The 57,966-nt window shown below is 57.9% G+C and overlaps 4 protein-coding genes across 7 annotated transcripts; 3 read left to right on the forward strand and 1 right to left on the reverse strand.

Moving 5' to 3' along the window:
- The first annotated feature begins 232 nt into the window (after nucleotides 1-232).
- GAA (alpha glucosidase) lies at nucleotides 233-20,706 on the forward strand. The gene is made up of 20 exons (XM_084646514.1): nucleotides 233-371; nucleotides 2,600-3,244; nucleotides 3,515-3,660; nucleotides 4,459-4,624; nucleotides 5,492-5,588; nucleotides 6,025-6,144; nucleotides 6,618-6,736; nucleotides 6,971-7,102; nucleotides 7,939-8,049; nucleotides 8,524-8,637; nucleotides 8,815-8,899; nucleotides 9,536-9,653; nucleotides 10,779-10,912; nucleotides 12,589-12,740; nucleotides 14,454-14,602; nucleotides 14,847-14,988; nucleotides 15,380-15,478; nucleotides 17,165-17,329; nucleotides 18,601-18,753; nucleotides 19,571-20,706. Exons 2-20 carry the CDS (start codon nucleotides 2,657-2,659, stop codon nucleotides 19,628-19,630), a joined length of 2,850 nt encoding a protein of 949 aa, XP_084502640.1. The 5' UTR covers nucleotides 233-371; nucleotides 2,600-2,656; the 3' UTR covers nucleotides 19,631-20,706.
- Nucleotides 20,707-22,904: 2,198 nt separating this feature from the next.
- Nucleotides 22,905-30,822, forward strand: CARD14 (caspase recruitment domain family member 14). The gene is given in 10 exon segments (XM_084646697.1): nucleotides 22,905-24,493; nucleotides 24,497-24,637; nucleotides 24,753-24,872; nucleotides 25,299-25,424; nucleotides 26,060-26,265; nucleotides 26,559-26,698; nucleotides 27,011-27,240; nucleotides 27,506-27,642; nucleotides 29,020-29,133; nucleotides 29,796-30,822. Coding segments are annotated over 10 exon segments (1,623 nt in total). The 5' UTR covers nucleotides 22,905-24,412; the 3' UTR covers nucleotides 30,124-30,822.
- Nucleotides 30,823-30,967: 145 nt separating this feature from the next.
- On the reverse strand, nucleotides 30,968-36,854 carry SGSH (N-sulfoglucosamine sulfohydrolase). Its single transcript, XM_084646524.1, has 8 exons — nucleotides 36,717-36,854; nucleotides 35,701-35,861; nucleotides 35,222-35,327; nucleotides 34,209-34,359; nucleotides 33,600-33,756; nucleotides 33,213-33,294; nucleotides 32,819-33,022; nucleotides 30,968-31,991 (listed from the first exon to the last, which is right to left on the reverse strand). The coding sequence occupies exons 1-8, from the start codon at nucleotides 36,793-36,795 to the stop codon at nucleotides 31,432-31,434; spliced, it is 1,500 nt and encodes a 499-aa protein (XP_084502650.1). The 5' UTR covers nucleotides 36,796-36,854; the 3' UTR covers nucleotides 30,968-31,431.
- Nucleotides 36,263-53,156, forward strand: SLC26A11 (solute carrier family 26 member 11). Of its 4 annotated transcripts, XM_084646521.1 has the most exons (18): nucleotides 36,892-36,930; nucleotides 38,277-38,557; nucleotides 38,640-39,006; nucleotides 39,899-40,091; nucleotides 40,280-40,365; nucleotides 41,590-41,669; nucleotides 43,155-43,297; nucleotides 43,899-44,074; nucleotides 44,472-44,544; nucleotides 45,133-45,183; nucleotides 45,469-45,529; nucleotides 45,989-46,044; nucleotides 46,268-46,408; nucleotides 47,369-47,496; nucleotides 48,030-48,129; nucleotides 48,729-48,862; nucleotides 49,466-49,538; nucleotides 50,203-53,156. In XM_084646521.1, the coding sequence occupies exons 3-18, from the start codon at nucleotides 38,809-38,811 to the stop codon at nucleotides 50,295-50,297; spliced, it is 1,788 nt and encodes a 595-aa protein (XP_084502647.1). In that variant the 5' UTR covers nucleotides 36,892-36,930; nucleotides 38,277-38,557; nucleotides 38,640-38,808; the 3' UTR covers nucleotides 50,298-53,156. The 4 variants fall into 4 exon arrangements, with proteins under 4 accessions (XP_084502648.1, XP_084502646.1, XP_084502647.1 ...); XM_084646522.1 differs by lacking the exons at nucleotides 36,892-36,930; nucleotides 38,277-38,557 and adding an exon at nucleotides 36,263-36,277; XM_084646520.1 differs by lacking the exon at nucleotides 38,277-38,557 and having other exon boundaries at nucleotides 36,801-36,930.
- Nucleotides 53,157-57,966: the final 4,810 nt, after the last annotated feature.

Consider the following 57,966-nt stretch of genomic DNA (forward strand, 5'->3'; position numbering starts at 1 on the left):
TTTACTGACTGGCTGCATGGCTGGGAAGAAACCACTACCGCTCTGGGCCCGGTCCCCGCTTGTACCCGCGGATCGCGCCCCCCACCTTCGATAACGCGCTTTTGAGCTGCGCGCGTGGGAGCGGCGACCCGGGGCAGGGAGGTCACGGGGGGTGAACCGCGTGCGAGCCGGCGGGGGCGCAGAGGGCGGCAGGAGCCAGCTGGTCTGGTCCCCATTGGAGCGCCGGGCTGCCACGTGTTTCGCTGGGCGCCAGCCCCTCACGTGACTCCTGGCCGGGGATCAGCTGACTGGCTGCTCACGTGATCGCAGAGGGCGCGCCGGCCCGGAGCCCCTCGTGCCGCTGCCGCTGGGAGCGGTGGGGGCGGAGCTAGGTACGGGGCTGTGAGGGGCGGGGTCTCGGGGGCATCTTCTCCCCCCCCCAGCAGAGTGTGGGGCTCGGGGCAGGGTCTCGGGGGCATCTTCTCCCCCCCCCAGCAGAGTGTGGGGCTCGGGGCAGGGGCTCGGGGGCATCTTCTCTCCCCCCCCCCAGCAGAGTGTGGGGCTCGGGGCAGGGGCTCGGGGGCATCTTCTCTCCCCCCCCCCAAGCAGAGTGTGGGGCTCGGGGGCATCTTCTCTCCCCCCCCCCCAGCAGAGTGTGGGGCTCGGGGCAGGGGCTCGGGGGCATCTTCTCCCCCCCCCCCCAGCAGAGTGTGGGGCTCGGGGCAGGGGCTCGGGGGCATCTTCTCCCCCCCCCAGCAGAGTGTGGGGCTCGGGGCAGGGGATCGGGGGTATCTTCTCCCCCCCCCAGCAGAGTGTGGGGCTCGGGGCAGGGGATCGGGGGCATCTTCTCTCCCCCCCCCCCCCAGCAGAGTGTGGGGCTCGGGGCAGGGGCTCGGGGGTATCTTCTCTCCCCCCCCCCCCCAGCAGAGTGTGGGGCTCGGGGCAGGGGCTCGGGGGTATCTTCTCTCCCCCCCAGCAGAGTGTGGGGCTCGGGGCAGGGGATCGGGGGCATCTTCTCCCCCCCCCCAGCAGAGTGTGGGGCTCGGGGCAGGGTCTCGGGGGCATCTTCTCCCCCCCCCCAGCAGAGTGTGGGGCTCGGGGCAGGGGCTCGGGGGCATCTTCTCTCCCCCCCCCCCAGCAGAGTGTGGGGCTCGGGGCAGGGGCTCGGGGGCATCTTCTCTCCCCCCCCCCCAGCAGAGTGTGGGGCTCGGGGCAGGGGCTCGGGGGCATCTTCTCCCCCCCCCCCAGCAGAGTGTGGGGCTCGGGGCAGGGGATCGGGGGCATCTTCTCTCCCCCCCCCAGCAGAGTGTGGGGCTCGGGGCAGGGGCTCGGGGGCATCTTCTCTCCCCCCCCCCAGCAGAGTGTGGGGCTCGGGGCAGGGGATCGGGGGCATCTTCTCTCCCCCCCCCCAGCAGAGTGTGGGGCTCGGGGCAGGGGATCGGGGGTATCTTCTCTCCCCCCCCCCAGCAGAGTGTGGGGCTCGGGGCAGGGGCTCGGGGGCATCTCCCCCCCCCCAGCAGAGTGTGGGGCTCGGGGCAGGGGCTCGGGGGCATCTTCTCCCCCCCCCCAGCAGAGTGTGGGGATCGGGGGCAGGGGATCGGGGGCATCTTCTCCCCCCCCCCAGCAGAGTGTGGGGATCGGGGGCAGGGGATCGGGGGCATCTTCTCCCCCCCCCCAGCAGAGTGTGGGGCTCGGGGCAGGGGCTCGGGGGCATCTTCTCTCCCCCCCCAGCAGAGTGTGGGGCTCGGGGCAGGGGATTGGGGGTATCTTCTCTCCCCCCCCCCCCCAGCAGAGTGTGGGGCTCGGGGCAGGGTCTCGGGGGCATCTTCTCCCCCCCCCCAGCAGAGTGTGGGGCTCGGGGCAGGGGCTCGGGGGCATCTTCTCTCCCCCCCCCAGCAGAGTGTGGGGCTCAGGGCAGGGGATCGGGGGCATCTTCTCTCCCCCCCCCCAGCAGAGTGTGGGGCTCGGGGCAGGGGATCGGGGGTATCTTCTCTCCCCCCCCCCAGCAGAGTGTGGGGCTCAGGGCAGGGGCTCGGGGGCATCTCCCCCCCCCCAGCAGAGTGTGGGGCTCGGGGCAGGGGCTCGGGGGCATCTTCTCCCCCCCCCCAGCAGAGTGTGGGGATCGGGGGCAGGGGATCGGGGGCATCTTCTCCCCCCCCCCAGCAGAGTGTGGGGCTCGGGGCAGGGGCTCGGGGGCATCTTCTCTCCCCCCCCAGCAGAGTGTGGGGCTCAGGGCAGGGGATCGGGGGTATCTTCTCTCCCCCCCCCCCAGCAGAGTGTGGGGCTCGGGGCAGGGGCTCGGGGGCATCTTCTCCCCCCCCCAGCAGAGTGTGGGGCTCGGGGGCATCTTCTCCCCCCCCCCAGCAGAGTGTGGGGATCGGGGGCAGGGGATCGGGGGCATCTTCTCCCCCCCCCCCGTGCCGGTTGTGAGGTTCAGGGATGGGGAGGGGAGCGCCTCCACTGATCTTCCCTATCCTGCCGGGCATGGGGTGCACCTGATCCGGGGTCCCTTGGCATCCCTCACAATGTGGTGGGTCTTGATTGTTCTGTTCACTTGGAGGCTCCCACTCGACCTTCATGTGTAAAAACTGACCACGGGCTTCTCCCTGTCCCCATCCAGCTGGCTGCCTGGGCAGGCTCTCTGGTGCTGGAGGGGCACTTGCTCATCAGTCCCGCAATGCCCCCAGTGAGACTGAAGGAGGCTGAGAATTTTCCCACCTGCAAGAAGGCTTCCTGCACCATGCTGCAGATGTCTGTCATCAGCATTGCTGCTCTGCTCACAACAGTTGCCCTACACGTCATATTCAGTGTCCATGAAGTCACTGTGGCTGCTGTGAGCCTCAGAGACCCCCCAGGGCCAGAGACTACCTACAGATCCAGTAGTGCTAATGGAGAAGGGCGGACATGGTATCAGAGGTGGGCAGGGCAACTGGAGACCCCAGGCGCTGCTGCATCAGGGCCCTTGCACTGTGACATCTCTCCAGATAGCCGGTTTGACTGTGCACCTGAGAAGCTTCTCTCCAGAGCAGAGTGTGAGGCTCGTGGCTGCTGCTACGTTCCGGTTTCCATTAAGGGCTCTGCGATTTGGCAGCCCTGGTGTTTCTTCCCGCCCAGCTACCCCAGTTACAAGATGGAGAACCTGAGTGCCACAGAGACAGGCTACACTGCCAGCCTGACCCGTACCATTCCCTCATTCTTCCCAGAAGACCTAATGGTTCTGCGGCTGGATGTGGTGTTTGAGACAGAGGGCAGGCTCCACTTCACGGTCAGTAGGTGCATTAGCCAGCCATAACGGGGCTCGGGCTGCAGGAGTCACTAGCCGTGGTGCTGGGTGAGGGGTGCGTGCAGAACAATGAGTTTCTGCCTAGAGCCCATATGCATTACTTCCCTTGCTGAGCAGTTCTCGGAGCTGGGTTTTCTGCCCTTCAGGGTGACTGGTGACCTACAAGCCGTTGTGTCAATCCCAGAGTTTACTATAATGAAAAGTCACTTGCTCCAGCCTGTACAGCTGTCTCAGTCTCTCCCTTTCTTACAGCTCAGGGATCCGGCAAACAAACGCTATGAAGTGCCACTTGAAACCCCCAAAGCAAGAGGCCAGATCGCCTCCAAACTGTACAGTGTGCAGTTCTCAGCTGATCCCTTTGGCCTGATGGTCTTCAGGGAATCCAGCGGGCAGGTTCTGTAAGTGCTTCCTCGTCCTGTAACCAAATATTCCCCTCTGACTCACCCCCTTCCAGAGCCTGGGCCCAGCCACTGCCAAAGGTGGGGATGGAGCTAAAAGTGGGAAGTGTCATTACTACCCAGCTATAATCAAAGTAACCTTCTCTTCCCACCCCCTCAGGTCCTTGGCTTTGTGTTGTCACTACCTCACTTGACTTACTCTCCCTCAAGAGACAGACAGGCAGCTGCAGCCGTACCTGCCTCTTATGCCACAGCTGCCCTGGGAAGAAGCGGCTCCACTGGAATCAGGAGCTGGCCAAGCCCACAGGGCAGTTATCTGGGTTTTGTGGATCAGGTGCCAGTATAAAGTGATGGAAGCAGAGGCAGCATCTTGCTGTCAGTGAGTTTCCTGTTTTCATGGTGCCTAAATCCATAGCTCGTGTTGACCAAGGCACCAGGTGACTCAATGTCTTGCCCAGGGTGAAGCAGTCATGGTGAATGGTGAAGCAGTTAGCTGGAGTTTGGGGCCCTGGGTTCCCACTCCCTTGCTGCTCTCCCGCCCCCTGTTAGTTCACAGCTGGGGAGAAGGCTGCACTTTCTGTGGTAACTAAAGCTTCCGGCTGGAATCATGTGTGTTCTCCTTTCCCAAGAAGCTGCCATTTCTCTGGCTGAGAGGCTCCTTCCTCTGTCTGGTATCTAGTACGTGATGGCTTGAAGGTCTGTCTGGGTGGAAGAGCTGCTTCTAAGCAAGCTTTCTGAGCTCAGCTCCCCATGGCATTTGCTGTCTGCCTTCTGGGAGTCTCCATTTCTCTTTGGCAGGTTGAACACCACCGTTGCTCCCCTCTTCTTTGCTGACCAGTTCCTCCAGATCTCCACCTCCCTGCCATCCCGTTTCATCTCTGGCTTGGGGGAGCACCTGACCTCACTCGCCCTCAACATCAATTGGACCAAAGTCACCCTTTGGAATCGGGACATGGCGCCCACGGTAAGGGATAAGAGTGAAGTCCTGCTTAGTAATTACTCCGCTTCGCATGCAGGGCCTGTCAGGAAGGACGGAGGCCCATCGTGAGTGTCCCTGCGGTGTTAATATGGGCAGTTCCAGGTCTCTTGCTCTCAAATGAACGTTAAATTTTTGAGGTTTCTCTCAAGCCTGAGCTCTCACGAGCTCTCTGGGGGAGGGCTTGGTGCCCCACCTGGCAGTGGGATGCTGGTGCTCTTGTTCCCACAGTTAGGGTTTAGGGTCCCTGGATTCAGCTCTTGGACACTCAGGAGTCTCTTTTCTCCTGCAAATGCAGGTGTGCTTGGCCCCATCAGCCTAATGCTTCTCACAGCCGGTTGGGGGCCCCGGTTCCAGTCCCTTGGGAGATCTCTCCCTGGGCAAGCTCATTTCTCTGCGCCACCTACCAGCAACCCAGGTGTGTACAATAGGGATCCAGGGGACTGTGCTGCGTGTCACAAGCTCCCTGATCCCCACCCTGATGCCAGGGCTAAGAGCATGTTTTATAGCCAGCAGGGAGAGTTCGGGGCTGTAGGAGAACGAGCCGCGTCACCGCAGGGCGCTTGCTTGTGTTTCTATAAATCCCCATTGCTGCCTGCTATTAAAGAGCAGCAAGAATCCAAGGCAGGATGATGTGGCTGGCGCCATGGGAGTGCCCAGACTTTGTCACCACTATGTGAATGCCCAGCATGGCTGTCAAAGCAGAGGTGAGCCCCGAAAATTGGGTGTGTGAAGCTACCCAGCTGTGTACCCAGCCCTGCGCCGGCCGGGAGGATGGGCTGGCTGCTGCATTGCTTCCTGTGGACTGTGCCTTGCCCGAGTATCATTGACATGATACGCTCTACTGTACTTTAGCCGTACGTCAATCTCTATGGCTCTCACCCGTTCTACCTGGTGATGGAGGATGTCGGCTTGGCCCATGGAGTCTTCCTGCTGAACAGCAACGCGATGGGTACGTGCCTTGCTACCAGTCACTCCTGCCTTTATTGTGAACGTCTCTGGGGAAGCCGGCCGGTTAACAAGCCTTCAGAGGGGTTTGAGGTCAGCAGCTTGGATTCAGGGATGCACTTCCTCCTGTGTCGGGGGTGGTATCACCACACCTGCCCGCGGCTAGTGCGGGTGAGCAGAGACGTCCAGCAGAGGCTTGTGGAACTTGCTCCACGTGTGGTTGGCTGCTGGTCTCAGCAGCCTGTGTGGGTGTAGGGGGAAGGCCCCTGTTGCTGGACGTGGCTGGGCCGAGGCTCCGGGGCTGTGTTCTCAGCCGGCTTGCTTTGCCCTCGCTCCTGTTTGTAGGGGGAAGGCCCCTGTTGCTGGACGTGGCTGGGCCGAGGCTCCGGGGCTGTGTTCTCAGCCAGCTTGCTTTACCCTCGCTCCTGTTTGCCTTGCAGACGTGGTGCTGCAGCCAAGCCCAGCCCTGACTTGGAGAACAATAGGTGGCATTCTGGATTTCTACGTCTTCCTGGGCCCTGACCCCAAGAGTGTGGTCCGGCAGTACCTGGATGTCATCGGTAGGGTGTTCGGAGGAGCCGCCTTCCTGCTCCTCTAGCCTCTGGGAGAAGAACTGGGCCTTGCCCGGATGCCGCTTGTGTTGGGAGCGAACAGTAGAGCTGGCTGGGCTGGGCAGCCTTTACAGGGCACGGGCGGTTTCACAGCTGGCAAACAGTTTGTTTCCTCCTTTGCCCAGTGCATCGGGACTGTCCGTGCTGGGGCCTCGGTTTCTAAAGTAAAGTCAGGCTCCACCCCGACGGCTGTTCTCCCGAGCACGCCGGGGAGGGCAAGGGGCCACATCATTGGCTCTGAAGGCCACTGTGTCCCTTCTGCTGCCTGCTGATTGCTGTGTGTGGAAGCAGGTGCCAGTGAGTGGCCTTCAGTCAGGACCCTGCTCTCAGGGTAGCAGGCGAGGAGGCTGCTGAGTGAATTGGGTTTAATCAGTTTCCACATCTCTGGGCTACTGTCTAATCTGCTTCCTCCTAACTTCCAGGGTACCCGTTCATGCCCCCCTACTGGGGCCTGGGATTCCACTTGTGCCGCTGGGGCTACTCCTCCACCGCTGCAACCCGGCAGGCTGTGAAGAACATGACAGCAGCCCGGTTCCCCTTGGTAGGTCTGGTTCTCTCCTGCGACCCCCCAGAAGCAGCACCTCTTGCTATGGAGCCTTGAAATGAGCCAACCCTGAGCCAGCTCAAGGCAACCAACACAGGTGCTGAGCCAGACAGCCAGGGGGAGGGGAGTAGGGAAACTACGCAGAGTGGCCACAGTGGGTGGGTCACCTGCCTGTGTGTGGCTGGGCGTTGTCCCAGTCCCTCTCTGACACTGGGGTCTCGGCCCTTCCAGGATGTGCAATGGAACGACCTAGATTATACAGATGCCAAGAGAGACTTCACCTTCAACAAGAACAACTTTAAGGACTATCCAGACATGGTGCGGGATTTCCACCAAAGCGGCCGGAGATACGTCATGATCGTGGTAAGTGAAGCCCTGAACGCCAGCCCCCTGTTCTCTTACCTCTGGATGGTTGGTCGCAGGACTCTGCTCTTTGCCCCTCCATGCCGTGTCCTCCATATTCCACCTTCCCCTTCAGTTGTGGGGATTTGAGAATCAAACATGCCGCAGCCCGAGTGGTGACTTGGGTTTGGTTGCCAGGGCTCAGTCTGGTGCATCACCAACCCTAACGATTTGATGGTTGAATGCCCCTGGAGAAGGGAGCAGTGGAACCTCAGAACATGGAGTAAACTAGCTCTGAAGTACCCCTTCTTCTCCCCATGTCTTGTTGAGAGTCAGTTTCCCTTGCTGCTTGTTCTCGTCCATGGCACTGAGTGCCCTGCGGGGGGGTGGTTTTAGCTGGCAGGAGTTCGCTTTCGTTGTTGGTCTGGTCCTGTTTCTGAAGACCAGGCCCAAAGTGGCCAAGGCAAGGAAAGCAGACAATGGGACTGTGGTGGTGCTTTGCTTGCAGAGAAGTTGCTGATTCGGCACGTGAGTCACTCAGCGACCCTGGCAACGCAAAGAACTTGGTAACCTCCCTGAAACCTGCTGCTCAGCAGTTCCTTGCATTCACTTTGCACCACGTCCTCAGGCTCCACCCTGGCCTTCTGGTGCCCAGCGCCTCTCGCCCTTCTCACTGCCTTTCCCGCCCTTCGGCGCCATGCAGTAACCAAGGGTTGGGTTCAGCCCGGGGACTTACGCACAGGCTCTGGGGAATCGTCTCTCTCCGATAACGTGATGATCGTCTCTCTCCGATAACGTGATGTTTCTCTCATTCCCCTTCTCACTGATCAGTTCGCTGCTCACTTTTCTTCTATCAGGATCCAGCAATCAGCAGCTCTGGGCCCCCCGGCAGCTACAAACCCTACGATGACGGGCTGAAGCGAGGGGTGTTCATCCGAAATGCAACGGGGCAGCCTCTGGTTGGGAAAGTGAGTCCTAGGCCTGGAGCGGGAGATGAGTCAGTATCGGAGCTGAAACCAGGGGGTCTCCAGGGGTGGGTGAAGATGTTAAAGCCCAGAGCCTACATCCCACTGGTGTCAAACCTCCCAGTCTGTGTTCTGGGCTGAGTGGAGCCCTGGCTACCTCCCAGTGTTCCTAGCCAAAGCAGAGACCTTCTCCCCAGGGAGGAGGAGTCTCTCTCTCACAGACCTCATGGGAAATGTCCCCTGCCATCACTGGAGGCCCTTGACCCTGCCCCACAGTCTGTTCTGCTGTCCTTAGCATGTGCATGTGTCGCTGAGGGCAGCAGCCGGCGAGTGGAGAGGGAGAGGACTGGAGGCTATCTAGATGACCAGAGTCATGCTGGCAAGTGTGGCTCCAATGACGTCCAAGTCCAGGAACATGGTGTGAGGAGGGGGTGAGTAACTGGAGCCCCCTTGGTTGCTTCTTCCTTTGTCTCCCAGGTATGGCCTGGCCCGACCGTCTTCCCAGACTTCACTAACCCAGAGACTCATGAGTGGTGGCATGACATGGTGAGGGAGTTCCATGACCAGGTGCCCTTCGACGGCATGTGGATTGTGAGTGGCTTCCCTCTCTCTGCCCTGCTGGGACCCAGGGCACCTGGAACAGGCTGGGGATTTGGAGCTGGAGCCCTGGGGGGGTGTGGGGGGGTGGTGCTGTATCCGCAATACTTCTGATTCCCTGCACATCTGCCAGCATCCTGGTCCAGAGACGAGAGTCCCTTCTCTTGCTAGGACATGAACGAGCCATCCAACTTTGTGGCGGGCTCCTTGGACGGCTGCCCAAACAACAAACTGGAAAACCCACCCTATGTGCCAGGTAAGGAACTGCAGGCAAAGAGCCTTCTGCTGGCAAATGCGGGGGCAGGAGAACCAGTGGGGCAAGAGAGCTTTGAGTCCCTGCACCCCAGGAGCAGCTGGCCTTGCTATTGAACTAATGTCCTGGAGGAGTCCAAGCATGCGGCCCGCCGCTCTCCGGCGCTGCACGAAGCCTGTGTGTGAACGAGACGCAGGTGTCCATTGCAGAAGAGCGGGGAAGGAGCCGGAGGCTGCACAATGAAGCAAACCTGATTTCGGTCTTGGGGAGGCTGAGCTGGGAGACTCACAGAGTCCGGGCTGGTTCCTGTTCTCTCTCCTCAGGCAGCTGGAGGCTGAGTCCAGAGACCTGGGGCAGTAATTGGAAAGGCGCCGCTGTAGCCCTAGGAGTGCTGATGTCAATTCCCCTTTCCCTGGGTGACGTGCCCATCTGCAGGAGAACGGGACACCAGAGACGCCTTCAGCTGCACTCAGGAGTTGCCGGGAGCCCCTGAGGCCCCACGGCGCTGGAACCCCTGAAGCAGCATGGGGGCTGAGGACTCATGCTCAGCCCGCCAGGGTGTGTTCCCTGCAGGCCCAGCACTGCTCTCGCCATGCTGCATGGCGCCCTATGACTCACCCATTCCCTCTCTCCTTGCAGGTGTCTTGGGGGGCACCCTGCAGGCAGGGACCATCTGTGCCTCCAGCCAGCAGTACCTGTCCTCACACTACAACCTCCATAGTCTGTACGGGCTGACCGAGGCCATAGCTTCCCACCGGTACGCCTGGCCTGGACTGCAGGCTCCTGAAGAGGGGACAACACGGTGGGCGGGCGGCTGGCTCCTAGGAATCTGCTTAGTGCTGGGGGCCAGCCCTTGGGAAACCTCAGGGAGCGGGGCTCCCGGGGCTGCTGCTGCAGGGCTGACTGCAGGGGTGAGCTGACTACGGAGGCTGTGGCAGCCCGCCGTACCTCAGCGTGTGATATGCCCCCAGCTGGCCCAGGAGAGACGCTTCACCGCAGCCTTGCGTGAGTGGCCAGATGCATTATGGGTGCTTCCCCATCCCATGGCAGTGTCCGCTGCTAGCCACTCCTGGACGCGGAAGTAGACTGTGGCCCGTTGTTCTGGCCTTGTGTGGCAGGAGGCTGGATGGGTGGAGGTATGGCAGGTCCGCAGGCCTCTGGCATCCTGGTCCGTTTACTGGGAGAGTTTCCCCCAGTGTCTGAAGGCCTCGTTTTAACTGTGCAGGTTTTCTGCTGATCTGCTTCCCCCAAGATATGCCCAAGCCCCTGTGCCGCTCCTGGCATGACAGCAGGCCCCGAAATGCCCTGTGCAGTCTGAGTCGCCAACACTGGGGGGGCACGTTAACTGCTTCAAGCCTCTCAGGTTCTGTGGAACTCGATCTCCTGAGTCCTGAACTGTCTCTGAGCTGACATGCGTCCGCAGGAACCAGCAGGCTCAGGCTGCACCCCCTACAGGGCTCTGATCCTGCGCGCAGGGCTGGGGAGCTGTGCTCTTAAAGGCGCCTTCAGCTGAATTCCTGAGATAGGCACAAGGGAGCATGAAGGGCCCAGCTTGCGAAGGGCCCCCCTGGCCAGCATCCCCTGCCCCTAGTAAGGCTCCAGTGTCTTAGGCTGAGAGCTGCTAGCAAGCAGCTGCCCCGTTTGCTGGGTTCCACGTTGCTTGGGCAGGTTTATAAGAGATGATTCCCTTGCAAGCCCTACGCAGGGCGTCTGCCTGGGGGTGTCTCGAGTTTGCTGCATTGGCAGAGGCTTGTGCTGTAGGTGGCTGAATCCCTGTTCCCCTCTGGCTGAGCAGCGCTGGGTGCTGGGTGGGGACGGATGCTTGCACTGAGCTGGGCAGACTCCTGCTACTGGCCTGACTCATCTGTTTCTTTTCCCCAAGTGCGCTGGTGAGGGTGCGAGGGAAGCGCCCTTTCGTGATCTCGCGTTCAACCTTTGCGGGTCACGGACGCTTCGCTGGCCACTGGACTGGGGATGTCCTGAGCAGCTGGGAGCAGCTGTATTACTCTGTCCCAGGTACCCCCATCACTGCTGCGTTCAGACGTCCTGTGCCATAGCCCTGTCCTCATCCCCCTAGGACCTTTCCTTTCCCCACAATGTCAGCTAACCCCCGCTGGAAGTGTCTGGGAGCCCTTGCCCCTTCTGTCCTGTGCAGTGAGCTCTGCAGTCATTTAATTGTCTTGGTGCTAGGCGACACCAATCTCTAGGTGCCTTCCTGCTGCATTTCAGGGGCAGTCATCCATGCCCAGTACACCTCCACAGGGCACCCCACCGCAAAGCATAGCCCCCCCCCCGCCCCGTGCTGCCTCCTACAATCAGCTGCCTGCCCCAGAAAGGCTGGGGGAAATGGAGGATACTTGTGGCATGCCCTGGGGCTCGGCGGATGGGGCTGTGTCAGGCCAAGAGAATAAGTGAGGCCAAGCCAAGGCCTCTTGCCGAGAGCACCCTTCGAGCAGCTCCCTCCGTTTAAACAGGGACGGGAGTGTGGTGAAAACACATGCCACAGCAGAGCTAAATGGCAGAGGTAAGTCCCAGGGGAAGCCTGTTTCCTAGAATACAGGGTGCAGACTGCACTGGGTTCATAAATCTGCACTGGTCACTGGGATTTCCTAGCACTGATCTGACCCTGATGTGGTCCCGAGAACCTCCCCTCTCTGCTGCACTGGATCATGTGCTGTCTTTACTCCTTTCCCTCCCACCCCTCGGTCAGGGTTGTCCCTGGTCCATTCACTCTGCTCCCATTGAACTGGGCAGCCTGCCCCAGAGACGCGTGGCAGTGGCATGCCCTGTGGATTTGGCACTAACGTAGCAATGGCAGAGCCCACAGAGGACTCTCACAAGGCAGGATGTGTTCCCAGAGCCAAGGAGGAGATGCAGGTAAGGGGCCCTGCCATCCCAGCTCCTCCCAGGCTGTGATGTGATGTGTCCTCTTGGAGAGTCACCGCAGCATGGTGGATCCCCTCTATCTTGTTCAGGGAAGGAGGATGTGGAAGGAGCTGTGTATCCCAGAGCTGGGTCAGAGAGAGGATGTGTATAACGGATACCATCTGGGCCTGATGTTTGCCCTGGGCATGGTGACCTGGGGCTGTATGCAGTGAACCCAGCTGCAGGGGAATTTGCCTGATGAAAGGTTTTTCCTCTGAGGCTGCAGGGGGGAGAGGAACTACTTGGTATTGCCAGTTTCTCTCCTTACTCTGGACCCTCCGAAAATCCTCATCTCTCCCTCTGCCCCATGATGTGTCTCATGCCAGAGACAGCCAGCCCAGAGACCCAGCATGTTGTCTCCCGCGGCACAGCCTTCTGCTAGAGCAGTGAGCTTGGGGCTCTGTCTGCAGCTTCTCCATCTCCTTCTCTGTCTTCTCACCCCTTCCTGGGACTGCGGGTCTCTCCTCAGCAGCCCCACCATCAGACCAGCGAGACAGGCAGTTCCCACTGATGATCTTCCCTGGGTTAATAGACTGGCAGCTGGGAGAGCTGCATGGTGGCTGAGAGCAGCCACTTCCCACAGCTGATGTGCCACGACCACAGGTGTCATCTCTGGTTCTGTCCCAGGGGCACGAGTCAGCTCCAGTCCCCCTGTGGGAAGTGGGAGAGAGGGCATTCGCACCAGTCCCCTCCAGCCTGCCCAGGATCACGGTGTTGTTCTCCGTGCTTCAGAGGCTTTGTGTCCCTCCCCTGCCCCCCTTTTCCAGAGGTGCTGCTCTTCAACCTGTATGGGGTGCCGCTGGTCGGGGCGGACATCTGCGGCTTTCTGGGTGACACTTCTGAGGAGCTGTGCGTACGCTGGACCCAGCTGGGTGCCTTCTATCCCTTCATGCGGAACCACAACGACCGCGGCAACAAGGTGAGGGCAAGCAGCAGCCCAGTGCCTGTGCAGGGAGCACCGGAGGGAATCTTACGGCCAAGCTGCACTCGTCTGGCAAAGCCCTGTTCTTCCTTCTCAGCCAGTGGTGATTCCAGAGAGCTGGAGGGATGTGACCGGGGAGGGGGACAGAACAGAGCCCTGGCAAGGTGTGTGGTGTGGGTAACTGGCTGGCTGATTAGGCTGTGTGGCCTAAAGGAGACCTGGAGGGATGGGATACAGGTCCGTGCCCTGTGTGGCTCCTCTGCTGGATAAAGGTGCCCAGAAGGGCTCCTCCACAGAGCGTGTCCATGCTAGTTTTACAGTAAACCCCGGGAAGCCGATGGGGACGGATGTTGATCTCAGGAGATCTGGGTCCTGCTGCTGACCTGATCACTGACGTGCTGTGACTTTTGAGGCTCTGCCCCTTGTTACCTGCGCAAAATTCTTTGTTACTCGCGCTCTCTAGGGCACCCCCCCTTACCCTTCTGTGGGCTCGGGGTGTAACCTTACACTCCAGGGCACCCCCCCTTACCCTTCTGTGGGCTCGGGGTGTAACCTTACACTCCAGGGCATCCCCCTTACCCTTCTGTGGGCTCGGGGTGTAACCTTACACTCCAGGGCATCCCCCTTACACTTCTGTGGGCTCGGGGTGAAACCTTACACTCTAGGGCACCCCCCCTTACCCTTCTGTGGGCTCGGGGTGTAACCTTACACTCTAGGGCACCCCCCTTTACCCTGTTTCTAGGGCTCAGGGCGTAACCTTATACTCTAGGGCACCCCCCCCTTACCCTTCTGTAGGCTCGGGGTGTAACCTTACACTCTAGGGCACCCCCCTTTACCCTGTTTCTAGGGCTCAGGGCGTAACCTTACACACTGCAGGTTTGCAGGGTCTTTTACCAGTGACAGAGCCTTACACAATATTATTGTACCTAACCTCTCTTTATTAACAATCTCCAAAACAGACTGCACCCGCTACACATACAATGCTCACCCCTCCCAATAAGGCAGATGAACTTTGCCCTGCTGGCCAGTCAGGATCAGGTCATCCGGGGACTCCAGCATCGCATGATGTGGCTAGCAGGGTGCTGAGGTCTGGCAGCTCTGATCTTTGGGGCTGTGTCCTGGAGTTGGTTCCCAAAGAACTTCCTTTTGGACCCCAGTTTATATAGTGAAACTTGAGTCCTGCTTAGCTCTACCGTAACCAATCATTTTACTACAATTCTACTAACCAGTCCTACCCCACCACCTTAATTAATTTACACCTAGTAAAATTAATTATGTAACGGACAGAAACAATCAAAGAAGCGGACAGAGACCATACAGAAAAACCATAGATAGTGGGAACAAAACAATAAAGAAATGAGAATTTTACAACCACAGCTATTGATAAGAGCATTCTGTCTGGCAAGAAATCAATCAAACTAAGTTTTCTTTAACCACTGTAAGATCTGCTTCTCTATTTGGTGATGGTGGGTGCCATTAGGATGGGGTCTCCTTCTTAACAGCCCGATATTATGTTGTTTTAATGTAATTTAGATGGAATGTGAGGATATGACCCCCTGCTTCTCAGCTAATGGCTGCTGCTCTCCTAACATGGCTGCAGACAAAGGCCTTAGGCCTCACAATATGGCTACAGGAAAAGGCCTGATCCTTACAGTGGGATCTGCCTGCACCCTCCTGGTTTCTCAGTTGGACTCCTCCTCTCTTTCGTAGCCCCAGGAGCCGTACGCCTTCAGCCCTGCGGCCCAGGAGGCCATGAGGAAGGCCGTCTTCCTGCGATACTCGCTGCTGCCGTATCTCTACACCCTCTTCCACAAGGCCCACTCTGCAGGGGAGACAGTCGCACGACCCCTCTTCCTGGAGTGAGCATCCTCCCGGGCCCACAGCAGGGAGGATGGGTTTGTCAGGTGTCTGATCTGGGGCTGGGAGCATGGCACGGGGATTGGCCATGCCAGTATTCAGTCCAGTGCATGGGTTGGCTTAGCACGGTTGCCACTGTTCCAGTCCTCCCCCTGCCGCAGCAGGAGGTGCATGGGCAGTGGGGGGCTCTGAAGGGGCAGTGTACTCGGTGTTAGAACATATGCTTCACCCAGATCCATTCTGCAGGTTTCCCACAGACCCGAACACCCTGAGTGTTGACCACCAGTTCATGTGGGGAGCGGGGCTCCTCATCACGCCAGTGCTAGAGGCAGGGAAGACCAAAGTCAGCGGCTACTTCCCCGTAGAGACTTGGTATAACCTGATGGCAGTAAGTACACGGTACAGCCGATGCTCTTTGGAATAACGTGGGTTCTTGGCCTTACCCCAGCAAACAGCTGGGAGTGTAGTCTGCTCCGTGAGCAGACAGCGAAGCACAAGTGGTGACTAACTCTGGTCTGGTCTCGTCTCCCTTCCACTCTTAAATGCACAGCTCCCCCATCACATCCCAGCAGGTGTCTGTTAGTGCGGGTCCTGGTTGGCCTGGCTTGCTGCTGGCTTCCCAGAACCTCCGTCCCCACGCGAATGCTGGGAGTCTGGTACCGCACTGTTCAGGGCCAGGTCTCTTCATAGTGTTTGCAAGGCCTCTGATGTTTGGCTTGATTGGGCTTAGCTGGTGGGCTGTGCATGGGGTGTAATGACTTCCTCTCTCTTATCTTCAGGGCTCCGTCATCCACAGCAAGGGCCAGTGGGTCCTCTTACCAGCTCCACTGGACACCATTAATGTCCATGTGCGGGCAGGACACATCCTACCTCTGCAAGTGAGTCTCTTCTGAACCATTGCCGTGGGGCACAAGTAACCATTTCCCCCTCCAGCGTAATCCCAGTTCCCCCAATCCCTTCACTGAGGCACCAGCCACAGGTGGTGTGACTTCCATCACATGTTTGCACCTCGTGTCAGGTTTTCTGGCGAAGGAGCGTGCAGTTTGGAGCGTCAATCAGCCTATGAACTGCAGGGCTGGGGATGTTTGCAGAAGATGAGGGAGCTGAATAGTGTCAGAGAAAGGGCCTTACTGCTGGAGGGATTCTTATGAGAAGATTAAGAATTAAATCTGAGGAGTCCTGCTATAATGTGAACATCCCAGCATGCAAGAAATGGAGAAAAGGGAGGAATTATTTAGTATCGTAAAGGGCAGTGTGGCGAAATTAGCCAAGGCTTCCTTGCTAAAATGAACCTTAATGAAATAGTTAAGCTTTTGCATGGCAGTCATCCTTAGGTTTCAGAGTCAACACCCTGTTGAGATGAATGGGGCAGCTAACAACTCTCAGCTGTTGTTTCAATTTGTCTTCACTCAGGCTTTCTGTTTCACATTTTCAAAACTCTTTACAACCATGAAGGCTAGAAACATCTAACTTTGAACTGAAAGCTTTGGTTCTGGTGCTGGTTCCATGATGGCAGAATGCATGAGGCCTGAGCGTGACTGGGGCTAAGAGAGAAGGGATGGAGGACGAAAGACTGGGCATCTGCAAGAGGTTCCAGACTGGGGACAGAGTGTCCCCAGGGCTTTTCTTTGAATTGAAGGGACAGTGGGCTCTTGCCTGGGAATGCTCTTTAGCTCCATGTCACGCTGCTTGTTGGTACCCGAGTGGGGGAAATCACAGTTATTCAGGGAACCTCACACACTTGGCAATATGACATGACTACCCAGTGCCAGCTTCTAAAATGTACCCCAATGAAAGGGCCTGTTAGCTGTTTAGCCTGTTGCCAGCTCAGGGCAGAGATGCTGCTTCGTGTCAGCCATGTGACAAGCTGAAGGTTGCAGAATAAGCTGCACAAACACAGATCTTTAGTTCCCTGCACAAGCTAAGTTGCTAAATTGGCCGGGAATGTGATTCGATAGGTTCTTGCCGCGTGGGCTGTGCCTGCTGCCCTGGGCAGGGTGTGTCTGCCTGAGGGTGAACCTGCGGGCTATCCGGGCTATCAGCCTAGCTGCGGGATTCAGCTTCTTAGCGACACCCATCCGCCAGTGTGTCATGGTTTCAGTACTGGGTGCCCATCGGCTGGTGAGCAGCACCCCCCTTATTGGCCGTTCCCTCCATGGCGTTTCTGCCTTTGTGAGGTTGAAGCTCTGAACTCCTCCAGAGGGACAATGCCGTGGGTTCTGTAGGAGGGGATGCAGTCTGGGTGATGCCCCAAGGACCTCCTGCCTACCAAATTGCTAAGTACGTTGGCCCTGATCTTCAGGACCTGCCCTGCTTGCTTAGGCTGGGAGTCCCGATGTGGCTGTTACATACAGGGGAAAGAGGGTTAGACGTTATAAACTGGGGCGGTTGCTACACTGGCCCTGTCTGGTGCATTGGAGTCCGGCAGTGAGGGACCTCACACCTAGCAGGTGACTGGCAGGAGATGTACCATTTATATCAGGGACCCCACCAGCAGCTGCTTGAGGCCATCCCTGGGAAGTACTTTGTATAAACCTCTCTGCCTGCTGGCTGCATCTCCCCAGGAGCCTGGCTTCACGACCACAGAGAGCCGAAAGAAGGGCATGACCCTGGTAGTGGCGCTGACAGTGGCTGGGGTTGCCAGAGGCGACCTGTTCTGGGATGATGGTGAGAGCCTGCTGACATTTGAGAAGGGCGACTACACTCAAATCCTCTTCCTGGCCATGAACGTGAGTCTGGTGGGGGAGGGATGCTAAGAGTGACATCTGCCTGTGCTGGGGGATGCGGATGGTGCCCTACCGCAAGCGAGAACCAGGGAGTTTTCTGGGGCCTCCTGGGGTGTACGGCAGAGGTGCAGCCTGGTGAGACTGAAGCCCCACCAGGAAGCGCTGAATCCTGAGCCTTGGCTTGCCTGCTGGGAGCTGGGCTTTCTGCACGAGTTGCTGCAGTCTAGTCTCTTGGGCAAGCGAGATACAGCTTTTGTTGCGGACAGTGGGAGCCTCCCAGCTGTACCTGGGAAGAGTGGGGGGGCCGGTTCCCGGCAGGGGCTGTCCCTCCCGAAGCACTCAGCGCAGCCAAGCAGAAGGTGGTTTCTCTCGAGTTTTCCCGGAGAGCGAGTGCCCTCGCTGGTCCCCTCTCCTCGACCCAGGTGCTGAGCCTCACTGGCTGTCCCGGCAACGCGGCTGTTGAATGGCACTGCAGGGGCGCGGGCGCTGCCTGTCTCCTCACTCTGATGAAGGACTCTGCCACTCCCTAATGGCTGCAGAGCCCAGAACATTCTGTGCCCGGTGGTGCTGTCTGTGCCCTGCAGACTAGAAAAACCAAAGGAAGCAGCTGAGGCTGGACTCAGGTCTGGGATTTTCCCGCAGCCGGGGGCAGGCTCTGTGGATGTGGCTACTTTAGACCTTGGCTTCCATTTCTGGCCAGCACCGTAGGTTAGTGAGACGCTTGGAAAGTACCTGGTGACAGAGCTTCCTTCTGCTTGGCTTGTCCCTGTGACCTGGGACGTCCCTGTCTTGGAGAACGTGGCCCCCTTCAGCAAGCCATATAAATAGGGTAGCTTGTGTACCAGGTGTCTGGCTCTGGGGCAGGGCCGCAAACAGTGTGACAGGGGTTGGGGAACAGAGCAAGGTTACCCCAGTGGGAGACATCCTATGGCGTAGCTGCTGAGACTGTCCCTCCCTCTCAGGCTGGGTATGGGCCTGCCTCCCTCCCCCAGGAGGGTCTGTGCCCAGGAGAAGGTGGACCCTGCTGAGTGACATAGCACAGATCCGGGCATGATCATTACGGTGCAGCTCCTCCTGCCTGACTCTCCAGGGAAATTGGCCTGGGTTTGATGTCGCACTGTCACCTGGGCAGGAGTCCCACCAGCTGTAGCGTCAGAGGGGAGGAGCAGGTGGGCTGAGGCGGGAGTCCCGGTACAAGCCAGCCTGGCTGGAGGGGGAACGTCAACTGGCTTGGAGACCTTACCTGGGGGAACAAACTCTCCCTTGGATTGCAGGGTGTGCTGCTGAGTGAGCTGGTGCAGGTGAACAGCCAGGTGGACGGGCTCTTGCTGCAGGAGGTGACAGTGCTGGGTGTCCCCAGCCCGCCCCAGAGGGTTCTAGCTAACGGCGTCCCTGTCTCCAATTTCTCCTACCACGCGGACACCAAGGTAAAGACGCCTGCGCTTCCTGCCTCATTGCTCTCGTGCTTATTCTGAGGGCTGCAAAATAGGCGTCTCGCTCCTGTCCTTGGAAAGGGGAGGCTGCCTGCTCTGGCAGGGGGACCCCAGGGATCACTGCCGCCAGGGAGAACAGTCACAGAGGAGCATCCTGCCCTGGCAGCTGGCGCTGCTGCTGTGGGGAGAGGAACAAGGAGAGAGGTCAGCCTGGATTCTGAGGGTGTAGTGGGGGAAAGTTATTTAAAAGTGGCCTGAACAGAGCTCAGGAGGATAGAACAATCCAGGGCCTCATCAGCTCTGAGTTCCTGGATTCTCCGTGGAGGGGAGGGGCATGGAAAGGGTTGGAGGAGATGTGGAGACCCCAGGGAGTGTGTAGCGGAGTCGGTCTTGGTGCTGTGTCGTTATTGGGGGGTCAAACTTGCTGCTGCTGTTTGTGGTGGGCTGTGGGGATCCTTGTGGGGGGCCTCGAGAGCTGAGTGGGGATGAGATCAAGGGTTCTCTGGGAATCGCTCTGAAGATCTCGGCAGTGAATGAGATGCCGTCTCTAGGGCGTCTGTGTTTAACGGGGCTGGAAGTGTGCCGCAGGGAGAGTTCGGTAGAACTCTATAGGAAGATTACATCCCCTGCACCCCATAGATAGAGCATCTCCAGGCAGTGTTCGGGGTGTGCCCACCTGTGGGGCAGAGGGTATTCACATTGCCCTGATGCAGTTGGCGCTGATGGAGAGCAGGTCCCCAGACAATCTGTTGTCACCCACCCTGCCCCCGGAGGCTGTCACTGACATGGAGCTCCCCTCTTGTCTCCTCAGATCCTGAGTATCCCGCTCTCTCTCCCACTAGGGGAGCAGTTCATGGTCATCTGGTCCTGAGGCATGATGGGACGCCTGCCTAGTTCTGCTCCTCTGCACTCTGGTGAAAGAAAGAAGTTGTCAGTCAATGCAATGCAATTGCTCCATGCTGCCTTCCCTGCAGGAGCAGATTGTGTCCTGTGACCTCCAGGGGTGGAGGGGTCTGGGGAAGCTGTGCTTTAGGAACCGAGTTGCATTTCTCGCTCAACTCCGGGGTTCTGGGGTTGAAAGTTCTTGGCTCTTGGGTGCTTAGGGGCAGGCTGTGGATCTGCAGAACCAGCCAAGAGCTCCTTGCCATAGCTGTCCCCAGTAGTGCTGCACAGGTGTATTGGCTGCTTCTGCACTGGGGATCTGATTGAGCTGCTGATTAAGGCAATGGCCGAACTCCCATTCACTTCACTGGAGCAGGGCTGGGTCCTAGGGGTGGGGGGGGAACCAAACTTTTTAAATCACTTCACAAGGGGGCGGCACAGTCACTAGGGAAAGGAATCGGAGCGCTCAGAGTCTGCAAAGACAATCAGCTGCAGTTTCTAAAGCCATGAACCTTCCCAAGGCTCAGACACACTGGCCGAGGCTCCAGCTGCATTTGGCAGCGACCGTGCGTCCTGTGATGGTAGCAGAACTGGGACCCTGGTTACTATGGGACTTGCACTTTTATTTCCTGTGCCAAATGGGTGCACAGCTTGGGGCTTGCTGGGGGCAGGTGGAGGGTCTGTCTCCTGCTCTGAAAGCAAAGGAGACATCTTGGTTTAAGGCTTGAGAGTGGCAGGCCTGCCCCAGAATGCGCTTGTGAGGATGCGTGCTGGGGTGCAGTAGTTCTCAACCTATTCACCATTGTGGGCTGCATCCAGTACTACCTGTATGGCCCTGAGGATGTCCCGTGGGCCGCAGGCTGAGAACCACTGCTGGGGTGAAGGGGTGGGGGGACCTGCCTTCCCCTGCTGTGTCTGTGCGTTGGGCGTGCCCTGGATGTGAGCAGTCGCTAGCCTGGCCTAGAGAAGCGCCGAGGGACGGGCTGGGGGTGGCCTCGTCACTGCAGTGGAGCTTCCCGCTCTTCTTGGGGGATTTATTGCTAATAAAGGGCCACTGTGAATGTTCTTTTGACCTTGGCTTGTGCGGACTTTGTGTGCAGAGTAAGATGGTTCATTGGTGCCAGGAGGTGACTTGGTCCCCAGGCTCCCTGGTGGCAGATGCTTGGCTTCTCCCCAGGACTGCCCTCTCCTAGCTGGCCCCACGTATGACACTTTTTTCAACTTACCCGAGGTGCCTATTGTGAATCACTGTCCCGCGCTCACAGCGGGAGGGAGCCCTGTCTGTGCCCATCAGGGGACGCTCTCCCCAGCCTCCGGCTGCTGGCAGCACGGGTGCTCCACTCCGGGCTCCGCGAGCTCGCTCTTTCCCTCTGCAGGCTACCCAGTGACACCCCCCACGTTGTTACACGCGCGGGCCCCGTCCGCTGTCTTGTGGGACACCCGCAGTGTGCACTGGTCTGCTGCCTCCATGGAACAGTGCAGCTCAGCTTTCTGGTTTCAGCTCAGTTCAGCACCCTACTTAGCACGAGGCACTTAGATGGGGTTATGGTAAAAGCCAAACAGAAGTGCATTTCACGAAGCTTGGGATAAAGATTTAAAAGCAAGCATCAGGGTTTGGCAACAGAAGGTTACAGATAAAAGGTAAACGTAAATGCTGTCTGTAGCCCGTGCTTGTTAACACAAGCCTGGTAAGGTGCTTTCCTTTCCTACCTGGTAAGGTGCTTCTCAACGAATGGTCCGTTCCTGCAGCGCTTGTCCAGGCCAGAGAGCTGACACACATCGGGACGTTAGGATCAAAAGCCCCGAGGATGCTTCGCTCTGACTGGGAAGAACTGGAATTCATCACTTATGTAAATCCCCCCAGCTCGCTGCATTCCTGACCCACATCCACCCAGAGTCTGTGCTGAACCTCGTGTGGCAGCTGGCAGCACCGTGCATCTGAGATTTCAAAGCCAAATGTGGATCAGGCTGTAAGCTCCTAATGTTTGGTTAAATATTCCCTTAAGCTCTCCCCTGTGCCGTCGGAGCCTTACGTGGTTCCTGTTCGTTTGTCAGAGCAGACGGGCACAGCACGGTGCAGACGGAGGGAAAAACCAGCCCCAACCCTAAGGGCCTTATCGTCTACAAGACAAACACCCTGGGGCGCAGAGGATGGAAGTTGCCGGGACGTGGGGTTCTTCGCGGGGAGGGTGACGGCATGGTGCTGGGGGTGCGTGCGTAATAACGGAGTCGAATTTGTGTCATGATTCATAGCTCGGTAATACGCAGGAGGTCACTGAACTCACAACAGCCACCTGTGCCTATGGTGCAGAGGAGCATGTGCCCTCTGATCCCAAAATCCTTCAGGCGCAGCCAGTCCTCTTCCTGCAGTTGCCCTTGTGCGGAAGCACTAAAGAACGTAAAAGAAACTGACCACCTTTCTCTGGGGCTGCTTGGCTCCCTGCCCTAGCTTTTCAGAGATTATATCCCTGCTCTAGTGTTCTATTGTTTCACTCAAAACCCCTGGAGACAGGATCGTCTCCTCTCTCCGGCAGGTTAGGAGAGTAATAAAGCCCCTCATGCCTTCATCCCTCCTAGAGGGAGAGGGCAAAGATGGCTCCAGCCGAGCTGTCGGAAATCCTGTACTGAGCTGGAGAAGGCGGGGGAGGGAGGCTGGAGTGAAGCCCAGTGAACTTTTTATTGGCCCAGAGTAAAATCTGCAGCAAACAGACCTTGTTCCCCAAAAGCAATTCCACTTGACCCTGCCTGGGAGCCCATGCTCACCAGGTAACAGCCTAAATGACTCTGCCAAGGCGCCAGGACAGGCAAGACTATTCTGGTCTGCTTTGATGGGAAGATACCTCTAAGAAACCAATTGCTCTGGATCCCTTCTGGCAGGTTTCAATGAGCAACTCTAGGTGCCTGTGTTATTCTTGGGTCGCTGGCATGGATTCCACCCTGGCACGGTGCCATCTCTTTTATTTTGTCTGTTGCAACCCTGGATTTCCAGTAAGTAACTTGACCTGCCCTTCTACGCACAGGGGAGGAGCAACTGGGATTTCCCCACCTGCCCGGCATTCCTAGTGTCAGGGCAAGTCTGGTTGGAATGGGCTGTTCTCACCCCCTCTTCTTGTTCTTCGCAGTGGGCTGCTTTGGTTAAACCTATTCTCTCTGGCACGGGAGTGAGGGAAATGATTATTCCAGAGGGGAGTCAGCGACTTGAAGATCAAGTTTCTGTCTACAAATTCTCTGCCGAGAGCGAGGAGGGGTGAGCTGCCAGTGCCAGGCTGGTGCCCATTGAGCAATGCAGCAAGCGGCAGCCCTTGTTCTCACTGTGATTCCTCTCTGAGGCAGAGCAGAGACGCCTCTCTCACGCACTCGCTTCCTGTGCGTTGGGCAGGGCTTTGTGCAGAGTCAGTTTTGCTGTGGTGGCGATGGTCGGATGCGCTTCCCGTCTCATGCCATGGCAGTGTGACGCCATGGGAGCTCACGGGCAGGCTCTTACTCGGGCCGTTTACCTCCAGCACCAGCAGAGCTGAGCTGTGTGTGCGAGAGGAGGTGAGCACAGCCCCAGGCCGCTCGGAGGAGGCCTCGGGGACCTCGTCACAGCAGCCGTGCCCAAGGCAGCACATGCCTGCCATTGTCATCCCACCGGGGACGCCAGGCCCTGCTGGTATCCGGCCCTCAATGCCCCTCCTCCCCCTGGACTGGCAAGTCGACTGCTCCCCACAGTCCTGCAGCTCAATAGCTGGCTTCCCCGAAGGGGGTGGGACCGGCAGGCCGGGGAGCTGGGGTAGGGAACCCCCTGGGGCCCATAGGGCTCTTCCTCATTAACTCCAGGTTGTGAGTTTCTGTCGGTCTCAGTATCCAGACCCACTCGTCCGCATCGTACCAGAGCCCCTGCCAAGCCAGATGGCACAGAGTATGCTTCCTCGTCCCCCAGGGACCCTAGCAGGCAGGGCTGGAGGGATCCTAGATCTCCACCCCACCGTCCCCTTCCCTAAGCCTTGGGAAATTAATACAAAATTAAACGAAGCAAAAAAAGCAGGTGGGCGTGGGCTTTCACTCCCCCACTAGGGTTGCCAACCCTCCAGGATTGTCCTAGAGCCTCCAGGAATGAAAGAACAACCTTTAATTAAAGATTATGTCATGTGATGAAACCTCCAGCAATACATCCAACCAAAACTGGCAAACCTCCCCCAGACCAGTGCCAAGGGCCCTTCAAACAGTCGGGAGAGGTGGGATCCCTCCGCTATGTTTTGCTCATTTAATCTGAAGTCACCTAGTAACAGAAGTGCTGACAAACCGCAAGGAGTCTTGTTGAAATTTCTGGCGCAGAGTTGAGCGTTGCTTTTCCTCCCCGCATCAGCACGTTATAAACCCGTCCCATATCCAAGAGAGAAGACAGCAGTCGAGAACAAAGGGTGGGGCATGCTCTCTAAAGTGAAGGCGGGTAGGGCTGCGGTCCAGAGTGAATGATCTCGTCTCTGTTACAGAGCTACGGTAGAATCCTGGGTTCTAAAGCAAGCGATGTGCCACATTCTAGCACACGGTCCCACGTTCCAAAGTCATGGTCGGGGGAGGGCTCTGTTCTAGAGCAAAAGAGACCCATCTCGTCCTTTCAGCGGTTAACGTGGTCTTCTCAGCTCGGTGTAAACACTGAAGTCGGGGTTCTAGAACTTGGCCAACAGTTGTGTTCCCCACAATGCAACATTCTGGGCACAAAAAAAGGCAGCCTTTCCCACTCTAGAAGCTGGGTTCTAGAGTAAACGCCGGGCGTAGTGTAACGGGCATGATGCAGCTGAGTGTAACGCTAGGGACCTGTGCTCTCTTTGTCCTCCAGCAGCTGTATCTGATGAAGCAGGAGCTGCAGTGAGCCAGGGTGGAGTCCTACTGTGAGAGGGAGAGAGCCCTGCGCATGCCCGGCGACCTGCAGCCACAGGCGGATGAGCTGCTGCAGCTGAGGGAGGAAAACGAGAAACTCCGGTCACTGGTGGAGCTGGAGACTTTCAGCCTGGTAGAGTCGCCCCCTTCCCAGCTCCCTCCTGTGGGCAGTCCGGGAGCCACGGGGTGCATGGTGGGAACAGGGTTCCTGACCCTGGGGGAGCCCTGCTAACCAGTTGCTTGGCCAGGTGCAGAAGGATATCCTGGAGCAGAACCTGGATGAGGCTCTGAAGGGCAAACAGGAGCTCCTCAATCGTATCCACTCGCTGAGGGAGCGGGCAGTGATCGCTGAGAATCAGCACAAGCAGGTCAGAGCTGCCAGGCCAGAGGGACTGAGTTACTTATTGGTAACAGGTGCTGGGGGGGGGGGGGGGAAATCATCCCTAAAAAGGGGAGTGGATCAAAGACAAACCCGAGGTTTATGGAGCAAGGCATGTTCTCACAACCTCCTTCCCCACACCATGGGGTATCGTCTTCTGGCTGGCCTTCCTAGTCTAATGCCTGGCCCCACTAAGCACATGGGTGAAAGCCCTGCCTCGCCACACAACATGGAAATCTGGCCAAGGGGGCCAACAAGCTGGCCTATGCAGGAGGAATTCTTTGGGGACTGCAAGTAACCTTGGGAGACCAGATCCAGATCCGTCTCCTTGAGTGTGGGACAACTGTTCTTGGGGGCTTTCACCTGGCTCCCTCCTGATCCTGCTGCCCGCCTGCCTCTCTGTGTGTCCCTTCAGTACTGGGAGGAGAAGGAGCACATCCTGATTGAGTGCCACAAGATGAAGGTGGATTGTGAGATCTACAAGGAGAAAATGAGTGCCTTGCAGGTGCAAGTGGCCGAGCTGCAGAAGGAGCGAGATCAGGTATCCGGGGTCCGCACTCGCCTGACTGGTAGGTGTGTGGAGGCCTTTCTCTGTATGGGAGTGGCAGATTGCATGTATATCCCCTGCTCAGGGGGTGTCTCCCGCTGGGCCTGCTCCACAAAGGATGCAGTTCTGTTACAGCCCCCAGTACAGAACTGGGCTCTTTAGCTCAAGCTGTAGCGGCTAGTGCTGTCAGCTCTGCAGGTCCCTGGTTCAGACCCTGGTGCTGAACAAGCTACCCACACGTGCACAGACTGATTTTGGGGGCGTTCTTTGGCCGGTGTCATGTAGGGGATCAGACCACACGGTCCCAGTGGTCTCTGCTGACCTTGGGATGGATCAATCTACAGTGAATGGAGATTCTTCAGCTCGCTCGGCTGGTGGCTGTTTGGAGCCCAGTGGCCATGAGGCCCTTCCCTCGTGCTGGCTAGCCCGGGTGCCCGTTGTTTGTAGTCAGGGCCTCCTTACGCTTCCCCCATTTCTCCGTGAGGCCGTGCAGCCCTGAACCAGTCTCTCGCGCTCTCTGCCCCGACTACACTGTCAGTGTCTGCCCCTCCACACCCGGCTGTGCCTCGCCCAGGGATCGCCAGCACTCTGCTCCAAACCTGCCGTCTCTGACGTGTTTGTCCCCCCAGGCTTACGGCGCGAGGCACACGGCCCAGCTGGAGATCTCCCAGAGCCTGCTGGAGAAGGATTCCCTCCGCAGGAAACTCTTTGAGCTGATGGACCAGATCTGTGAGCTGAGGAAGCAGGCCAGCCAGCAGCAGGCGGAGCTGGCCAGCAGGGTGCACGGGGTGAGAGACTGGGGCCCTGGCACAGCTCCTGGGGAGCTCTTTGTGCTGTGAAATCCACCTGGTGCCAGTTGGTCCTGTGCCCAGCCCAGAGGCCAAATTAAGGCTTTTTGGCCACCAGCCAAGACCCCCCCAAGAGACATGAATCTGACAGCAAAGGGCACAAACTGGGATCCCCGTGTCAGCCTGTCTGGTAACACCTGTCCCACACCCTCTTCCCATGTGGGAGTGCAGCCCTCATGGGCGGTGGGTAAAAACCACGGGCTTGGGGAGGCTAGCTCCTGGCCTGGCCCACCCCTTTCACCTGAGGCCCCACCCCCTCCCACCCCACTTCCGCCCCAAGCCCAGAGCGCCCCCCAGCCGCCAGTCTCCCCAGCCATGGGTTGCCCAAGTGCCCCCAGCCCCCGAGCACCTGCCAGGCGGCGCGAAGCCCCCCCCAGGCGGCGCGAAGCCCCCCCCAGCCCCGGAGCACTGGGCCGGCGGGTAGGCAGTGTGTGGCCCTCACCCACCCAGCCCCAGAGCAACGGCGGGATAGGTGGGCGTCTTGCAGTCCCCTCCAACCCCAGAGCACCGAGCAGGCGGGTGGTACATGGCCTCCCAGCCCCAGAGCACCCGGTGGCAGCCTCCCCCTCAGCCCGGGAGCACTCGGTGGCGTGGCCCCAGCACAGGGGCCCCCCGCAGCGCTAGGCAGCCCCGTCCCAGATGCCCTATCCCCAGCCGGCTTCCCTTCCCAAAAGAGGAGCAGCCTGCCTGGGCCAGGGCCCGCTAGTAGCAGGAGGGGGCCTTGGGGCTGAGCATGGGCAGGGCCACATGGGGCTGTTTGGGGAGGCACAGCCTTCCCTAGCCTGTTATACCCACTGCCCGTGGCCGCCCTATCTGACACCATTCTCTGTGCTGTTTGCTTGCTCAGCAGATGGAGGGGGAAGGTCTCGCTAGCCTGCAGCCAGGGGAGGAGACAGCGGCTGGTGTGCATGCATGCCATCTGCCCCAGGGACGACAGCCAGTGCAGCCTCAGTGTGTCCAAGGTGCGAGACCCTTCTTGCCTCCCCCAGCCCCTTGTCTTCCCGTGCAGCCCTGAGGAGGCTCCTTCGCCCCTGGCAGTTCCCCTCATGGCATGATGACAGCCAGAGGGCAGGGCCCACAAAGCCCTACTGCTGAGGGGAGGGCAGGACCTGCCTTGTTCTGGCCACAGCTCCGTGGGCATGAGCCTGGCACGTGGGGGCACAGGCGTAGGAATGAGCAGAGAGGTTAGCAATGGCCATTCACGCTGCCTGGCTCCTTCCCTTGCAGCTGTGCTCAGATTTCGGCTTGAGGACGAGCCACGAGCTGCCAGAGAGCTTCTGGTCGTGCAGCCCTCTCCCACCCTGTAAGCTCTCCCTGCAAAAGAGAGCCACGCAGGAGTGCCTAGAGAGCTCCCTCTCCAGGAGGTACGGACACAGTGGGGCTTCCCCATCTCTTCCAGCCTCTGCAGCATGGCACCATTGTATGGTACATGCTGCAGCCCTGGTTTGCATTGTTCCTAGCAGCACATAGCTTGCTGGGTGGGGCGTGGGGCAGAGGGTTGCTCATGCTGCAGGGCCTTCTGCTTTGCATTGCTCCCATGTGCCAGGCTGGATGTTCCTTTAACCACTAGCCAGGGCTGTTTGAAACCCATCCTGCTTTGGCTGCATGGCTCCCCCATCTCTCCAGCTGTGCACCTGGCAGCAGGATGCTGTGGGAGGGACACGTTCTTCTCTTCTGTACAAGCTGAGCTGCCTCGTCCCCTCTCTCCTGTCCCCTGCAGCAGCTCCCAGGAGTTCCTGGAGGTGGATTTCAGTCTCATTGCAGGGGAGAAGGCAGAGTCGTACGACTTGGAGTATGAGATGGTGGAGAAGGACAGTGGGTGTTTCCTTTCCCTACTGGCAACAAGCAGCTCAGAGCAGACTCTGTTGTCTGCTTGCACGACCCAAGGGCGTGACCCAAGCATCTTGTTTCCATGGGGAGCTGAGGGTCTCGTGACTTCGCCCTGTCTGTCAGCTCTATCCCTTCCCCCAGCTGATGCGCTAATTGGCCCACCATGACCCAAAGTCTGGGAACCTCTGCTGCAGAGCAGGCCCTCCCCGCCAGGTGCCATCACCACAAGGGTCCAGCAGCTGGAGGCAGGTGGTTCCAGGGGCTGTAGCTGTGCCCGGTGCAGCAGCTTGGGCGAGAGCTGATCTCTGGGCTCACCAGCCAAATGTGTGTGGTGCAGCAATGGACCCTGCCTCCTGCCCAGGCTGCCAGCCGCAGAGGGGTCTACGGAGGGAAGGGGCCTGTTTCAGGGTTTTCTTCATCCTCCTTTGCTTGTCCCTTTGCCTCCACTGGTTCAAACTGTCCTTCATTTCAGAGGGCAAAGCCTGGCTGCTTGACTTTGACCAATCTGCCTCTGAGAGGTACGTCACACGGCCCACGGGTTTCTGTTCCCCATTAGGGAGAGCACTCTGCCCTGTGAGAGCCTGGAATAAAGTAGAGTGAGGGCCTTATCCCTGGGATCTTGGTGAGAACTCCTAAGCGTCCAGCTCCGAAGACGCAGCTGTCCCTGGGCAGAGCTCCTGTTTGTTTTCTCCCATTCACTCGCTACGTGCTGCGCTCCCATCCACCAGCTCTGGCGTAGAGATCCAGGAGTGCTGCTCTCCCTCTGTTCAGCAGAGGGTCTGCAGCTGCCTTTGATCTAGTTCAAAGAGGACTGGATCCAGGGCTCCGACAAACTGGCCAGTGCCTGTCCCCACTACATGGTGAGCCCGCCTGGTGTCAGCCCCTCTTGTTCTCGCCCTGGTTCCCTCTAGGGCACGCAAAGCCTGCTGGACGTGGGGTTGGAGGCGTGAAAGCCCTGCACGCTGCGGGGATGAATCCCATCCTCCTCCTCGTCGCCATCAGCGAGAAGAACGCCAAGAAGCTAAGTATGTACCAGCACTCTGGGCGGAGATGGGTCCCCGGGGCCCCCAAGGGCAAACGGCTCCTGCTTCCTGGAGGCTGCTGGAGCTCTGGGGAACGAGGACCTGGGCCTACTCTCCCCTGGGTGCCTTGTGCGACTGCTGCAGCAGTTGAATCTCTGCGTGTACCCAGTGGAGGGGATGTGAATGAGTCACAGGGTCGCCCCCCCCCCGGGGTTGGCTGCACTAGTGATTTATGTAAAGGCATTCTAATAGCACCCAGCAGCCTGGCAGGGGTGAGCCCTTCCCCATTGCATTGCTGAGGGTATGTCTGTGCCCACCCCGGGGCCTAGAATCAACCCTGTGACCCCTACAGCCCCATTTCTCGGGGGGACCCCAGGCACTTCCCCAGGTCAGGCATCATCCAAGCTGGGCGCGGGAGGTAAAATGCTCAAGCTCAGGTGGTTCGTCAGTGCCCGAGCTGGGACTAGAACCCAGGAGTCCGGGCTCCCAGCTGCCCACTCCTGTCAAGGGTATTGTGCAGTCACTAAGCCATGCTTCCCAGCAGGAGGCAGGCCTTGACCCCAGGAGTCCTGACTCCAGCCCCTGCTCTAGCCGCTGGACAAACCACAAAATCCTGGCTCTAAAGTCACTGAGCGTTTTTCAAACACTGCCTCTTCGCTCGCTAGCCAGCTTTCTGCTGGTCGCAGGGCTCGGGGCGTCTCCCGCCAGCCCCGTGTCAGGAAGGCACTTTGCCTCGGAGCGACAGAGGAGCAGCTTCTGGACGGCGTGCGGAGGGAGGAGGCCCCGCTGGAGGAAGTGCCCTGCCTGTACGGCACCATCGCCTCCGCCACCAGGCGTGACCTGCATGCGCTGGTCAGCGCCGTGCGAGCAGCCGTCGCCGACGAGCAGAAGAAGATTGTGTGGATAGAACAAATCTTCACGGATCTCCCTGGACACAGGGTGGGGCGGAGGGGAACAGTCACCCTGGCAATTCTGCAAATGTCACCTATTTAAACCAAGAGTTTTTGCTTTGGGGAGGGGGAGGTTTGAAAGACCCTCTTACCTAAAGGGCTAATAGACTTTGCAGCGCTGGGTGAGCCTCCTGCCTGCCCAGCTGGCCTCTGCCCCGTTGGCAGAGAAACACAGTAACTCTAGTTAGAGAGAGAGAGAGGGGCTGGTTTTAATGCCACCCCTCTGTCATCGTGTGAAAGGGCAGCTAGGGGTGAGCCGGGGCTGCCTTTGAACAGTGTCTCTGGTGCCAGGGCGGGTCCCCGGGGTGGGCAGGGCACCTCTGCCTGGGCCACCTCCACCTGTTCTCCTAGCCTGGCACTAGCTGCTCAGAAGTGCAGTCGCCAGCCTGCCTGCGCAGGGAGGGAGCAGCAACTCTTGTAGGCCTTGCCATGTGCCCTGCCACGCAGGCTCCTCCCTGCCCGGAGCTGCCCCCACTGGTCTGCCCTGCTGTACTGGGTACCCCAGCTCCCTCTGGATCTCTCCGAGCCCTGTGGATAGCCGGTATCCAGGCCTGAACAGGGTGTGCTTGTTCCAGGGACTGTAAATTCTGTACATTTTGCTAAATTAAATCTTCTTGTTACTGACAGTCAGTGTGTGTTCAGACCCCTCCTGGCCCTCCCTGATGTGGTGACACCAAATCCCATGTACCGGCCCTATGGAGAGTGGGCTCTCTCAGCTCCTCCCCGGCTAGTTGGAGACTGCCTGGCAAGTGGGACAAAAGCCCCAATGTGGGGAGCTCCCAACAGCACGAGTCCCCACCTCTGGCTGCAGGAGGTGCTGTTGGAGCCACCGCAGGAAGAGCTGCAGCGAGAAGTGCCTTCAGCAGGAGATCGGCACAGAGCTTAGCTTGTGCGTAAGCCGAGGGCGTTCTCCCGGCGACTTTATTGAGACCATGTATTTGACAGCTTTCTGGTTGGCTGCAGTCCAGCGCTGCCTGTTGCCGGGTGCAAAGACTCCGCACTGGAGGAGGAAAATGTCCGTTTGAGCTTCAGGGGCAGATGCTGTTTTGACACACACAGCACACGCCAGTTCTGTGAATGGGGGGTGGGACCAGCCCATCTCTGGTTGCTGCCCCGCCCCGTGCTAGATGGAGGGCGAAGGGAGCTCTGGAGTGGCTGTGGGGTCGCGCTGCGGACCCTGGAGCCGGGGGGCTGCATGTTTAGGCACTTGATGTCTCATCTGGCAGACGAGCTAGCTGTTCCCTGGGGGTTCTGGGGCTGCATCAGGCTCTGGGGAGGAGCCGAGGGCCAAGCAGGACCTGGGGCTGGGCTGGCGTAAGGAATGCAGACTCCAGCAAGGTGAGGTGGTGACTCACAGTTCATTGTAAAGTGGCTGGCACTGGGGGCTCAGTTTTTCTTCTAAGACGCCATCTGGGGCACACACCCAAGGGTCGTTAGTGTCCCACTGCCACTTCAACAGATCGGCTTTGAGCAGCTCCAAGACCCCGGCGTACCGGGAGTCGGAGGCCAGATTCCGGCTCTCGGTGGGATCGCTGCTCCGGTCAAACAGCTCCCAGCGCTCCCTGTAATAGTACCGGTGTAGGGTCTTGGTCCAGTGGGTCGGCTGCCTGGCTCTGGTCCGGTTGAGCAGATCCTGGAAGGTTGCCGAGAGATAGAAGTCCTGGTCGATAGGGAAAGGCATCCGGAAGTTGAGGTTATGGATCAGGCGGAACTGCTGGTGCTGGATAGCCCGCATGGGGTAGTACATGGTGACCTCGTGGTGGCTCTGGCTGCTGAAGGCCGTGACCCAGGGCGGCTCTGACAGCAGGGCTGGCAGGAGCGATTTCCCGGTGAGCTGGACTGTCTTGGTGCCAAAGATGCTGTAGCTGGGATAGGGGATGGCGAACCAGTCCAAGATGGTGGGCGTGAGATCTGGAGAGGGGAAAAGTGGGCAACGTCCACAACTGGCAAGTGGAGTGGGGCAGAACAACCACTGAAAGGAGACTCAGTCCCCGAGACCAGAGGGGGCAGAACCCAGTGGGAGGATGGAGGCCGAGGATGGAAGGAATTGCAGCTGGGGCCTGCGGGAGTAAGGGGGGCTCCCTGCCATTCTGGTGGAGCCACCAGGGAGAGTCAGTCACCGGCATGAGCCGCTGGAGGACAGGGCTCCTGGGCCTCTCTCACTGCCCCTTTCGTCTCTTTCCACTCCCACCCTCACTCTTTTGCTCGGCTCCTCTTGTGGGGGAACAGCCTCCTGCTTCCTGCCCCAACGCCCTTTTCTCCTTCACACCCACTTCCTCCAGGCATCCCTCCTGCACTGATCCGCCCACCTTGCTGCAGCCCTGAGCCGTTGTCCCCTGTTGGCTTGTGAGCCCTCTGGAGCTGGGGCCGGCCCTGTACATCCATGGGGTCACCCACCTATCCCACAGTCCCCTCTCCCTGGGGGCGGGGCACCTTCATGCTCTCAAACTCCGCCCTCCTCTTTCCGGCACCAGACTCGTTCCTGTGGACTGGGGATTACACGGCTCTCTCTCTTTGGGAAAGACAAGCAAATCCATCCAGCGGGGAGAGAGTCGTCTTTTGGGCTGAGGAGCCAGGGCTTCACCCCCAGCCATGCCCGTGGTGTGAGCATAGGCGGGGGGATGACAACCCATGATTTGGCATCGCTCTACTCAGCACTTTATGGGGGGGCCCCAACCCAACTCCCCTAATGACCCCTGCCTCGGCCTAAGCCCCAGAGGGAAAGTGACCGCTCTTACCCAACAGGCTGGCATAAGCCTGGCTGACCTGCCCCCAGCGCTCAGTGTGTTCGGGGGAGGAGACCAGCATGGGCTCCGCAGTGCCTGACCAATACAGGTTGGTCCTGCCGCTGGGGAAGGGGATGCCGTTGTCGGAGGTGTAAATCACCAGCGTGGAGTTGTGCAAGCCGGTGCTGCGCAGCTCCTCCAGGACCAGCCCGATCCCTGCGTGCAGAGAGAAGAGCAGAGCTGTGCGGCTGCTGGGGGGCACCTGAACGTTCACCCAGCAGGAGGGCTGCCTCCATCCCAGCCCCCCACCCCAGCTGAGGATGGATTTTCTCCCCGCACCCAGCAAGACCCTGCGCTGGGGGCTCAGGCCCCCACGTCCTGCTGCCTGACCCCAGCTGGTACTTGCCTTGGTCCATGCGCCCGATTGTTGTGTACTGGGCGGCCAGGTCAGCGCGAGCGGCTGGAGTGTCTGGAACGAAGTACGGGAGCTGCGGGGGGAGGAAAAGCAGCAACTGCTCAGCGCTGGAGGCTCCAAGAGCCGTGGGGGTGGGAGACAGGAGGCGTCAGAGCTGAACTGAGGACAGAGCCCCTGCCAGTGACTGTGGCTCCATCTCTGTGCTCAGGGCTGCTCCCCTCCTAACCCCACTCACCCCCCGGAACTCCTTGCAGGGTGGAAGGGCCAGGGTCACCCCGAGACACCCCACAGCTTTGCTTGCAGGAGCCTTCTTCCCCGCTCTGCTGCCCAGCTCTGGCCTGGAGCGTGGGGAACTGGTTCCCAACAGACCTGTCCTACCTGCACGTGCTCTGGGCTGTACGACTGGGGCTTCCAGTCGGGGATCCAGCCCATGCCGCTCTCGCCATTGCCAAACTTCTCACAGAAGGCCCCGTACTGGGGCTGGGAGTGGCCGCAGCGATGGGGATCATGGAAGGCGATGTACAGGAAGAACGGCCTGGAAATCCCGAGAGAAGAGCTTGTGACTGCAGCGCTCGGGAGAGGCTGACAGCCCGGGCTGAGCAGGAAAGGGTTGCTCAAGCATGGCCTGATGCCTCCCACAGACCCCAATCCTAACCCTAGCCCTGGCCCACCATCCTGACCTGCCACTAGCTCACGGCAAACAATGGGCTCCAACCAAAGCCTGGGGCTACCTGCACAGAGAAACGTCAGCTCATTTCACTTGAGATGAATTGGGACTTGAAGACAAGCCTTCAGAGCTGCAAAGCTGGTTCCCATAGAGCCTCTGAGGGTCCCCCAGGTGAGCTGGTAACCCGATGGAAGGTGCTGACGGCTACATCTCCCTGTAACTCAGGCACGGGGATACTCTGTGCATCAGGATGAGGGTGCTAGGAGGCAAGGTTGCTCAGTCCCAGAGAGAATCCTGCGGCGGGGTGTGCAGGGCCTCACCTCTTATCCTGGCTCTGCAGGAATTTCCGGACAAGCAGTTTGATCCGGGTGATGTTTCTGCCCACCTGCAGCACAGAGCCGTTCTCCTCAGTGTATGCGAAATCAAAGGGATACACCGTCTCTGGCCCAACATGCTTCTTCCCAATTATCCCTGCAGAAGAAAGAGCCCCAGCAGGTCAGGAGCAAGCATGTGAGCAGGCAGTTAGAACAGAGGATGCTGCTTCGGTCTTTCAATGCTCCCCCGGGGCATGGTTAGGAACTGCCCTGCTCTGATGCTTGGGGCAGCAGGGAAACACTGGCTTGCACAACCAAACCTGGCCTATAGATGCCTGATACAGAAGTGAAAGTGACTAGTCTGGGCAGAAATGCAGAGTCAGTGCCCCAACTGGGGGGTGGGAGCAGGGTCCTTAAAAATTGACGAATAAAAAAAAAGAGAAATTTTTAAATTAAAATTGGATTTTTAAAATTTAAATTAAATCCAGGTTTGATTTAAAAAACAGACCTATTTAAAATTAAATTGATATTGACAATCTATGTTAAGGCCTAAACTTATTGTCTATTAAAATAATGTAAATTAAATTTAAAAAGTAATATTTAGCAATTCATGTTTGCATCCTTCTGGTTAGCAAAACGAAGCACCAAACGTAGCACAAAGGCTGCACAGTTAGCTGCAAATTGACGTTTGAATGGTTACCAACCAATGAAAATCAACCTTTCTTTAGGAAAATGAGAGGAGGACAAAGGCAAAGCAAGGTTAAAATTGTGATTTAAATCGAGGTTTCCTGCTTGCTGATTTAAATCATGACTAAATCAGTGATGTCAATCCCTTTGATTTAAATAGCGTGTGTGCGTGTCTCTTAACGAAACCTGTGTCGTGGGGCAGTATCTTGGCACACGGTTAACTGCCCAGCTCTCACAAGAGAGGGGTTCAGTGAGATCAGTGTGGGAAGGGAAGGGGAATGGCTTTACACACGCTTCCCCTCCCCTCTCTTCCCAGCACCCTGGCTGTTTACCTGTCCGGATATGTGCCTGGCTGAGCAGCAGGGGAAGACTCTGCACCTTGTCAAAAGAGTTGAAATGGTGCACGTCCTGGTGCAGCCCATACATCCCATTTTGGTGCTGCAAAACAGAGACCAACAATGAGACAAATTGGCCAGAAACGCACGTCCCTGCACCGGCCGCCCTGCAGAGCCAGACCACGTCCGTCTTCAGGTGCCACGGGCAGAGCGCATGCTACCATGGAGGCACCAGACATGGGGACTGGGCAATAGGCCATCAAGGGAAAGTGGGGGAAGACCCATCGCTTAAGCCATGGACAAAGCCCCAGAGCAGGGAGTATAGGGAACGATCCTTGATGGGCCTAGGGACGGACCAGCTGAGCTAAGCTGCTGGACGCCTTACAAATGCGGATGGCCAGTGGCCTCTCCTGAGCGCTAGGAGGGGCCCAGCAAGTGCCTGAGGCAGCAGAGCCAGCGGCTCGGGAAGGCCCTACCTGGGGTAAGCCGGTCAGGATGCTGGCCCTGCTGGGGGAGCAGCTGCTGACGGAGGTGAAGGCGTTCCGGAAGATGAGGCTGCGCCTGGCCAAGGCGTCCAGGTTGGGGGTGTTGATGGCGGAGTTATTGTACACGCCGCTCTCAAAGCCGCCATCGTCCGCTGTGGCCCAGGGAGAAGCAGGACAGGCTGTGAGCTCAGGGACCATGTGGGGAGGCCCAACTGTAGGGGCTCTGATGCCCCAGGGGCTCTGTAACAGGCACTAGAAGGGGGGGGTATTTGTCCCCGCGGCTGGTCCACAGGAGAGGTTAATGAGTCTGCTACAGGTGCCAGCGGGGAGACTGTCCTCTAGCTCACGGGGCTGATGCTCATGCGTCTGTTCTGCGAGCCTGAGTTCAAATCCTGCCATGGGCCCTGCAGCGTCCAGTTGTAGGGAACCAGGCGCAGAGCCCCTCACTGCACTCCGCTCCCGCTGCTCAGGCAGTTCCTGTCTGCAGCCAGGGGCTGCAGCCAGCGGGGACCCTGCAGTTAGTCAGAGCAGTGACTCCGGAATCCCCTCCTTGCAGCTGCTCCCATGGGTGAGAGTCACCGCTAATGATTTCATGGCCACTAGGAGCTTCTCTAGGGGGCTCCCCATGGTCTGGCTGCCTGTGTCCAGGTGCCAGGGGAGTCTGGTTTAGGGGCTGGTTGCTGTTCTCAGGGTCTGGGTGCCAGGTGCCCGTGCCCAGTCCAGGAGCCATCCCTAGGGCCTGGACGCCAGTGGGCCCGGCCTGGTGGTGGCCCTGCTCCCAAAGGGGCCAGGGTGTCCGGTCTGGGGGCTGACCCGTTCCCCAGGGGCCAGGGGGTCCGGTCCGGGGGCTGACCCGTTCCCCAGGGGCCAGGGGGTCCGGTCCGGGGGCTGGCCCCGCTCCCCAGGGGCCAGGGGGTCCGGTCATGGGGCTGACCCCGCTCCCCAGGGGCCAGGGTGCCCGGTCCGGGGGCTGGCCCCGCTCCCCGCGCCCCCCGGGCCGCACTCACCCACGATGAGCAGCACGTGGCGGCCCCGGCCCCGGCCCAGCGCCAGGGCGAGCAGCAGCAGCGCCCAGCGCAGGCCCATGGCGACCTGCAGCCCGGGCCCCTCCCGCCGGCCCGGCCGCTAGCCGGGGAGACCGCCCCACGCCGGCTCCGCCCCGGCGCGTCACAGGAGCCGGGCCGGGGTCCGGGCGCCCGGCGGCGGCGGCGGCTGGGGCGGGTGAGTGCGGGGCCGGGGCCGGGGCCGGGGCGGGACGTGCGGGGCGACCCTCGGGGGCCGGGGCAGCCAGAGCTCTCCAGGCCCCCCGGGCGCCTCCTCTCCTGCCCTCCGACCCCGCGGGGTGCCCCCCACCCCGGGCGTTGCGTACCGCAGAGCAGCCCCTGTCCAGCAGCTCCGGCCGGGAGCCCAGAGACCTTGGGGTGCTGCCGCCGCACCCCCTGGCTCGACGTGGTTCCATGAGAGCCAGGGTTTGACCGTGCGGATCAATGGCTCTTAGCCTCCCCTCGCGGTACACATTGTTCCGGTGCTGCGGGCAGGCGCCTCGCCCTGCTCGGGCTCTCAGAAGGACACGGGGTTGGACCCATGGTCCGTCTAGCCCAGGGTCCTGTCTCCCACACTGGCCCCTGCCCCGTGCTTCAGGGGGAGCGAACAGAACAATCATCCAGGGATCCCTCAGTCCCCTGGGGTCCAGTCCCAGCCTCTGGCAGTCAGAGGCTGAGGGACACCCAGAGAATGGGGTTGCGTCCCTGACTGTCTTGGCTCATAGCTATTGATGGACCTGTCCTCCGGGAACTTACCTCATTTTTTTAACCCAGTTGTACTTTTGGCCTTCATCACATCCCCTGGCAAAAGTCCCACTGGGTGACGGTGTGTGGTGTGAAGCAGTGCTTCCTTTTGTTTTAAACCTGCTGCCTATGTATTTCATCAGGTGACCCCTGGTTCTTGTGTTATGTGAAGGAGTAAATAACACTTCCCTATTCGCTTTCTACATCATAATGTACATGATTTTATAGACCTCTATCATATCCCCCCTGAGTCACCTCTTTTCTCAGCTGTACACTTCCAGTCTTTTTGATCGCTCCTCCTATGGAAGCTGTTCCAGACCCCCGATCATTTTTAAAAAAAGAAAAGGAGGACTTATGGCACCTTAGAGACTAACCAATTTATTTGACCATAAGCTTTCGTGAGCTACAACTCACTTCATCGGATGCATGAAATCGGATTCATTTTTGTTGCCCTTCTCTGTACCTTTTCCAATTCTAATGTATCTTTGTTGATATTCCTGTGTGAAATGAGGTTTGTTGTGTCCCTCAGCGTGGGTCTTTGTCACCTTGCGCAGGTGGAGAGGTGTATGCAGCCTGTCCCTGCCGCGGATCCAGCTAGCACTGACTGTTCTTCCTCTGTTCTCGGCCCTTGGCTTTCTAAAATAATCAGAGCAAACTAGGCCCTGCTGGGCGACTTACTGCCCAGACCCATGTGCTGGGCATTTCTGGGAACGGGGCGGAGGCTCCTTCTTTCTTTGCAGCCTCATGTAAAAACTCTCTATTTCCTTCTCTTTGCCAAAGAGAGAGAGAGAGAAACCCGTTGAGCAGCACTCTGCCCAGGCCGGCTCCTTGGGACCCACTCCCTGCCCTGGAGTGCAGCTCGCCAGTGTCCCTCTGGGAAAATGTTCCAGGAGAGGGAGCTAGAGTCCATGGGGGGCAGAAAAACTCCACCCAGCAAGTTCTCTGCACTTGCCCCCAGGGCCAAGGCTCTGCCTTAGGAGACCTCAGCAGCTGAATGGAGGAGGTGGAGGCGTCCCTCAGTCTGGGCCTTAATAGGAGCCTGGAAGGAGAGGAGTCCATCGGTGGGTGCTATAAATGGACAGACAGTGCCCCGTGCATCCCTGCCCGGCCTAGGCCGAGTCTCTGACCCTCCTTCCCATGCAGGTATGTTGGCGAACCAGAGAACTCCACTGAACAGTGCTGCTGAGGAGACTGTCTTCTCCCGGTCACCATGTCCCCTGAGATCGTTGCAGGGGATTCTAGTGGCGCCCTGACAGACCCAGCTGAGCCTGGAGCGTGGTACACACTGGTCTGAATTCCCAAGAAAGCTGCTATGGCAGAGCGGGACCGAGAGGCCCCCGAGCGATGCTGCTCCTACTGCACAGTGCAGAGGAGGCTCCCTGTCCTCAGGTGGCTGCCCCAGTATTCTCTGCAGTGGCTGCAGCTCGATCTCATCGCTGGCGTGACCGTGGGCCTGACTGTCGTGCCGCAAGCACTGGCCTATGCCGAGGTGGCCGGCCTGCCAGTTCAGGTGGGTTGATTGATTCTAGAGCTGGAGGGTTGTGCCGGGGGGGGGGGGGGTGGAAGCAGCTGTTGCAAGTTCCTTTGCAGAGTCATCTCGAGGCAACCAACACGTATTGTTTCCCCTCCTCTTTTCACAAAGGGACCCCAATGCCTCAGTGCTGCGGACACTGAGAAGTACATCCCTTGGGCTGTCCCTGGCATAGGCGTGTGCTGATCTGATCAATGCAGGCTCCTCACCTGGCCATACATACAGCCAAGCTTAGAACTCACTCATTCCATGTGCGAGTAAGTCTACAGTGTCCTCTTTATAGCACCTGCCCCCAACGCCACTACAGGCTGGATGTTCCCCAGCTGCAGTAGCTAAATGTCCTGTGGTACTGGAGGAGTCTCCCCGTCACAGCACAGAGGATATTGTAAATACTGCCACACAGTAAACCTCAATGTTTTAATGGTAGCCACTGCAAAAATGCAGAGTTTTGAGCATTATAAAGGGGGCACTGTTCACAGTGAGGGCGATTACAGTGGAGGGAGGTGCTTACATATCCTGGCAGAATGCTGAAGATTGTAACAGCAGGGGGGCTGGGTGGGTGTTAGCGAGGCAGTAACACGTGGCAAGGTGAGTGGCAGGGCACACTGGGGGGCTGAAGGCAGGCAGCCTCCTGGGACTGGCCACGTTCCTCTTTCAGAAAGTGTGTGGTACAGATATCGGGGTGACGAACACGTGACAGACATTTCTTCCAAAGATTGCCCAATACATTCCCCTGGGATACTTCCCTGGCCAGACCCTTTGCTAACCAATCACAGCCATCCTTTCAGAATGCCCCGGTCCTGGCATGGTCAGAGCAGGTTCCCAGGTCACTGTGATTCTGGCGCTGAAGGCTCTGTTTGTTCCTGTGCAGTACGGTCTCTATTCCTCCTTCATGGGCTGCTTTGTCTACTGCCTTCTGGGGACCTCAAAAGATGTGACGCTGGGTCCAACGGCCATTATGTCGCTGCTGGTCTCTTCCTATGCGTTCCATGACCCTGCCTATGCCATCCTGCTGACCTTCCTGTCAGGCTGTATCCAGCTAGCCATGGGTCTCCTGCACCTTGGTGAGATGCTGCGGCCATGTTAGGCCTTGTTTTTGTATGACGCTTCTCATTCTAGCCACTTGTCCCCACAAGAAATGTCTGCTGTTGTCCAGCTCTGATTTGTAAAGCCTTGCACTCTGCATGTGTGTGCATGCTGCAGTCTGTACCTAGGAGAGCAGCTTCCTTATAGCAATTTCCATCCTTTGCAGGTTTCCTACTGGACTTCGTTTCCTGCCCCGTCATTAAAGGGTTTACCTCGGCCGCTTCGGTCACCATTAGCTTCAACCAGGTCAAGGTAGGACCTTCTCCTCCCTGTGGCTTCTCTATTTCTTTAGTTTAACTTGCCCAGTGGCCTAATGCAGCCTTGCAAAATTGTCATAAAAATTCACTGGCCCAGCTGCACATTCTGTTTAGCTTGGCGCCGTGATATCAGTGGAAACATGAAGGATACTTCACTGGCCCCTCAAACAAACAAGCAAACAGGGTTGCGCCAGATAAGCGCACTAGAAGGATTTTGCAAGGTTGGTGTGATGGGGTGAGTGCCCTGCACTGCCATGCTAGTGACCCATAGTGGGTTCCTCGTTCCCTCCCTCCCTCCCTCCCGGAGCTGAGATTGTGCTCAGTGCTAGGGCAAGTGGAGGTGATGTTCTGCCCATTGGCTGGGGGACCTGGTCATTACGCTGTGTGGACTAAGCTTTGTTTGCTTCCTTTGTCAATACACTGTCCTCCTCTCGGGTGATGCGGGGGTTATGGGGGTGCTGCGGAGACAATCAGTATCCTCTGACCGCTGTGGTGGGTGATTTTTCTCTACGGGGAGGGATGTGGGGGGCTGGGATTGGCTGTGAGGTTTGACTGGTCCACGGCTTGGCCAATCCTCTTCATTCCTTGTGGTGATTTTAGGTATTGCCACATTTCCTTTGTGGTTGACTGTAATCAGAATGGGATGTGGGTCAGCATATGCTTTGCAAGGCGCCAAACAACAGAAATCATCAGCTAATCTCTTATGGTTTTATCAAGTGCTCTTTCTGGGAGGAACCTCTGAGTTCTTTTAGCCACATTCACTGTCAGCCTCTGGTGACATGTGAGAACTCGAGAGGAGGCAGCTGGACAGTCGTGGGTCAAGGAAAGCATCCCAGTTTGAATACCACGTTTGGGAGAGCCTGTCTGCTTGCATGGGAAGCAGGACTCTGTCTCCATGGGGCAGGGGCTGCCTCAGCACCAGACATCTGGGAGAATGGGACCTGTCTCCCCACTGAGCCGCCAAAGTTTCCTAGGGGTGGAGGAAGGATCTGGAGAAAATTCCTTGGCCAGAGGTTTGCACACAGCTACGTGGTCTGGTCCCTGATGAAAGCTTCCAGGTAGCAGACACAAAAGACACTGCATGGGCCAGCGCCATGGGGAGGGGAAGGGAGGGGTCCAATCCCATGCGGCTTTGGTCTGTCATTGGGGATACCTGTCAGGTGCATTTGGGAGCTGGGGCTATGCTGGTCTTTCATGGGGCCTTTGTTTGTTTGCACAGAACATCCTGGGGCTGCACAACATTCCACGACAGTTCTTCCTGCAGGTGTATCACACCTTCCAAAGAATCGGGGAGACCAGGTCAGCAGACATCTCTGTGCTCTTCCTTGATCGTTCCTTCCACCAGCATCCTGGCGTGGCTGGTGTGGAGGTGGGGGGAACGCAGGGCTGGGAAAGGCACCGTGAGTATAAGGTGCAGCTGCCTGCTGCGTCCTCTGTCAGGTCACACTGGGCACAAGCAGACTCTGCCCAGTGCCCTGTGCCAGCATGAAGCTACACTCCATGCCCTCCATCATGTTGGATTGGTTTGGAGCGTGAGGATGCATGGGGTCAGCCTGACAGTTCATGGCCTCTCCCGTTGCCGGGGTGGGGGAGGATGGAGCGGAAAATGGAGCTATGAATTGTCTCCCCGCCCAGTCCCATCGGTAGAGCAGGGCACTGAGCCCGTCAGCGAGTTGCCAGCACCAAGCAGGTACTTGCATGGCTCCCAGTTCAAGCCAGCCCTGGGACGGTCTGTGCCTCACATTGCCCAGGCAGCCCAAGCTTGCGAGCTCAGTTGTCTCTGTGCCCCACCTTGCCCTGCCTCTGTTGGCTGCCCCTGGGGGGAGGAAATTACTGGGTGTAAGGGGCAGATGCTACTCGCTGCTCAGCAGCGCCCCCTCATGGCTCATCTGGGGAATTAGCTCACCACTGTCTGCGCCCCATCCTGCAGTCGGCCAGCACCTTGACCCATTCACTCGGTCTGCAGTCCCCACCTTGCTAGTCAGGAGCCACAGTGCCTCTCCTTTGTTGGTTAGCTCACCAGCCAGACCACCAGCCAGGGTCTCACCAGGGTCTCTCACTATCCTCTGTGCTGACTGCATCACTCCCACAGTGCTTTGTACAGGAACCCAGGCCTCCCCTCTGCACCGGGTTCCAATCTGGGGACCCTTGACCCAGCAGCTCAGGTCTGTTCTCTCAGCCCTCACTGCCCCTTCCCTGGGCTGCTTCCTTCCCCTAGGATCAGGGAGCAGGGCTGCAGGCTTCCTCACTGCAGCCCCCCTCCCTGGCTGTAGAGCAGCCCCATTTGTTTCTGCCCATGTGAGCTTCATCCCCGATTAAGCCTCCTTGGGGCCTAGCTCCCCTCCAGGTGCAGCCGATGGCTAACTGGCCTCTCTTGCTTCCGTTAACCTTCCAGGGCTCATGTGGGGTGAATGCCCCATCACACAAGGTTTGCCCTGTGACTCCACACCCCGGCACAGCCCTGTCTATCCTTGATCCATTTTGGGCAGTGAGGGCAGAGTACATGCCCTTTGCAGCAGTGGCGGTGAGGGGCTGAAATGGGGAATGGTTGTCCCTGGCCAGTTCCGGTTGGAAGTGGATCCTGCTCCACTGATTCCTGTCCGGTTTCTGACCTGGGTCCTTCTCCCTGTTCCCTGAGAACTGATCTGATTGTGGCAGAGACGAGTCTCCTCACTCAGAACTGGAGCCTGGCCTGGCCTGGGCTGGGCCCTTCCCACGAGAGAAAACCTTTTCAGTAGTGATTGCAGTATGTTGCAACATGTCCCGGATTTGGTCTGTTTGCAGGGTTGGGGATGCTCTCTTGGGGCTGGTCTGCCTGGCAGTGCTTGTGGGGCTCAGGGCGATGAAAGGCCACATCCCCAGGGTCCATCGGGTGGAGCTGTTGTCCGTCAGGATCAGTCGTCTTATCATCTGGGCCACAGCAACAGGTTAGTTGACTGCCCTGCCCAGCTCTGACTTGCTCTTCCCCATGGCAGCACCGTAAGGTCCCGGACTTGTGCCAGGGTCACAGGGTGATGAGGAGAAACGAGGAAGAGGAAGAAACAGCACGTTGTGTACCTGCAGCAAATGCCTGCTGGGAGAGTGCTCTGGCCCAGGCTGGCTGTGGGGGGATGTGATGGGCAGGGGGGCCGTTCCCCACTAGGCCCAAATCTGGCCCATGCTGGCAGGGCCCACAAGTTGTTCCAGTAGGACGGCTGCTCAGGGGCCCTTGTGTGAGATGGGTCTGTCCCCCGGAGAGGCAGCGGTCCAAACCACTGTCCTGACCGGCAGCGCCTGGCCCCTTGTGGGCAGCCCCCACAGAAAGGGCCAGGACTGAGTGGAGACTGAACGCCCCTTGCACAGTGGGTCTCTCCAGGGCAGGGCTGAGGCCTGCTGGTGGGAGGTTCGTTCTGCTGCTGCCCCTGCTCTTATGGACAGCAGGCGTCCGCCTGGGCTGGAAAGAGTCCCCAGTCCATGTCCCTCCACTATGCCCATCCCCACTGGGCTTGGAGCGATGCTTTCACCTGGGTAATTTCCTCTCTGATGTAGCTCGCAATGCACTTGTGGTCCTGTTTGCTGGCCTGGTCGCCTACTCCTTCCAGGGGATGGGCTCCCAGCCATTCACCCTCACTGGGGCGACGCCCCAGGGGCTCCCTCCCTTCCAGCTGCCGCCTTTCTCCAAGGCCGAAGCCAACAGCACTGTGTCCTTCAGCGAGATGGTGCAGGTGAGTGGTGGTGGGAGCGGATGGGATCATGCCAGGTTGGTGCTCTAATTCTGTACCGTACCTTTAAATGGCTGAGCAAGCTCGAGAGAGGTGGGATTCCAATGGGAATTGGGGGTTCTCCCCTTTGCCCCTTTCCCTCCAGTTGGGGAGCAGACAGGGCTGGATGCATGGAGCCTTGGGGTGACCTGCCCTCCAGCACGTATGTGCACAGGGCTAGTGGAGCGAGGGGTCCTGTCTACCCTCGCTCGGCTGAGCTGCATCATGGGAGATTTCCTCTTGAGACTCGCACTTCCTGCTGCCCTCAGAGATGGGGGGACAGTGCAGAGGGCACCATCTCCTGCGTCTGCAGCGCTCTCTGCCATGATATTCATGCTGGCCTCTTCCATCCCCTCCCCAGGACCTGGGAGCTGGACTGGCTGTGGTGCCTCTCATGGGCCTGATGGAGACTGTCGCTATTGCCAAGGCCTTTGGTATGGTGTCGGGTCTGCCGTGCTGTGTTTCGGGCTCCCACAGCCTTCGGCCCTCACATGGGGAAGGGTCTGGAGTCAGCTGCCACCGGGCAGCAGTGGGGAAGGCCCCTGGGGTGGGACCTTCCACATGTCAAAGAAAAGCGCTGGGGGTGCAGGAAGGAGGTGCTTGGGGGCTGTCCCTTGGAGTGTAGGGTCAGTGGATGGGGAGGGGGGATCACATGGAACATTCCCCCACAGCTGGGCATTTCCCCCTGTAGTTTATTGCCCTGGTGAGGCAGCTCCTAGGTACCAGAATGCGGTAGGGAGGTTCCCCATGCCCCAAGGCAAGAGCTCAGTGTTGGTAAGGCCTGTTACTGCCCTCCAGGTGAGGGGAATGTGACCTGCAGGGTGAAGGTGGTGAAATGAGCCACTTCTCAGGGGTCCCGTGGAGCCTGTGACAGACGTCATTCCCCCGCAAAGGCTGACTCGCCCCTCCATGCACCCTGCTGTCCCCGCCCCCCCCCCCCCCGGGTGCTGGCACCAGGTTCGCAGGAAGCTCTGGGATAAAGGGGTAGGGAGTTCTGCCTAGTCACCACCTCCTTCTTTCAGCCTCGCAGAACAATTACAGAATCGACCCCAATCAGGAGCTGTTGGCGATGGGTAAGAGCTCAGCCAGGGGGGCGGGGGATTGCCAGGACATGGTGTAAGGGGTTGGGGGGGGACCCTCTCTCCAGCCTGGCTGGGGCAGGGTTGGGAGTCCAGTCTCAGGACTGAACCTGCTGTGGACCCTTGTCTGCTAATTGGAAGGGGCCTTGGTGGTGGCTGCCCCTCACTGAGCTGGAACTGATGGGATGGAGGGCCCACTCTGCCCCCCAACCCAGGCAGCATCTGGACTCCCCTCCTGACTGCACAGTTCACAACATCCCGTCTCTCCCCCCACAACAGGCCTCACCAACCTCCTGGGCTCCTTCGTCTCCTCCTACCCCGTCACCGGCAGCTTTGGGCGGTGAGTAGCACCACTGAGGCTGGCAGCCAGTTCGGCAGGCCAGCCTTGTCAGGGCACGGGGGATCCTTGATAAGGGGCTGGGTGAACCCAGTCAGGGCCTGGGTTTGGATCCCAGCCAGTGGAGAGGGGCCCTTTTCCCTTTGCCCCATGTCAGTGGGCCATGTGTGCTGTAGCTTTGCCCTCACTCCTGCCCCTCATGCCCCCTGCCTGGACCCTCAGGGTTTGCTTTTGTTCCTACCTGGATGATGTATTAGGGTGGGGGGCAAGGGCCTTCCCCAGTGTACTGCATGCCCTGGGGAGGGGCTAGTCTCCGGACAGACAGGAGCTCAGAGTGGGGCCGGTCCCCAGGCCTCCCTCTTATGACACTGAGTCCATCCAGCAGCTCCCCCATCGCACTGGGGAGCTGGAAGGAGCTGGCCTTCGCACGGCCTGTAACGGTGCGTTTGGTTTGTGTTCCAGGACAGCGGTGAATGCACAGACGGGCGTGTGCACCCCAGCAGGGGGGCTGATAACAGGTAGGTGCCCCGCCTTCACCCAGGGACTCCATTGCTGCTTCCCCTGCCATTCCAAGGGCCACCTCTGGGCTCGTCCTTCCCCAGGGTTTTACATCCTGTTCTCCTCGCCCGTGTGAGGCTGGGCTGAGTGTGTGTGTACGGGGAGGAAGGCTGGGGTGTCCCTGCCCTGCCGTGGCTTGGGGTCGGGTGGCTGTGTTTCACCATCTGCCTTGTGTCTCCCCAGGGACCCTGGTCCTGCTCTCTCTGGCCTACCTGACCTCGCTCTTCTATTACATTCCCAAAGCGGCTCTGGCTGCTGTCATCATTTGTGCCGTGGCTCCTATGTTTGACGCCAGGATCTTCAGGACACTGTGGCGGGTTAAACGTACGGGCACCACGAGCAACCTGCTTTGCACACCTGCCTGGGGCTCCGTCTCATCCCCGCAGAGGGCGAATTCCTGCTCTTTGCATGGTTTCACTATAGGGGGAAGTTCAAAGGGATACAGCGCCACTTGCAGGCCGTTACTGGCGATGCTCGGAAAAGGGTGGGATTTGGTATAACCCCACCTGGTTAAAATATCCATGAGGACGGTAATATCTGTCATTGGACCAACTTCTGTGGGGGAGAAAGACAAGCTTCCAAGCTACACAGAGCTCTTTTTCTCAGGCAAGACTCTGCTGGACCTGTGCCCGTTACGCAGGGATCTGAGAGGGCCATTTGATTGTGTGTGCTCCACACCTGAATGTAGCGTAGTTCCCTCCCGCCTCTGAGCGCTCTGTGCCCTGGTGTACAGAAAGACAGATGCCTGTGGGGTGCCCTGGACCAAGAGGGGGCAGTTTAGGTGATAATATTCAGCGCCAAGGCAGCACGTCATGTTTCCAGACTGCTGTAAAACATCCCGTGTCCCAGCCTGGGGATTCTGGCCGGGTGTTCTCCCGCTCACTGACCCAGCTCCAGACTCTGCCCTTCTTGAGATGAGGGCTTTAAGTATCCCCTCCCCTCCCCACATCTCTGGTAGCCCTCATGTGGTGCTTGGCCAGATGTTGGGATTGAAGCACACAGGGAGCCCCAAGATGTTTGGATGTTGTGTTAGCACTGAACCCTGACTTCCTGCACCCCAATCTGAACCCTCTCCCGCCACCGGCAGCCTCCGGCCTGTGATGTGCCACGCGCAAAGGCATCTCCGCTCCCCCTCTACAGATGCAAACGGGCGTCTGTTCCCTCGTCCATTCCCCTTCCCCTGGCTCCACAGGCTGCTGGCTGACGCTGGGGGCTTCGCGGCACAGCTGCCGTGTGGGAGGGTGAACGGATGGGACGAGGCAATGACTGGGGTCTCACTCTCAGGGCTGGACCTTGTGCCGCTGTGTGTGACGTTCCTGCTCTGCTTCTGGGAGGTTCAGTATGGCATCATGGCCGGCATGCTGGTCTCCGGCGTTCTCCTGCTCTACACCATTGCCAGGCCTCGGATCAAGGTGCGGCTCAGACCTCCTTGTGTGGGGTTCAGCTTCAGTGGGGTTCCCTGAGATGTGGGAGGATGTCACTATTGCCATAGGCATCTACCTGGAGCAATAGCTGGGTGCATCGTGTGGCTTCCTCTTCTTCCGATCCTGCCCCATCCCTACTTAACACCCCCATGGCCCTCATCTGCCCCAGCTGTGGTGCAGAGAGACAGTCCAAGAGACGCAAAGAAATGGTTAATGCAGGCAGCTGAGAATGGTGTGGGCAGCATTTCTTAGCACTGATGGTGTTTGATCCCCTCCATTTCCAGTGTGTACACACACACCAGCCTGTCTGTGTGCGGTTGGGGGAGTCATGGGTGTGTGGTGAGAGATGGGGTGAAGGCTCCATCACACGCCCCTTCAGTGTGAGGGACAATGGCTGGCTGTGTTACCTACGCACCCGCCTCCACTGTGAGGGGGACACTGGCTCTGGGCTGAGAATTTGGAGCATGTTACATTACCCAGCGCAGCCACCTCTCATCTTTCCCCTCTTGGTTCTCCTGCAGCTATCAGAGCAGGGGGTGCTTCTCATGCAGCCTGCGAGTGGTCTGCATTTCCCCGCTGTTGAGTCCCTCCGAGATGCCATGCACAGATGGGCTCTGGCAGGTACGGTGCAGTCTACCCTGACTATCAGCCCATCTGGTACAAGCCAAACGCATCCTCGTTTCAATGCTGTAGCTTGTGGACAGCGCTGGTCTCACTGCTGAGCCTCTGAATATGAAGGAGGCCAGAATGGCTGCTCCGCAGGGGGGCCTTTGTCAGCCTTGGAGCTCCTGGATAAATACAACCCCAAATTCAGATCAGCTGCTCAGGCAAATGCCCATGAAGCTGATTCTGAACCTCCTGTGATCAGCCAGCTGGCCCCTGAGAGCCCTCTCCCTGCGGCTTGTAGGGAAGAGATCTTGGGGAAAGCCTGAGTTGGAATTGGACTGGGATTCACCCTGCCTGGGCAGGACCCGTTGATGCAGCTATCAAGGCTTTATCCTTCACTCTCTCTCAGGCTTGTGTGGCCTTCAGCATCCGCCCAGTGTAAATGGCTGGCTGGGTGGGGCAGGATCAACAGAGGCTTGGCGAAACTCGTGCCAACGCTCCAAACTGCCAGGCTCAGAAAGATCAATTCCTGCTTTAAGTTTCCTGCCCAGGTGGCTGGTGAATGTTCTGCTGGAAATGCCAGTGAGGTGACCACATGGTGTTCTTGCCCTCAGTGTCTCCGCCACGCTGTGTCATCCTGGACTGCACCCACGTCAGCAGCATGGATTATACCGTGGTGATGGGATTGGCAGACCTGCTGCAGGAGTTCCGGAAAAGGGGCCTCACCCTGACCTTCTTTGGCTTGCAGGTGTGTCTGGAAAGTAGGGGTGGGCACTGGCTGTCAATTCGGACCAGGGACATGGGCACTTGTCATGCAGCTGCTTCCAAAACCAAGGCTGCTGCCATATTCTCCAGTGGGCTGGTCACCAGACTAGCTCAGTCAAATTTCCTTCCCCAGAGGAAGCTCGAGAACTTGGGGCTGCACTTGCAATTTACCAAGAACCTGAAGCTTGTACCTAACGTGCGACTAACGCAGCTGATATCAGTGCCCATCAGCTCAGATGCAAAATCATGGTCCAGCATGCATTGTGGCCTGGCTGCTCAGGTCAAGATGGAGCATGGCGTCTTGAGACCTGCTGTCCTCATGGGCTGCACCTGCCCACTCAAGAAGGGGGAGGCTGCTCCTACAGTGGCTACAGAATCTGGGGTTCACTCATATGGATCAAGCCGTGGGGAGGGGCTGCAGCTGTCATCTGTGCTGCTCCTACCTAGGGACTGAGCTCTTGGGGTCAACTCGGCCCAGCCTCCCTTCCTGAGCCTCCCAGGATACACATCTGGAAGTCTTTGCTGTCTCTGTGAACGATGGAAGCTGGAATGTCACAACCGCACTCATCCTGTCCCCTCTCCTCAGGGCCATGTTCTCCAAGTCTTGCTGTCTGCAGATCTGGAGGGATTCCAACATTTCCCCAGCCTGGAGGAGGCGGGTAAGTGAGGCCAAGGCCCTGCTCTCTGTAGGGCTGGGAAAGGCTAATATGCCTCTGGCATGGGACCAGCAACAAGTGGTAACCTCCAGAGAAATGCCCCAAGTGTTCAGACTAGGAGCTGCTGCTGCCCGGGGTTCTGGGGAGATGGTTGAATTGAATCCCTCTGGTGGTTATCAGAGGAAGCGCTTATGGGGTTAGGTAGATCTGGAGACCCCCAGAAGTGTGTGTGTGGGGGAGGAGGGAGGGGGAGCTGGGGGGGGAGGGGCCTGACTGCCCTAAGAGAGGTTTCAGAGTAGCAGCAGGGTGTTACCATACACACTGTAACGAGAGTGATGGTAACACCCATTGTTGCATGTTCTCTGTGTGTATAAATCTCTCCACTGTATTTTCCACTCAATACATCCGATGAAGTGAGCTGTAGCTCACGAAAGCTTATGCTCAAATAAATTTGTTAGTCTCTAAGGTGCCGCAAGTCCTCCTTTTCTTTTTGCCCTAAGAGAGACTCCTTCTCTTTCTTCCGAGCTGGAATTCAGGCTTTGGAAAGTTAAATGCCCCTGAGTCTGTCATGGCATCTCGGTGGAGCCTAGGCCTTTGCTTTAAATGTCCCCTGTTTTTTGCCTTCCTCTCTCCTTCCCCACCCATGCCACCCCTGCCTCTCCTGCAGAGAAGGGCCATGGAGCAGAACTGGATGGCAGGAGCCGAGTCCTACTTCACAGCGCCAGCGAGAACATGCTGCCAGCGTCAGGGCTCATCCAGTGAGGATTGGCAACCTCTGCCCTTTTGCCCTCCTTGCCTCAGACTGGCACCTCCTGGATGCTCTGGAGAATGGACATGTGCCACCCCGTCTCCACTGCCCTGTGTAGTTCCTAGTGCACTTTAAGGCAATACAGCTGTGGAGAGGGGGACACTCTCACTGGCAATGCTATCTGGTGAGGGGATGAAAAGCCCTCTGGGCTTGTTTCTCCATTGCTGTGTCCCAGGGAGCACTGAGCCATCTGACATTGTAGGAGCCGGTTGCTAGCTGGTGGTGGGAAGCTTAGTGTTTCCTGGGGATAGCACTGCCCCCCCAGGGGAAGGGGACATTGCCTTCTAGGGCCCCTTGTGGCCTCCATGGTTTAGGTTTCCACTGAATCGCCCTGGCTTTTCGGGAAGGTGGTGGTGGCAGCAGGATGAGGTGGAGGGCGTCTGAACACAGTGGGAGGGCTAGCTCAGTGGTTTGAGCATTGGCCTGCTAAACCCTGGGTTGTGAGTTCAATCCTTGAGGGGGCCATTTAGGGATCTGGGGCAAAAATTGGGGACTGGTCCTGCTTTGAGCAGGGGGTTGGACTAGATGACCTCCTGAGGTCCCTTCCAACCTGATATTCTATGATTAACCATGATCAGGGGACAGTTGGAGCAGGGATGGGCAGTGAAGAATCCAGCCAAGCCCCCGATGGTCTATGCAGGCTGCACGGGGAGTATGGGCATTATGGATGCTGCGCCAGATTGAGACCTGGCATGAGCGGATGCAGCCCCGCTGTGGCCCAATGCCTGTCGAGTCTGGCTGGGCTCTCTGGCCAGAGCTGATCTAGGGAGCTTAGTGAGGGCTCTAGCACTTGAGTGACATTATGGACAAGGGAATCCAGAAAGGGAATTATGGGGGTGACATGGTCTGCAAAGGCGTGGAGGAAGCCCAGCAGCGTCTGGGTGGGAGAACTGGGCTTTGGAGGAGGTGCTTTGGGGCACCAGGGCGCAGAATGCTCAGTTCACAGGTGGCTTTTAGCTGTCACCAGCAATAGGACACAAGCTGCCCACTCCCATGCACTGCACCCTCCACAGTGCTCATCCTCCCACCTGCCTGATATCACACACACACACCACCCGCTTCCAGACACAGCTCCGCACATGCCAGAGTCTACAGGCATTGCACGCTGGATCAGCCCCCGGGTCTGTCCCGACGAGTATCCCGTCTCCAGCAGCGGCCAGTACCAGGTGCTTCAGAGGAAGGTGTGGGATAGTCTGCCCCCCTTTGGAAATCTCCTGACTCCCGATGGAGGTTGGCTGGTGGAGGTTCTCTTCCCAAATTCTGCTTTAAGTGTTTATTATTACAACCCTGCATCTTGTTGTTGTTCATATCAATGTCCAACGCCCCTTTGAATTATAGCCTTTCCCCGTTAACGCGGCATTTCAAGGAGACAGTAGCTGTCCTCCGTGACCAAGGACATGTCTCTCCGCTCTAGGAATCAGGGTAATACCTGTTCAGGCCACTGGGAGAAGGAGAGTTTTGAGAATTTCATTTGTAACCTAGACCTCTTGGTTTAGGATTTTTCTATAAAGCTGCTGCCTTCAGCCCCCCAGCGTTGGGGCTGAGCTGGTACGCTGCACTAGCATGGCGTTGAAGCTGCTATCCAAGGCTTCAGAGTCTAATTTCCTTTGAAAAGTAAGTCTCCAGCTGCTGCAGTCGGGGGGAAACCTCACCAAGGTGAGATTAGGGTAACTGAATCTGCAAAGAGCCTGGAGCACTAGCGCTGAGGGGTGAACTGCTCTGCTCAGCTGGGAGGGGCTGTTAACTCGGGTGTCAGGTGAGGATAATTTAAATGTCACCATTGTCAACTATTCCAGTCCCCGTGTAAGGAAGGAGGTGGAGGGGCAAAGCTCTGCACAATGCACTGGGGGTGAATTGTGGTGCATTGGGGAGAGTCTGTCACTGATTGTTCTTCCCCAGTCCAGAATGAGCTGAGTCCAGCAGAGCCTCTGGGCACGTACAAGCCGGAGGAGCCCAGTTGAAATGTTATGTGTTTGCACAATCTGCTGTGCATGCTGTTTCCTTCTGGCCACTCACGTGGGAGCAGCTTATTTTTTGGGTGCAGCCAGCCCAAGTGCTCCTGACTCAGTTCTGAAGGACAATGGAGCTATGGGGGAGGGGATGGCTTTAGTTTTGTAGAGCTGAACTTGTTTCCTCCTGCCCCGGGGTCCTGATTGGGTGCGGCTGACCCCATGAAATACACATTATGCAATGAAAACAGTTACACCCTAGCTAGGTGCACAATCCTCCTTCTCTCTTAGCTGAACCCCGCACCCCCAATGCCCTTCTCCTCCCCATTTAAAAAAAAAAGCCTTTAAGGCAGGGACAAGTCTAGCGCTGTACTCCAGGATCCATCAAGGAGGTCTGTACCAGCTATGGTTGCCCCAGGGCAGATCTATTCCTGTGCCAACCTTGGCTATGGTCTCGGGGGCACTGACCTCTCTGCCTCCAGTTTGGCTGGAGTGGGGGCAGCTGGACTATTTTGCTGCTGTGCAGTTCAAAGCTTTTGTTATACACTGACCCTTCTCTGGACACTCACCTGATTCCCCCCTACCTGGCACCAGGTGGTGTCATTTGCACTTGTGCAAAGCAGGTGTGTGATGCCACTGAATCAGAATTCTCCACTCAAAACAGCAGTTGCATTTGCTGTGCCATGGATCAGGTGTAAATTACAAGACCAGGTGCCCAGCAGTGGGGAGTCAGGCCCACTGCCTGCTTATAGAAGATGAAACCTTTCTGAACGAGCACCTGCTCTGCTCTTCCCTTACGGAAGGTTGTGTTTCCAAGGGGAACGCTCTGTACCATGAACAATAAAACTGTACGATTCCCAAGGACTCAGCCTGTGGCTCTTCCACTCATTGGAGAAATGGTTTCTCTTTTGGACTTGCAGGAATGACTAAACTCCAGGCCCTGCCTGTGACCGGGGAGCCCTATAGGGGCAAGAGATGGAGGGTTCACGGTTACAAGTCTGTACCCAGGGACGTGGCATGTCTCCCCTGTGAGCGAGAGTTCAGTGAAGGGGGCCATGTGCAGTCTGTGCTGAAAGCTAAGAACTTGCTGGTTGTCCTGGTTAGTGGGGGAAGTATGGATGGGAAATATTGTAGGAGTGATGGAACATGGGATGTTGTGTTCCAAAGCTGCTGGAGGGGAAACTGCTCACCTAGGCTGAGGTGGTTTTCAGAGCGAACTCAGTGAAGAGGGAGAACAACTGGCATCTCTCAGCCCAGCTGAGCTTTTACAGTCTAGACAAGGGGCAGGCTCGGGCCCTTTACAGAGCACAAAAGGGGGGAACCTTGGTGCAAACGGTGACAAAATGTCCCAGGTTAGGAGAAGAGACAAAAGGTCTGGAACTGTATAAGAGAATACAGAAGGCCACAGATGGCATCCATTACAGAGGGGACACTCTGCCAGGGCGGCTGTCTCAAGAAACGTGGATGCCAGCTCTCGACTGGCCAAGTGCTGTATGGACGGACTATTGGGTGAGAATTACTTCATGAGACAGGAAAGGAACACAGTTATAAGTAGTGGCTCTAGCTTGCATTTTAGATTTTTCATTTATCTGTAACCAGGAGTTTTCAATCCTTAGACTTACTTCTATTTGACTCTCTGTCTTAAACTTTGTCAGATAAACGTGTTTATCAACTACATGCCGGGTGCTAAGGAGAGTGTTGAGCGGAGGCAAAGCTAGTGAACTGGGGGACTCTGCTTCCTTGGAGGCAGCAAATCTGTGTGCACTGTGTCCAGAAGTTGAGGGCCTGGGCACTCAAGTACAAGGAAGTGGGGTGTACAGACAGGTGGGAGGGACCTGAACCCCAGAACCAGAGCTTAACTGTGGGGACTATTTCCAGAGATATAACCATAGGTAATTCTACTCTGTCCCCTGACTCACTTAAGGAGCCTAAGGGTTGGTATATGCATAATACCAGCCTGCAGAGGGAAGCCTGCAGAGGGAAAGAGTGGTCCTCGTGCAGGTTTCCTTTGAGGATGAGGACTGATAAGTTAGACATAGAGTGATTGCTTTGTGGAAAGTGTTCCCCCTCCTGTCTTTTATCATTTTCCCATCTGAGCTCATTCGAGAGTGTTGTGATTGTCTGGTTTCACCCCTGCCGTTGTTATTGGGATGTTTAGTGTACTGGATGAGGAACACGGCATTTGCTGTGATGCTCAAAGGACCTTTCCCAAACCTGGAGAAGAGCTTTGTGTGGCTGGAACGCTTCTCTCTCTCACCAACAGGAGTTGGTGCCATAAAAGATATGACCTCCCCCACCTTGTCCCTCTCATATCTTGGGACCGACATGCCCACAACAACCCTGCATACAGCACCGTCTGAGCAGGCAGCAGAGAAATGAAACTGAAAGCAGAGAGTTTCAGAGCAGCAGCCGTGTTAGTCTGTAATCACAAAAAGAAAAGGAGGACTTGTGGCACCTTAGAGACTAACCAATTTATTAGAGCATGAGCTTTCGTGAGCTACAGCTCACTTCATCGGATGCAGAGTGAGTTGTAAGTCCCAGAGGCACCCTCTGGTGAGAGCTTCTTTCATTTCTCCCTCCAGCGAGGAAGGATTTAGCAGAAGCTTTCCCTGTTCCCCAAGGGCTGCAGAGGCAGAATGGGACGGGCTGTATCTGCCTGCAGCGGGTAGGGTGACCAGATGTCCCGATTGTACAGGAACAGTCCCGATTGTACAGGAACAGTCCCGATATTTGGGGCTTTGTCTTATATAGGCGCCTATTCCCCTGCCCCGATTTTTCACACTTGTGAACTGGTCACCCTAGCAGCGGGGGTTGTTTTTATGGATATTTCTAGGGTAGAGGATTTTTGGGGGTGTCTGGCTGTTAGATGCACCCAACTGTACCTAACGTAAACTAACACACCTAGAGCAGGGAAAGGGGGTCTCAGACCCATTCCCCACAGCGTGCCCCCTGGTTGTATATTGTTGTCTGCCACTCCCAGAGATGGCAAACTAGATGTGCCTGCAGGGCTGCTGAGCCCATCAGCAAGCAGGCGTAGGCTGACATGAGCTGCATTCCAGACAGAGAGAAGGGCCCTGAGCTCTTTGGAGGGGGTAAGAGAAAGAAATCAGCTATCTCCTCCCCCCAGGCAAACGAGGCTAGACACTGGGGAAGGTCAGGGCTATGCAGCAGGGATGGGTAGGATGCCAGAAGGCACCGCCTGGCCTGGGAGATATGGAGACACCTCTGTAAGTACATCTACATCACAAATGATGCTTTACTCAAACTAGCACAGATGTGCAGCCTGACCAAGGCGTGACCAAGAAGCTATTCAAAACCTTTAGTCTCCTCATGCAGCCGAAGATCTCAAAGCTTTTCACAGTCTTTCATGCACTTATCACACCACCCCTCCGTTTACAGATGGGAAACTGAGACACAGGGAGGTCCAAGGTCACACACAAAACCTGGGAAGACACTGGATTTATGGCTTAGCTTTAATACAATAGTCTGCAACCCCTTAGGTTCCCTTCCCCCCCCCGCCCCCGCCCCCGCCTGTTCTATGACTGCAGAGATGTTAATGGGTCATTTCACATGGAATGGTCCCTTAGAATATCTGCTAACCACTTATGCTAAACAACCTGTTGCAGCGGCTGTGACAGTCCAAGGCCTGGTCTACACTAGGGACTTACATGGGTATAGCTCTCTCTCTCAGGGGTAAATCCACACCCCTGAGGCCAGTTCTATCCTGTAAACTTACAGTGGTATAGCTCTGTCGCTCAGGGATGTGAAAAGTCCACACCTCTGAGCAATGCAGTTGTACCGACCTAACCCCCAGTGTAGACAGCGCTCTGTTGACAGGACGGCTGCTTCTGCGGACCTAGCTATCGCCTCTCACGCAGGTTGGTTAACGAGGGTCTTCACTGAAGCCCTACAGCAGTGCAGCTGCTCCGGCGCATTTGTGCTCCCGCAGCATTTGAAGCGTAGCCCTGCCCTGAGAGACGTATCCGAACTGCGTGAAGCCCAGTGGGGAGGCGGATTATCTATGTCAGTGCCTCTCAACCTTTCCAGACTACGGTACGCCTTTCCGGAGTCTGATTTGTCTTGTGTACGCCCAGCTTTCACCTCACTTAGAAACAGCTTGCTGACAAAATCAGACCTAAAAATACAAAAAAGTGTCCCAGCGCACTATTAGTGAAAAACGATCGACTCTCATTTTTACCAGTTATAAAATAAATCAACTGAAATATAAATAATGTACCTACATTTCAGTTTTCAGAGTAGCAGCCGTGTTAGTCTGTATTCGCAAAAAGAAAAGGAGGACTTGTGGCACCTTAGAGACTAACCAATTTATTAGAGCATAAGCTTTCGTGAGCTACAGCTCACTTCCTCAGATGCATATCGTGGAAACTGCAGCAGGCTTTATATATACACAGAGAATATGAAACAATACCTATTCCCACCCCACTGTTCACATCCGATGAAATGAGCTGTAGCTCACGAAAGCTCATGCTCAAATAAATTGGTTAGTCTCTAAGGTGCCACAAGTCCTCCTTTTCTTTCTACATTTCAGTGTGCCCTATAGAGAGCAGTATACACAAATCATTGTCCCTATAAGATTTCAGTTGGTACCGACTTTGCTAGTGCTTTTTATGTCGCTAGGCAGATACCTGGGTGAGCTGATATCGCCCCAGGGGTACCCGAACCCCTGGCCTGTGCTGAGGGGAGATGCCCTCTCCTAGGCATCCCTAGTGTCTACACTGAAATGCGGCAGCTGCGCCACTGTAGCGACTGAAGGGTAGACATACTCCCAACCCCTTTTCCAGGCCTGGAGAAGAGCTCTGTGTGGACAGAAATTGGTCCAGAACAAGCTCTTCCCTCACCCCCCCTGTGTCTCACACATCCGTGCTAGCAGGCTCAGGGCCTTGGACGCTTCAGACACCAGACATCGGGTAGCCCAGCGCCTGCTCCTGTGTCCGGGCCCTGGGCACCCCGCTGCCTTGCTGCCCGGGACCGTGGCAGGCTCGCCAGGACAGGAGCCCCGCCCGTCCCGCTCGGCGCCGGGTGTCCAGCCGGCTGGGACGCGCCCCGTTAGCGCACGGGCTTCGGCCGGGGGAGCCGCGGCGGGGCGAAGGGACCTGTCCCCACCCCAGCTGCAGCAGCGCCCGGGGGAGCCTGCGGCGGGCGGGGAGCGGGTCCGAGCCGCTCGGGCCGGGGCTGCCCCGCGCTGACGTTCGGAAAGCGAAACTCGGGGCTCTCCGGCGACGCGCACTCGCAGAAACAGAAACTTTGCCGGGTCCCCGGGCAGCGGCAGCCGGCGCGGAGCTCAGGTCAGCGGCCCCGGCGCGGGGCGCGGGGCGCGGCCCCCGGGGGGCTCGGCCCGGGCTCGGCGGCCGAGCTCAGCGCGGGGGTGCAGGAGCCCGACGCCCCGCTGCCCGCCGGGGGGGGACGGGGGGGCTCTCGCTGGCTCGGGGCTTTGCAGAGGGCACGGACCCGCCTACCCCGCTCGGGGCCTGGCTGGGGGGGGATCCCCGCGCCCCCTGCACGGGCGGGACGGGCCCGGCTGGGGGGGGGGCGCTGTGCGCACCCCGGGGGCTCCCCTGCCCGGCGGGCGGGGCTGGGTGATGCGCCTCGCGGGGGCGTGGCTGGGCCGCCGCTTTCCCGCGGGCAGGGGCAGGGGGGTGGGGCGCGGCGCGGG

This window comes from Lepidochelys olivacea, assembly GCF_965140295.1.
Source record: "Lepidochelys olivacea isolate rLepOli2 genome assembly, chromosome: 14".
Lineage (NCBI taxonomy): Eukaryota > Metazoa > Chordata > Testudines > Cheloniidae > Lepidochelys > Lepidochelys olivacea.

Bases quoted from the DNA above. Each gene is read 5' to 3' on its own strand.
- GAA (XM_084646514.1), top strand. From the start codon at position 2,657: ATGCCCCCAGTGAGACTGAAGGAGGCTGAGAATTTTCCCACCTGCAAG. The intron at 14,603-14,846 runs GTGAGCATCCTC...TCCATTCTGCAG, and splicing joins GCACGACCCCTCTTCCTGGA to GTTTCCCACAGACCCGAACA. The intron at 18,754-19,570 runs GTAAAGACGCCT...TTGTCTCCTCAG, and splicing joins CCTACCACGCGGACACCAAG to ATCCTGAGTATCCCGCTCTC.
- SGSH (XM_084646524.1), bottom strand. From the start codon at position 36,795: ATGGGCCTGCGCTGGGCGCTGCTGCTGCTCGCCCTGGCGCTGGGCCGG. The intron at 35,328-35,700 runs GTAGGGCCTTCC...TCTGTTTTGCAG, and splicing joins TCCTGACCGGCTTACCCCAG to CACCAAAATGGGATGTATGG. The intron at 31,992-32,818 runs GTAAGAGCGGTC...TCCCCTCTCCAG, and splicing joins GGCTTATGCCAGCCTGTTGG to ATCTCACGCCCACCATCTTG.
- SLC26A11 (XM_084646522.1), top strand. From the start codon at position 38,809: ATGGCAGAGCGGGACCGAGAGGCCCCCGAGCGATGCTGCTCCTACTGC. The intron at 39,007-39,898 runs GTGGGTTGATTG...GTTCCTGTGCAG, and splicing joins TGGCCGGCCTGCCAGTTCAG to TACGGTCTCTATTCCTCCTT. The intron at 46,045-46,267 runs GTAGGTGCCCCG...GTGTCTCCCCAG, and splicing joins AGCAGGGGGGCTGATAACAG to GGACCCTGGTCCTGCTCTCT.